Raw genomic sequence first — 72,089 nt, 5'->3', positions numbered from 1 at the left:
ACCTCAGAAGCTTTCTCTTTTCCTTTCTCATTTTCTCTTCATTTCTCATCTCTCTTCTCATCCAGTTTCTCTCTGTAGCCTGCTTTTTCTTCAAAGCAATTACCATTACCTAACATTGAATTAGTTTACCTCCTATGACTATGACAACTAGAAATAGCAAGCAATAGGCTATATTGGAGTATATAAGGAAGCCATTTGGTGTAAACATAGTTCGGCCTGACTTTGTTTTTCCAAAAGGGCCACACATGGTCATTGAGCATGCATTGTATATCTGCTTTAAACATTTACTATGGCAAGAAAAAATGCCCTTAAGATAAAGGTACAACTTCCCACCACATTGGCATTTCCTAAAGGATAAGCATCTTTCCTTAGGCTAGGAACTGATTGCTGTGTTCACCTGTGACAACCCAGCTTGGGACAACAGAACTGCCAACCTGCTGTGTCCAGCAAGACAGCAGACCTACTACCTCCTGTGTCCATCAAGTGCTGTGCTGACAGAGCAGTCTTGTGACTATTATAAAGGGGCATTTCAATTATATGTGAAACATCCTCTATGGGGGTATATAACCACTCTGTACACCCCACTACTTTGGTGCCCCTTCTTCCTTCGGGAAGAAAAGCCCCGGGCCATGGTCCTCACATTTTAGTTCAGAATAAACTCACCAAAATTTTCACTTATGGATGGTTATGGATTATTTTCATCCACAACTATAAAAATGGGAATGCTTTTTGTTGGTTTTTCCACATTATATCCCTAGGTTTCAGAATAGTGCCTTGAAGAGTAAATGCTCAATGAATATTTTTAAACAAATGAATAAATGGACAAATAATTCTAAGAGTGTGGCTGTAGGTAGAAAAGCTAGGAGAGTAATCTGAGTTCTTTCAGGTGCTGAGTAATTAGAACTTTCTTCTAGAATGGAAAGGAATTAAGGGTATTTCTTTGCGAAAGAGTCATAGGAATATCAAACTTGATTGGACAGGATTTTATTCCTGGGACATGAGAGAGATGAATTGAGCCAAGGGTGAATACTAAATGACAGATTGAGTGTCTGAGAAAATGTTCTTATATCTTCCTAGACCTCAGTTGGCTGGCTGCCCTTTGACTTCTGCTCTTACATCCCCTCTGTAATTCATTTCCACCAAGGTCATAAGTGACCCAAGGACTGACACTTGGACTCACCACACAGATCACTGGGTTTTCCAGATACGAGTCGATTTCTACTACCATTTCTACTATAACTTTAGAGAACACATAAATTTCCTTTTTTTGTATTTGCACTTGGCTCCAATTATTCACTGCTAGTCTCGCCCTGAGACATCTGGTTGTTCCAGGAAGGTAGAAACAGAGATGGACCACCCAGATCTCATAAAGGAAGAATGTTCAGCCTAAAAACAAGGAATTCAGTCAGCAGACAGACTTCAGCTGTTAGCTATTTCAGGGTCAGCCACAGCTGCAGAGCGCCACCCTACCCAGGGTCATGCTATTCCAGGAACAGACCCCATCAGGTGACAGAGTAGGCAGGAATATAAATGCCTGGACATTTTGCCTTAGTATGGGACAACTCTAACAGTACTTTCTCTAGAATTTCATCACATTGGTGTGGGTTCTGTCAAGCTGGATTCACAGTTTTACTTATTTCTTTCCCAATCTAACTTTTTTCTCCTTCCATTCACAGGTTTTGATCCCTGATAAACATCTTGCAATTCAAACTCTGTCAGAAGTTTGTTTCAGGAGAAGCCAACCTGCAATTGCTGGTAGTATCAGTAATCTGAAGGAGCAGGCAAAAAGTTAGAACTGGAGCTGAATCAGTCACTACCAAAGTGATAATGAGAGCCCCATGACTGGTGACAGATGAGAGCTCAGCCATCCTCAGCAGAAGATAGTGGTCCAATAGTTATAATTTTCAATAGGCTGAACTGGGAAGGATATACCAGTGGAGGGGTTGCACTAATAGTGAAAGTATTATGTGGTAGGTATTTGAAACATATGAATGGAATAGTAGCTAATGGGAGAACAGAGTTTGATGGCTACTGATAAGCCATTGATGATCTATAATAGAGGGAGAGCAACTAGCAACTGAAGCCAAGTGTGAAAGTGAGGGGGCCTCTTTGGTTACAGACTATGGTATACTCATCTTCATTGTATGTAGAGTCAGGAGAGACTGAGGACCAAGCTCGAGATTTAATAATAATAGAGCCTGAAACTCAAAGATAGTTAAGTTGTCAAACAAGGCAAGTCTGTTATGACAAGGTTTAGTCCCGGGACCACTTGAGTTGGAGATATCTGGGTGGATGCAGCTGAAGATATTGACACCTCAGAAGCATCTAAGCCTGCAGGCATGGCGAGCCCCTCTCTCCTAAAAGCTATAATTCCTCCAAGCTGTAAGAAATTGCAGCGATCTCTCTCCCTAGGGCAACACGGCCTCTCTTCAGAGAAATCTCCTGCCTCCTCAGGATACTCACCCTATAATTGAGGTTAAGTCTTGGTAAACCCAAATAGAAGGTCCTGGATTTGACAATGGTGTCAAAACCCAAACTCCCAAAGGATTTGCAATTACTAGATAGATGTATTAGCAGGAGAAGAGGGTGTATGTGCAGGGCCAGGTTCTGACACTGCTTTGTCAAGGGGATCAGAATATAAAATTGAAAAAGGAAAGATTTTTTTACTTAGGAATCCTCTTCCAAGATAAGGGCTTTAACACCCAGACAAGGGCCCTAGGAAATGGTGTTAATTCTCTGCTTGAATGGATGCATGAAAATACTGATGACTTATGTTGACTAAATCACAATGGTAGAGAGTGTAGAAATAGATTAAGAGGTTCGGGACATGGGAAATATATAACTTACAGCTGGAAGGTCTTTAAGATGACTATTTTCCAAGGGATGGCCCGGAGGATACACATTTATAAAAACCATAGGAATATGATGGTCAGAAGGGTACAGATATATCTAGCAATGATTAGTGGCAGCTCTCCTCTCTAAACTAGAACTGGCCGTAGGAGACAGTGTTTCAGAATGACAAACTTGCTGCATATGATGAGGATAATAGGACCCCAGACAAGAGATGCCAGTGGGTTTTGCTGAACCACCAGAAGATAGGAATGGATGATTGAACTGAAAGAACATAAATATTTTATTCTTCCATTTTTTCCTAGAATTTACTTGATATATGACAATATCATTCACCATTTTTCTGCCACCACAGTTCATAATAAGGAATTCAGTCACATTTCTAATTACTAAAATGTTATGCTATATTTGATATCTGATAGGGTGATTCTCCCTTCATAGTTATCAACCCAATAGTTCATGATTGGTGTCAATTTTCTATACAAGAATACTGAAAACATTTGAAGAGCCAAATTTATCATATACAAATTCCCAAAATACTCATCTCTCTGTTTCTAGATATCCCCTTCCATTACATTGATTTTTTTGTTGTTGTTCTACTGGCATGATAACTACTGACATGATAAGAAATTTACTTTTATGGTATAGAGTATCATCTCTCACTCACCACACTTTTTCAACTCTTGTCTTTGAAATTTGAGTGAGATCACTGGAACTTAACAGGTATGAAGTATGAGGCCTAGAATTCAAAAAGTCAGAGAATTAAAGTAGTACAATATCAGGGATATAAAGTCTGAAAATTCCAGAGATTTCTTGGTCTAAATGAGCATTCAAGTGCTGGACACAATAAGTTATTTATGAAAAGGTAGATAATTTTGGAAGAAAAACTTTCCCTTTTGTCACCTTTGTTTTCGCAGCAATGAAGGCGACATAAATGAAAGGAGATTGCATGTTGGCTTAAGAGGAGAATGGTAAACTATATTTGAGTCCATATGTCATATTTCTATTCATTCATTCATTGCATAAATACTTACTGATTATCCACGGCATATCAGGCAGTGTTCTATTTGCTTGGGATGCATCACTGAATAAAATACTTAAAGGACAAAAAGCCTTCAATATAATTAAAATCTCAGCATCACTTCCAGGGAAATATTTTTGGCTTTCATGTGTGTTCAATGTGTCAGCCTGTATAGCAGGGTCTAGAAAAGCCTCTTCAAATTACTCTATCAGCCTCTTAAGAAATAGGTCAGCTAAACTATTCATTAACAATCACATGAACTTGTTTGGGTCCAAGTCAAAGGGCTGGATTAGACACATGTTGTAGCCTGGGTCCTCCTGTTATGTCACTTAGAATATGCCCCACTCCACTTCCCTGAAAACTTATTATCTGTCTCAATAAACTAAAGAGTCTACAAATAAGCCTATAAAAAAGTTTTATTCTTTTTTTTTCTTTTTTGAGAAATATTAGCCCTGAGCTAACTACTGCCAGTCCTCCTCTTTTTGATGAGGAAGCCTGGCCCTGAGCTAACATCCATGCCCATCTTCCTCTACTTTGTATGTGGGGTGCCTACCACAGCATGGCATGTCAAGTGGTGCCATGTCCGCATCCGGGATCCCAACCGACAAACCCCGGCCCGGAGAAGCAGAACGTGTGAACTTAACCTCTGCACCACCAGGCCAGCCCCTTATAAATAAGTTTTAATATTCTACATTTATTACCTTTCTTAACTATAAGAAAATAGCAAGCAAAAAAATAAGCATGCCCCTGATACAGAAGAAAGCAAAAATCTGAGTTAAAAGATGGATAAAAGTATTAACCAGTTCTTCCCAAACATAGGCAGCCTACAAATCAACATGCACTAAAGCAAACAGCCATAGGATGCAAGTGAATTTCCTGGGAAGGAGGCCGGCTTCAATGAAGAAGGAACACATAAAAATGAGGGAATTGACATTTAATAACGGACCATTTAGTAAGAAACCAGGGGCCCCACAAAGTAGACAGGAAATGAAAAAAAAAATTCCTTTATAGAAAGATTTTGGTAGTGTAACATGAAGAAGGAACATGGGGCCAATTATTTCTCCTATTTGAGGAGGACTCAACTTAGATGTGATACATCCCCTCCAAAATCAAGGAGAATTTACATGATCTCTCATATATTGATCTCATGAGAAAAACAAAGAAAACAGTAAAGAAGGGAAGGGAACAGGAAGGAATAGAGGGAAAGAGTAGGGACAGAGGAAAGGAATGAAAAGAAATCAGAAAAGAATAAACAGTATTTTGGGGAGGAGGATGGTCATGGCCAGCATTTTGAAAAGTGGAAGAAAGAGCAAATATATTTAGTTTCAAAGTTTCATGTAGTAACTGCATAACCAATTAGCACCAACCATATCTAGAGAAGTAGAAATAAAAATTGTCAGAAATATGTGTAGACTCTAAAGTAAAAGCAATTACAGACAGAGAGAATGAGAATTGAGAATCCTAGGAAGTGATCATTTCTGTGAGGAATGATGTGGGTCTTAAATCAGTTTGCATTGAAAAATATCAGTGAGCAGAAGACTAATGAAAGGAATTTATCCATAGAAAACTAGAAGAGAGAAACATCCCTAAAGCACATCTGTTTTCCGTTTGTTAGGAGAGATGGTATTTATGACTTAAGGTCACTGCATGCATTATATTTGTTTTATTTACTCACTCGCTTAAATTTTCTTTCCTGAAAATATACCATGTGTCAGATGCTGTTTTAACATTATTTATTAATTTGTGTACAAAACAAACATGATGTTTACGCCCTGTAATTTTCCATGTAGGGCTTCTAATTTATTGTTTATAAAGGGTTAAAATTTCATTCCACCTTTTGTGCTCAATCAATTTTATCAAAATTTGTATTATTATAAAGTACTGAGCTGAAAAGCCTTCCAGGTAATTGAACTCAAGGGGGAAAGTTCCTAGAAGGGAAAACTGGAAGACTGGTGATATCATTGCTAGGAAGATCTTTTTTGTTTTTTGTTTTTTCTTTTTTTTTTTGGCCACTATATGAAAAGATAGCATTCATACGAGTTTGCACACTGTGTAAAATCATAGAAGTGTAGAGGAGAAACTAATTTTGATGGCATTGAATTCATTACACTGATTTTACAAATTAAGACATTCAGAACCAGAAATGGTATAGGATTTATATGCTTTTAATCCTCTTGATAATTGGAGGAGGCAATGTTTAAACTATCACTTTAGACCAAGTCCAGTTCTCTTCTTAATACACACTTTAGCTGCTCTACCTGTACAATGGCAAAAGCTGTCCTCTGAATTACCTACCCAGCAGGAAATTCTTCCTAACAAATGTCCCCTTAGACACATCTTTTACATCTGTGTTCCTCAGACTGTAAATGAGAGGGTTCAACATGGGAATCAATGCAGTATAGAATGCAGAAGTCACTTCATTAATGTCTTGACATGAACTTGAATTGGGCTGTAGGTAAATGAATAAAAGTGTACCATATAAGATGGCCACAGCAGACAAGTGTGAAGAGCAGGCAGAGAAAGCTTTTTGACCTCCCATCAGCAGACTGGGTATTCAATATGGTTTTGAGGATACAAATAAAGGAGACAAGGATGATCAGGGTACTGAGTATTCCTATTAATCCAGCCATGATGAAAAGAACCAACTTATTTCTCTGAGTGTCAGCACATGCCAAGGAGAGAACATGGAGAATGTCACAGAAAAAGTAGTTGACTACATTTGGACCACAGAAGGGCAAGCAAAAAGTGAAGGTTTCATGGGTACTGGCACTTAGAATGCCCATATCATAGGGTCCTACTACCAGCTGCACACAGACCCACTGGGGCATGATAACTGCATACAGTAAAGTGTTGTAGCTGGCTGTGTACCCATGATATGCCATGGCAGCCAAGAGGAAACAGTCACTACAAACTCACCAAAAAAACACATCTGTACAGTACAACTCACAAGGGAGATGAGTTTTCTCTCCAGAAAGGTATCATGTAACATTTTTGGAGCAAAAGAAGAAGAGGAACAGACATCCACAAGGTAAAAATGGCTGAGAAAAAAACCTACATGGGGAGGTGGAGTCAGGAATCCATCCAAATGAGAGTGATCATCCTCAAGTTTACCCCCATTGTGACAAGATAAACAAAGAGAAATATCAAGAAGAGAATAATCTTCTGTGAGAGATTATCTGTTAAGCCCACAAAAAGAAATTGAGTCACTGCTGTTTGATTATTATCGTCCATTGCTGCGTTTACAATCTGTAATGAGAACAAGAAAAATATTTTTACAGATTAATAATTACAAAGTCTTCTAGCCTTTTAATCCATTAGCTGTAATTAAAATCTATATTCTTCAGAAATTTAAATATTTACTTTCACAGCTCAATATTAGTTTTCTTTTAATGCTAAACAGTTCAAACATGTAAAAGTAACACAGATGTATATTAAGACCACCCTTATATTTGCTACTCAGTATAGTATGTTATAAATAACTTTTTTAAAAATCATGATAAGTGCAGCAAACATTCATGGAGTTAGTCAAAATCCTTGGTTCTAGGGATGGCGATTTTGGTGGTTATCTGTATAATCTAGGGCATTTTATACTGAATATCTGTTGATATTAGTTATTTATTTAAAATGTATGGAGGTCTAACAATGCCTTCCATTTCTTAATTTCATGATTTTAGACAACGATATCTAGTTTCCATTTTCTCTCAGTTAAATGGAAGAATAATGATTAGCTCTGAATCCACATCCCAGGATAACTGTGAAAATAAATAAAATGCACAAATTCTTAGTGTATTCAGTTTGGGCTGGTAACTCACTGAGATGGTAGAACCCTTCTACTCCACATCTATTGTCAGTTCCTTCTTCACCCTAACAACATGCTAATAAAAACTCTTGAACTGCTGGTTTTCATCGTATGCAACATACAGAGAGGGAAACGAATCTTAATAGAGAAGGAAAGAAAATACTAAAAATCTTGGATTCATATATTTGTGCACTTATTTCTTTATTCAACAAACGTTTCTTTTTTGAGGAAGATTATCCATGAGCTAACATCTGCCACCAATCCTCCTCTTTTTGCTGAGGAAAATTGGCCCTGAGCTAACATCCGTGCCCATCTTCCTCTATTTTACATGCGGGACATCTGCCACAGCGGGGCTTGATAATTGGTGCATAGATCTGCACCTGGGATCTGAACCAGTGAACCGTGGGCCGCCCAAGCAGGACACATGAACTTAACTGCTCTGCCCCCAGGCAGACCCATCAATGAACATTTTTGACTATCCACTGAACCCCACGTGTAGTTGTAGACACAGCAGCTATATCTGTGCAAAAAACAGAGTATTTGTGAAGTAAGTGGACTTTTTTTCCAGTCAGATACAAAACTATAAACAAACACATGAATGTGTAATTAATACATTTGTATATTAATTTTCTAGGGCCTTCTAAAGCTGCCACAACAAGTAATGTTTGGTGTCTTAAAAGAACAAAAATCTATTCTCTTACAGGTCTGAAGGCCAGAAATCTGAAATCAAAGCATCAGCAGGGCCACCTGCTTCCCAAGGCTCTAGGGAAGAATCCGTCCTTGTTTCTTCCAGGTTCTGGGGCCCTCTGGTGTTCCTTGCCTTGTGATAGATTAACCATCTTCCCATGGCCTTCCTCTCTGTGAGTCTCAGTGTCCTCACCTCTTTTTATAGGAACACTAGACATTGGTGGCTCATAAATAGTCCGGTGATTTGGGGCTCACTCTAATTCAGCATGACCTCAACTTAATTACATATGCAAAGGGAGTATTTGCAAACAGGGTCACATTCTGCAGTTCTGGGTGGACATGAATATTTGAGGGACATTATTTAACCCACTACAAAGTGTAAACATATAACATCTCAAGGAGCAAGAAGTATCACGAAGAAAAGAAGGAATCTCAGCTCAAAACCCAACGTATATGAGAGGCAGCACAGTAGAGAGGAAACAGCACAAAGTTAGAGCCAAGTGAACCTGGAATTCAACATTGGCTCTGCTTCTTTCTACACTTCTGGCTTTGCATTATTCATGTATGTTGAAAAGAAATGAAGAATACTTATCTCACAGATCACTTTGAAAGAGTGGATTAAATGAAATATGCAAAATACTTGTTATACAGTAATTGCTCCCTAAAAATTAATTCCCTGCTTCTTTTCTTCTCCCTTCTTCTAACTTTTTCTATAACTTCAAGTCATCATTTGTTTCCCCTTCATCACGATTCCACAGCACCATACCATCCCTTTAATACAGCATTTATCAAGTATATTACATTATTTCTTGGTACAAACAACTTGAACAAAGCAAATCTGCTTTACTAATATCTGTATCCCTGGTGCTTATCAGAATGCATCGGGGTGGGGGGGAATATGTTAGATACTTGAGTAAATGAATGAGAGGGAATGAAAATTATCATTATAATTTCAAGTATATTTTCTCCAACTGCATATCATCCCTAAACTGTATCATTGTATAATTATGAAGACAACATATATGTCAGTCTGATTTTCAGCACAGAAACATTAAGAGAGCAAGTATACTAACAAACACACAAAGTCAGTGATACAGGTGATGCTGGGATCTCCTTTGAGAATATGAGTTTTAGGCTAGAGACAAGAACAGGGAACATGCAATCTTGTCTTCAAATACTGAAAGAGCTATTATGGCAGAAAGCTATTGTGAACAATTGTGGTTTTACCTTTTTCTCTGAGAAGCCACAGAAGACAGATGGTGTCCTAGAGTATTTCAGTTGTAAGATCATAAATTTAAGCTCAAGAATGTGAGGAAATGTTCAACAATTAGAAAATTCCAACACTGAATAGCTGACTTTAGAGCTGAAAAATCCGCAGCATTTTAGGAGACACATTCAGACAGTGATTGACAGCAATTTGTCAGGAATATTGCAGAACAAATTAAGTGAACGTTGAGAAATTCATCTGTAAAACATTTATATGCCTGAGCTTCTGTTATCTTAAGTGTGTTGTTCTAATTCAGAGTAATGGAATTGTTTTGTTATTTTCTCATATCCCCTATAAACAAAATTCAAGACATCATAATGAATATATACACCATTAATATTGATAAATTCCTGATCATTATTGCTGACTCATAGGAATATGAAATGAGGAATATACTATTTCAAAGATCAAAAGAAATTCATAGAGTAGAACACTGTGGAACAGTCAGCTGAACACTCTTTAGCCTCACTATTCAATATGTGATCTATGAATCAGCAGCAACAGCCTCACCTGGGAGCTTATTAGAAATGCATAATCTGAAGCCCCTCTCCAGTTCAACTGAATAAAAATCTGCATTTTAAGAAGATCCCCAGATGACACATGCACACACTAAATTTTCTAAGCACTAATTTAGAGTCACTTACATTTCTCTACATGTGAACTTCCTAGTGAATCACCTGTGTAAATAAGGACAATATAAAATATCCTTGTCCTATGATGTCTAATAATTTTAAACATGAAATTTAATTGCCCTTATAGCACAACAGTAGTTGGCTAAAGTAGTGGCAGCTGCATATTTTACCTCTGCAATAAATTACTTATGGAAGATCCCTAGAGATTCATCAATGGGATGAATGTCACCTAATTATATTGCTTACACAAATCTAAGCTTCCAATAGAAGCACGATCCATTACAGATAGTATTTTTATTTGTCCATGAGTGGGCTCATATAATGGTAGGAAAAATAATAAAATATTACTTAAAAAGAATTCATTTTGGAGAAGTATATATAAAAGAAACACCAGTAGAGGATTACTGGCCATGTTATATCACTGGATTCTCATTAAAATGGAGAGATTGAATGAATATTTTGGTAACTTGAAAAGACCAAATTAACTTGTTATTTAGATTTAAGAATCATGCAAGTTTTTTGTGTAGTGTGAAGCATGCACAAGAATATTTGACCCAAGCTATACTATTTGGAAAGTTTGAGAAACTAATTTCGGCCATATAATCATGATAATATAATTTTGTAAATTTGTCTTATCCAAAATTCAACAAACTCACCTCTTTGGTAAAATCTGTTATTCATCTTTTAATTACTTCAAAATTTTACCAAAATGTGTAGACTTCTGGCCTCAGACAAAAATAATTAAGAGACTCTAATGTGTTCTTCTTGAAGTATCATGAATTCTTATTATCTTCTGAAGAAGATGAGTTAGTTTGTCCTGATTAACCTGGGGTATCCTAATACACATGAAATAATTCCTTACCCTTTTCTGACTCTCATACGGCACAGGATGAAGTACTTATTTTTCCTGAAAGTTTTGAGTCTATTAGAATCTGATCCCTGAAGTACCTTGAACCTTAAGAGTATGAATCCATGGAGAAGAAATTAAAGTAAAATATATGTTACGGAGTTTAAGAAAATATTACCTCACATTGGGATTTTATTTTTCTCAAAGGAAGGCTTTAGAAGAAAAAATGCTCTCATCTTGGAATGACCTTTGAATAATAGAGAAGAGTTCTATTAAACAAGAACTATATACTAAGAGACAGAAATTCACAATTTGAAGACTATCCCTGAAAGTTGGTACACGTTGTTTTGGGAGGCTGGACATAAACATGGAAAAATCAAATATGTAATAAAAACCTAACTGCACACATACTTAGAAATATCTTGTTTTAATTTTATTTGGAATGACTAGGGAAAGCCCTTAACTAGGGAAAGGTCTCAGAGTCCACTTGCAGGTACACCTTTCTACAACCAATATACTCAAGTTAAAAAACTCCATACCAATATTTCTAGTTATCAGCAAAGTATACTACATGTTTAACTTTTAAATAATTTGTGTTAGATTATGCGCAAGAACAGCTTTACAAACTAAATTCCATCTAAGTTCTAATCTATATGCAATTAGAAATTAAAACACCTGAGAAATTTGACAACAGCCACAATTCTGTTTCACATAATAATTTTTATGAGATTTTAAGAAGAGGAGTTCATTTTGGTTTGGAATGATTAGTTTTGGGCCATAGATTGTTTAATGAGAGGGAAAAACTTTTACGTGTTAGATGTTTGAAGTTTAAAAAATATCCTCTATAATTGGTGTTATGGACTTAATTATGTTCCCCCAAAATTCATATGGAGAAGCCCTAACACTTAACGTGACTATATTTGGAGACAGGGCCTTAAACTATGTCATTAGGCTAAATGAGGTGATAAGGATGGAAGTCCAGAGTTGTAAAAAATTCATTTCTGTTATTTATGCCACCTAGTCTATGGCATTTTGTTATGGCAGCACTAGCAGATTAACACAGTTGAATAAAAACTTTCCGGAAAGAAATGAGTGTTAAAAATCAGATGATAGTAAAGTTTTCAAAGGGAAAATAAATGGGTATTATACCCAGGACTAAAGAGATTATAAAAACCTGGGCAAGAAAATGTTGGCTCTATTTATTTGAAAGACAGGTTTTCACACATTTCCCTCACAAAGTTATCTTCACCTGATACATACATGTGTCCAAGCTTCAGGTATACTCAAGGCATTCTACGTAATTCTGTTTAAAGCCAGTCTATCCAATCCTTCATCTGACTCCACGACCTCATGCTTACTCAAGAATTTCTAACTTTCATTTGGCCACACTCTTATGTCTTTAATTTTCTCTCTTTATCAAAGCATCCTGATCAGATATAATTATTTTATAATGTCTAATATTTAAAGAAAACTACTATCTGGTCCTCATGCATGCTGCAGGAACTACCCAATCATTATCTTCTACTTTATAATATTTTAGTTCTGTCTCCACTTCCTCTACTGACTTTCACTCTTGAACTCACTCTAAGCAGGCTTTCACCCCCATCACTCCACAAACTGCTCTTGTCAGGGTCTCCAATGATGATCACATTGCCAAATGCAATGGTAAATTATCACTATTTATCTAACATAATGCAATAATGGACATTGTTGATTACTTCCTCTTTCTTGAAATAATTTCTCTAGCTGACTTCTTAATACAACACTCTCCTGATTCTCATCTTTCTCAGTTTAATTTACTGGATTTTTCCTCTCAGTCCCAATTTCTAAATGTCGGAGAATCCCTGTGATCAGTCCTTGGACCTCTTCCTTTCTTTGTCTTTCTTCATTTCCTAGAAAATATCATTTACTCCTATGGCTTAAAATGTCATCTCTATACTAATACTCCAAAATTTTATCTCTATTTCTCCACTCTTTCTTAAATCCCAGAATGAAATATTCAACTGCTTAACCAGCATCTCCTTTGACTTCCAATGGTGAATTAAAATAAAACATGTAAAAATCAAACTGTTGACTTCTTCTTCAACCAGGTTACAGTAATGGAGACTATATTTACTCCCCAGCCTGAAACAACTCCTCTAAAAAAGATAAAGAAGTGAAAAAGCACATGAAACAGCAGTTTTCAAGACACACAACATCAAAGGAGAATGATCCATGAATGATACAAAAGTATTGAGGTGAGTCCTAAGACTACCCTAGCTTGCTGCCATGAAAGAGTTTCCAGGCTGGAGCACAGAGAATGAGAACCCAGGCAGAGTTCAGCAATCTCCCTGAGTTGAGAACATGGAATTGAGAGTGTGAGGAGACCAAGGCAATTATAGTTCACATAACAGAGTACTGTAGAGGAGAAAGTTGTATAGGGAGAGAGAATCTGGATATCTGTAGATACTCCTCCTTGAGTACTCAGCAGAGGACTTATCAGAGCATGCACGTTAGGAAATTCCCATAAACTAGGAAAATATACACTTGAATGCATTTGAGCTAACAGTATTTGGCCCTCAGGCAGGCCTGGGAATAATGCAAATCCCCACCTACCAGATGATATAGTCACAGAGCATCAAGTAGGAAACTCAGACGATCTTGACTTATTAGTGAAGAATAATTAGCCTGAGACCAAGTGGTCCTCTGGTCCAGCCTACCAAATCTTAAAAGCAAATCATAAAGGAAAAAAAAATGACTTTAAATAATGTAGCTTTGTCCCAGAATAAAGCTCAAGAAGATTTATAGGGATACTTAAAGATTCAGCACCAAAAAAATAAAATTCACAATATTTGGCATGCAATAAAAATTACAGAAAATGCAAAGAAGAAAGAAAATATGGCTCATAAACCAGAGAAAAACCAATCAATTCAATATAACCCAGAATTGCCACAGATGCTAGCATAGGTAGTCAAGTACATTAAAATAACTATAAAACTGCTTTCCACATGTTTAAAACATTAAGAAGAGAAATGGAAGATATTTAGTCCAAAATAAAACTTCTAGAGATGAAAATTACAATGTTTGAGATTAAAAAAAGTACACGCAATGCAGTCAACATGAGCCTAAGGAGACATCAAAATTAAGTGCAATGTGTTGTCCTAGACAGAAAAAGGATGTTAGGTAAAAACTAAGGAAATATGAATAAACTGTGGGCATAATAATAATAATATATCAATAGTAGTTCATTAATTATAATGATCTACCAAATGGATGTAAAATATAGGTAAACTGGATGAGAACTCTCTGTACTAACTTCTTAAATCTTCTGTTAATCTAAAGCTATTCTAAGAACAATGTATTTAAATAAAAGTGAAAATTGGTCCATCACCGGTGGCATATGGGTTAAGTTTGGCATGCTCCACTTTGGCAGACCAGGTTTGGTCCCTGGGCACAGACCTATCAGTGGCCCTGCTGTGGGAGCAACTCATACAAAAAAATAGGGGAAGATTGGTAGCTGATGTTAACTCAGGGTGAATATTCCTTGGCAAATAAATACATAAATAAAAATAAATTAAATGGGATTAATGGAACATTAGCTAGTATAGAAGAAAATATTAGTAAATTTTAAAATAAAGCAATAGATATTATAATAAATGAAACACAGAGAAAAAGAAATAATTTTAAAAGTAACAGCATCTGTGAAATGTGGGATAACTTCATTTCACCAAATATTTGTGTAATTGAAGGTTCCTATGGGAGGAAGTTGGGAGGAGAGGAGAAAATACATTCAAAGAAAAATACGGACAAAATATTTCCAAATTTTATGAAAACTATACACTTACAGATTGAATAATCTGAAAAACACCTTAACCACAAGAAACATGAAGAAAACGATGCCAAACTCCATAATATTCAAATTGTTCAAAATCAGTAATAACGAGAAAATCTTAAAAGTGGTCACAGACGAAAAAGACACTTCTGAAGTCCTTCAAGAAGATGGAACATCACACTGGTTGGAAAAATGGATTTACAGAGAGGAACAAAGAACCCTAGAAATGGTAAACACATAGAAAAATATATACTTTTTCTTAATAATTTAATATCTTTCAAAGGTAAGCAACTTTATAAACAAAATTAGTAATAATGTAATGTCAGCTTTATAATATTCAAAGAAAAATCTAAGCATCACACAAAGGCTAAGAAGGGAGAGATAGAAGTATGTTATTCTAAGGTGTTTACGCTACACATGAAGTACAAAGTTAAAGATGTATACTATAAAATACGTCACAATTAAAATAACAAAAAGAAGAAATATGGCTAATAATCCAAAAAAGATATAATAAAATCATTTCAAAATACTCAATCCAAAATAAGGCAGAATAATAGGAAAAAGGAAATCAAAGATGGTAGCAATAGAAAACATAAATCTATAATAGACAACATAACAATATAAATAAACACACTAAAGGTAAATTGTCTAAACACCTAGTTAAGAGGCAGGAATTAGCAGACAAGGTAAAAACATATATCCCAACTTTATTCTACCTATCAGAAATGTAATTCAAATACAGATATAAATAGGTTAAAAGTAAAAAGATAAAAAAAATAACATGCAAACACTAACCAAAGGACAGCTAAAGTGAATATATTAATATCCAACAAACTACATTTTAGCAAAATAATATTACCCAGGATAAATAAAGTCATTTCATAATGATTAAAGGGTCAATTAATCAAGACAAATAACAATTACAAAGGCTAATGCACGTAATTGCTGAACACCAAAATATATAAACCAATAATATATACAAATTAAATCAAAAAGAAAATCCAAAATTTGATAAGCACAGAGAAAAAGAATTATATCAAATAATTTGAACACCTTAGTCTGACATACGTCCTTGATTAAACATGTTCTAAGATCCACAACACTATAAAAAATCCTAAACTTCACTCAATAATTGTATTGTTAGTAGTAATTTTGCCTTTATAATTTTAAAATCATTTTATGTATACTGTAGAATAAAAAATTAAATAAATTTTAAAGTTATTAGTTACCACAATTTTCATTATAAGAGAAAAAAGTAAAAATATAAATAAAAGAAGTTAAGAAAATAAACTGTAATGTTAAATTTGAATTGCAAATATAAATTTAAACGTATTTTTCTAAAAACATATTTTCTACCTCTCCTTACCAAGAGGGCACAAACATAATGACATTCCAATTAGAAGCAATGACACTTTAATAGCGTTCAGCACCCAAATATCCAAATCTTGATCTCTTCTCTAAAATACAGTTCTCTAAAACGAATGTGGGCTCCTTAGCAAAAGAGTTGAATCACGATCTAGTTCATAAAATTAGGTGAGCCTTCACACTATTTATTGTGCCAGAGAGAAAGGAAGATATCAAAAATTAACGGCATGGTGTCAAAAAGAAATACAATGCAGTTCTGCTTCTAATAATAGCAATCTAGTTAATTTGGATGCTCTCCTTCAACAAGAATAATAGAAAAAGTTGAACACGATTTCTTATCTGTTTGATAGTATAAAAAACTAATACTAATGGAAAGAAATACCAGGATAATTCAGGAAAAGAAGACTCAGAGTGATGAGCCCAGCACTTGGAGCTATTCTTCCCAAGGTGTCAGCCAATTCTAGAAAAAGTGATCAAAGCTGAGAATCTCTGGGACAAAAAGGCAGTTCAGGGGCCTCCAGGGAGAGGTTCTTGGCTGGCAATCTCTATGCAACACACGAAAAGTAGAGTGAACCAAAACCACTTGGCCTCCTTCCGACTATAGCCCAGCTTCATCTCATCTCAGTCCTTGATTGACTTAGTGTTATCTAAATTGCTACTTGCTCTATTAACCTGGCAGGAGCAAACACAAATCCTTTCTAGAATAAGATATTACACTAGACCTCAAATTATCACTTTAATTTTTCATTGCCTTGGATGGAATGATAAATTACCAGGCATCTAAGAAGATTATACCACACAGTTAGAAACCAAGAGACAAAATAGACAATAGAAACTGACCAGAGGAGAGCCACATGAAGGGGTTTTCAGACACCAATTTAAAATAACTAACACCAATATGAGCAAAGAAACAAAAGATTGAGAAGTCTAGCAAAGGAAAAACTATTAAAACATGCAAAATAGAAATTCTAAAACAAATTAAAACCTAAATAGATGAATGTAAGAACAGATTAAACAAAGATGGTAAAAGAATCTCTAAACTAAAATGAGAGATCAGAATAAAACAAGCAGAATGAAGCATGGGAAGAAAAAACCCTGTGAAATACAAAATAGAAATATGTAATACAGTAAAAAGGCCTAAAATGGGTGAGGAAAGTGCTAGAAAAGAAGAAAAAATGGCAGTAGGCCAAGAATTTTTCAAAAAAGATGAAAGACGTCATGTTGTAGAGTTAGAAAGCACAATCAAGCCCAAGCATGATAAATACAATATGAAGAAAAACACACATAGCCATATCATATTAAACTTCCAAGAACCAAAGAAAAAAAGAAAATCTAAAATGTATCCAGTAAAGAAAAAAAAAAGATCAAGCTTGAAGGAGCAACAATAAAATTGAATTCTGAACAGAAATAAATCAGAAGAAAAAAACAACTTTAAAGTGCTGGGAAAAAAGTAACGTCCAACTGAGAATTCTTCTCCAGGTAACACTGTCCAAGAAGGTGAAACAAGACCATCTTCAAAGAAACAGAAGAGAATTTTGTATATGTAGGCCTAAACTAAAGATAATACTAGTGAGGGTTCTTTATTCAGAAGGAAAATTACTTCTTATGGAATCTTAGGCATACAGAAAGGTATGTATTTTAATGGAAAGATACATATGTAAATAATTTTAAATAGGTATTAAATAATAAAAATAGTAATGTCTTCTATAGAAAACTGAAATAAATTATAACCGTAATATATAAATCAAAAGTGATGGAATGGAATTAAAGTATTCTAAGATCCTCCCATTATCTGGAGAGACATTGAAAAACTAATTTATATTACACTCTGATACATCAAGTATGTATCCAATACAATGTATCCTAGCCACCTAAAAATAGCATGAGAATGTTTTACAACCAAGTGGTTGTGAGACTGTCATTCATCACATGAGTTAGAACATTTTTCTTACACTTAAAACCCATACCATTTGACCATTAAGTATTTACTAGCAAATACTATGTCTAAATAGTGATTGGGATTCAATTTAATCAAATAACATGCTCACATAGAGCTTACATTTTAATGAAGGAAGATAATAATACATTTGAAAATCAATTTAAGTGTATTATAGATTGGAAGGTGAGAAATATTATGGATAGTAGAAAAGGTAAAGTAGAGTAAAGAGAATATACATTTCTTGGTGTGGTAGTGATGGTAAAAATTTCAGTGTTAAATGTTAGATTAAATCTCATTGAGAAAATGAGCTTCAAGCAAAGGCAGAAAGATGTGGAGGTGTAACATGGATTTATAATATCTGATCTCAAAATTTGCAATAGTTCATTTGAATCAGGTTTCTAAATTCTCCTGAAATTAGACACAGTCATTCAAAAAGAGACATGGTCACTTATTCATCGGGCAAGACCAGTGATTCATGCAATTTTCCTTCCAATTACTACCTATAAAGAAGAAGGTTTTAAAATCAGCTTTTGACTAGACAGCAGGCACTAGGGGATGTTTCAAGTACACACTGTTTTCATGTGTTACATTGTTAATATAGCAGACTCCCAGCCTCACCCTTATCATTTCTGTGCATTGCAGCCCAGACTTCAACCACCAGCACCTAAATTTCTTTACAAGAAGATTTCTCTTCCTTCTTCTTTATTGTCTGCTCAGGCAAGTCAAAAGTGACAGAAAATTAGCACTTCTCAGGTGCAGCTCTCCAATAAATACTGGCTTGTGGACACATTCTCCAGCTCCCCTGGCCTTCAAGTGGGATTACTCCGATGCATGAGTTTTTCACACTGGCATCCAGAGGTTTCTAGCAGGATTAGCACTCAATTGCCCACTGAAGCAATCTGCTCATGATCACATAAAAGTGATAATTCAAGACATAGAAATTTTCTCCTTATAATCCTAAAGGCAACCACTAGAAAAGAGAAAAACAGATTAGAAAGTTTTCAAATTATCAGAATAAATACATGTACTTACACTACTAATCCAAAAATAAAAATAAGAAACTGATACTAGAGAGCGTTTGTTCCCACTCACTCTCTCACTTCCTAACTCCTATATTAGTACTTCCTTTGTCTCCCAAATAAGCTGCTTGCACTTGAATACTTATCGCAGGATTTGCTTCTGGGAAAAATCAAGCTAAAACAGCTGGTACCAGAAGTAGTCCTTTGGAAGCAGATTCTTGGGATGAGATTCTGGAATCAGATTACTACTGGACAGATGGCAAGAAGAGCTCATTGCTGGTGGAATGGGGTGGTCATTAACCACTAGTATGCTGTGGCATTGCAATGACTAAGACCAACCTACAGTGGACTTGGATGGGGTACAAAATGTACATTGATTTATGCAATTATCTTTAGCATGTAAGGGATATGGGAAGCAATGGAAACTATTCTACTACAAAGTTGGTTGTTGCTGAATGCCACTAACATGCTGAAGGATGAAAATAACAGACTCAGGTCAGACAATTTCCAATTCAGAATATGATGTCAAAGTCAGAATGCCAGCATCTAAAAAGATGCTCATCTCCTCTAATTAGAGTCTAGACAGCATAAAAACTCAACTCAAGAACATTACAGTCATAAAGAGAATAATAAAGAAGCTGAAGTCACAGCCTCTTCAAGTCTCCTGTGCAAAAGTCAGGTCTCTTATAGGAAAGGAGTTGGGCAGCGAGAATTGGGATTAAAACATTTATGTGAGTGTGTTTGAGATATTCCAGTTACCCTAAAGTCTCTGCAACTGCAGGATTGACCCTCTCCCACATGCTGGAAGAGAGCAGTCTTCCTTTGCCCCAAGAACATAAAAAGGCCTCAAGTGTGTCAGATGCTTCACAAGAAAAGAAGTGCTTTTCTCAAGATCTAGTCCCACTTCCCTCACAGCTTTTAGGCTTAGTACTCAGGGCAAAGATTCAGAATGGTATGGTCTGATGACGAAGGAAAATTACTCCTGCTTTGGAAGGAAACAGATTATTCACCAGAAGATTTATAGGACCTGGCTAATAAATACAAGCCAGAACTAGGAAAGCATGTGGGGTGACACATCTTGAGGGTAATGAGCTTAGGGTGGGAGGAATATAAAGCTGGATAAGGAAGAATTTACTGACATGGAATAAGTCCAGTGCTCAGAAATTAGCTTGTAAGCAAGACAGCAGGAGCTGATCCTAATGCCCTATTGGGACGCCTGCTTGAAAATTGGAAAAACTGATAGCCTACAGTAAGAAATGTGGAAATGCCATTACTGTCAAAGCACAGTGTTGAAGATGGAGGCCAAAGGCTCAGAGATGTAGGGATGCTTGAGAAAGATTTAGGGTATAAGACCAGAGAAAGTTTCAAGTGGCTGTGTTCCCTGAGAAGACACAAAGGACACTCTTTCCACTAAAGCAATCAACAAAAGCCCTAGAGAGAGGGATTCCAGTTTGATAAGAAGCTCAGAGGTATGCGATGCTGTTATTATGAATCTAGGCTCCCTAGAGTCAATGGGGATTATAAGATTCCAGAATACTTCAATCCAGAAGTTGGTTCCACCACCAAATGTATAAAGGATGCAGCGAAGGTAGTCACATTGTCTTTCTATTTAATTCAGCAGTCTGGCCCTCTGGAAACCAGGTCGATCCCAGAAAATGGCTATAGACCACAACAAGTTCAATCACCACAAGTGTTAGCCCCAATAACAGTGCTTTCCTATACATGGGATCATTTATAATGTGTCTCTAGTACATTGTATAAATCAGTTATTTGGGGAATACAGTTAACATTTATGTGAGATGAACAACAATAGCAATTTACAATTTTGCCTCAAAGCAACGTTAACATTCCTGCCTTCCTTCATGATACAGACTGGAGATACCTAGCCGCCTAAGCATCCCTCAAAACATTATACTGACCCCCTACAATAATAACATCATATTTATACAAGAGGTGCCACAAGCAGTTGGTAGAACTTTGGAAGTCCTTGGTAAAATACATGTGCTCCAGCAGGTGTAAGATAAACCATATTAAGATTCTGGAATTTGACACTTTGGGAAAGTTTTTACAGATACAGTGGTTAGAAGCATGCTGGAACACCCCATCAAAAGTAAAATTCATGAAGAAAGAAGCACAGTAACAGTGCCCTGGTAGGCTTCTTTGGGTTTTGGAGGCAACATATTCCACAGCTACGAATATGTTTTCAACCCAAATACCAAAATGGCACAGAAGGCTGCCAGCTTTAAGTGAGATGCAGAACAGGAAAGGGCTATTCAGAAGATCCCAGTTGCATTATAAACTGTCCTGCCACTTGGCCACATGATATAACAGATTCTATGATGAAAGTTGTAGTAGTGGGAAAGGAAACAGTGTGGAGCTTATTACAAGCCTTAGTGAGAGAATAACATAGGTCCTGGGGTTCAGGTGCAAATCCTTGCCATTTTCAGCAAAGAATCCTATGGCTTTTGAGAAACAGCTCTGGGTCTGTTTCTGGGCCTTGATAATGAAGAAACGCTTGAACAAAGGATGTCATGTGATTATGCATCCTGACCTCCTATAATAGGCTAGGTCTTATATTTCTGTAGTCTAGATTTCTAACAGACGTTTGTAGGTCAACTGCCATATAAATTTGTCACTTTAGTAAAAACTACAAAATTATTTTATGGAAATGGAGCAACTCAATTTATCAGCAAGAAATAATGAGTGTACATAGACAAATAAGAACTTCACCATCATTGAAAATTATCAATGGTTCATCTACATTGAAAGACATTGCACTGGCATTTTAATTTCATTTTATTTACTTGACCAATAATGATGTTGAACATTTTATCCATACGTTCTGGCAATCTGCATTCCCATATCACTGAATATGATGTTCATTTGTCCATTTATATACTGTTTTTCTTTTTCTTTTCTTCTTTTTTTGCTGAGAAAGCCTTGCACTGAGCTAACATCTGTTGCCAATCTTCTTCTTTTTGCTTGAGGAAGATTTACCTTGAGCTAAGATCTGTGCCAATCTTCTTCTATTTTGTATGTGGCTTGTCACAACTGCATTTGTGATGAGTGATGTATGTCCATGACCAGGATCTGAACCCATGAACCCAGGCTGCCGAAGCAGAGTGTGCCAAACTTAACCACTAGGCCACGGGGCCAGACCTTACTGTTTTTCTTTTTGACTGTGAATTTTGAACTGTTCTTTGAATATTAGAAATATTATTGCATTGTTGGGCACATGTGCACAAATATTTCCTCTCTTTTTATTAATGCTTTGTAATATTTTTATGGTGCTTTGATATTTCTATTACAACTTTTAGTTTTCATGTTTGGATTAAATAGTATTCACACACCAATGGTTGTATGTATATCATCCAAGTTTTCTACTATTATATTTTCACATTTGTATTCTCAATAGATCTCAATATTATTTTGAAATACAATCACATCACAGAGAACACGACTAAGGCAGAAAAATATTTGACAACTATTATATTTTTAAAAAGCTGCGAATTAGCACAGCCAGGATTCACATACAACTTCTGATTTCCAGCATAGTGTTCTTTTTGCTATATATTCTGCAACAACATCTATTGTGCAACAGAGAGTTCTATGTTACTTAGCTATTAGAGAATTTTTCCTTTCAAACTTCCTCCTGAATGCATCTTTTACTTCCTTGTTTCTCAAGCTGTAGATGAGGGGGTTCAACATTGGAATTACCACAGTATAAAATAGAGATATCACTTTATTGATATTTAGGGAGGAATCTGAGCCAGGCCGAACATAGATAAAGAAAAGAGTCCCATATAGGATGGAGACAACTGCCAGGTGAGAAGAACAAGTGGAGAAAGCTTTCCGCCTCCCATCAGCTGTCCGGATCTTCAAGATGGCCGCTAGGATGCAAATGTAGGAGACGATGATGATCAGGCCACTGAGTACTCCTATAGCTCCAGCCAAGATGAAAAGCAGTAACTTATTGATCCGGGTGTCTGCACATGCGAGGGAAAGAAGTGGTGAAATGTCACAGAAAAAGTGATTGATAATATTTGGACCACAGAAGGGTAAGCAAAAAGTGAAAATTGTATGAGTCATTGTGCTTATAAGACCTGTGGCATAAGGTCCTACCACCAGCTGCACACAGACCCTATGGGACATAATGAGTGTATACAACAAAGGCTTACAGATGGCCATATACCGATCATATGCCATGGAAGCCAGGAGGGAACATTCCGTTGCAATAAAGAGAGCAAAGAACCACATCTGTGCAGCACAAGCCATGAAAGAGATGCTTTTTTTTTCCCGCAAAGTTATCACACAGCATCTTGGGGGCAATGGAAGAGGAGGAGCACATATCTACAAAGGAGAGGTGGCTAAGGAAAAAGTACGTAGGAGAATGGAGTTTGGGATCAAACCATATGAGAGCGATCATCCCCAAATTTCCCCCCAGTGTGACAAGATCGACACTGAGAATCGTGACAAAGAGAACAATCTGCTGAGGGAGATGATCTGTGAGTCCCAAGAAAAGAAATTCAGTCACTGCTGTCTGATTCTTATCTTCCATTGGTCTGTAGTAATCTGTTACAAGAAAGAAAAGTAATTTTTATCATAAAAATTCAATAATTAGCAGTTACAAATGATATTTTAGGCTAATAACATATATTTTAAACAGGTCTATAACAATTACAGAAATATTGTTGAACTGGAGGATGATATTCTTAAATATTAGGCCTGGAAGTTCTACAAAGATCTTGTGTAAACTTCGGCAATTCACGCTTGATCTCTTTGGATGTGGTTCTCTTCCCTATAAATAGAAGAGCCCAAATATACTAGCTATAACTCCTACAAGATATAAAATGATATTTGAAATGTGAAATATGAGAATTACTCTCCATGTGTCATCTTACTGTATGATGGGATAAGAAAATACCACTTAGGAATGCCCTTACTGGGAATACCATATAAACCAATGAGATATTCAGATCTCAATATTAGACATTGAGGAAAGACCGAGATGAGTCCCTATTCTTATTGAATGATCAGTACCATTCTACTATTAAGGCATAATTTATAAATGTGTTTATCAGTCTGTTTCCTACTCCTACTGACAATGGAATGTGGTAAGGATTATGTACACAATTGACAAACATGTTAATCATTCTGAAGATTAGTAGAAACAAGTTATAGCTGTTCATATTCATAAAGAACTGCCCTGAAAAATAGTCAAAGATTTAACCTATGACAGATGTGCAGACATAAGGGCACCAAGAACCAAGAATACAAAATGACAGTTGAGAGCAAAAAGTGGGGGTAGAAATTACACCCAACCTTATAATTTCGAGAGAAATATGGCCCCAGAAGGAATGGACAGGCCCTGCCTTTGAGATCAGTAATCCGGCAAGTGTTGGACAGCAAATTGCCACAGAAATTAGATAGAAATTTAAGCATCTGTTGCACCAAAATAATGTAGAATTATTTTATGTGATTTCTGCTATTTTGTATGAACTTATTTTAAGGGGCTTATCCTAAAATCTGTCAGGCAATATCAATTATAGCAATAATATATGTAAAATATCAAATGTATATTACCTTATGCTGAGAACACCCTCAAGACAATATTTCTTGCTGACTCATTAGTCAGCAAAGAAATAATCAAGCTGTTTAAAATTCCTAGGAAAAGATCATTATATAGGAGAATTTAGAGGAAAAAGAATCTAGCTTTAAATAATATTTGTTAACATTTTAATTTAGTCCTCTCTAAATAAAATAAAAGCAATGCACTACTCTTGAATTATACAATAAGTATATGTGGCATTTGATATATAATATAAAATAGTGACTTCATATTAAATTCATGATATTTTATCATTATTATGATTATTTGCTTAATGCTATGTGTAGTTATTTTTCAGCAGTCACGAAAAAGTTCTAGGCTTATTAGGAGCATTATCCATTGCATGAATCTTTTTATTTATGCCCATCCAAATATGTCAATATAGGTGTGTGGATGTAGGAGGTTATAAAGTTTGCTACCAGTTTTGGTGCAGCCATTCAGCCTGCTTGCCTGCCTTTCTTCTTTCCTTCCTTCCTCCTTCCTTCCTTCCTTCCTTCTTTCTTTCTTTTCGTATTTGAATATAAGTCATTTTGAGTCTTCTATAAAACAATGAGGCGCATCTCTATACCTCTTTCATATGTAACACTCTGTGACCTTAGAGTTGCTCATGGACATTGCAGTATCTCTATATTATAAAGAATTAAACAGGAACTTCAATTCAGAAAAAGTCACATGAACCAGTTGTTTAGTCTCATAAGGATGTGGACAAAATGCCAAAGTCTGTTCTCTTTAGAGAACCTTGGGAGGGGAGGTTATATTCCTAAAGTTGAAACACATGCTGATGTTTCTCCACCATACTTCAAAAGCTTCATATTATCCAAAATGCAAAGTACTCACTTCTTTAAGGATATTCCTTATGTAGCTCCTTTAACTGCTTCAAAGGAAATGGGCAATTTCTAGAGGGAGGCTTAGAACATTCAACTCCCTTCATGGTGGTAACCTTTCCAAGGGGCATGACTTTCTACATTCTTGATGAAAAGGACAAATCTCCTATCTCGAAGACCTTGGGTGTACAGAGATGCTCTTTGACCAGCACATTGATTCATCTACTGCACAGAATAAGGGACATTTTATTGAGAGTTTTCAATAATTTAGAGCCAGGTCTCCAAAGAACTAAAATCTCAAGAGTTTATACCAGAAGGGACAAAATTAGCATGATTTTGGTGGCAATTGGACAAAGTATTATTTCCTAATTGTGTCCTTTCTCAAAGAGAAGATTCCTAGGGAAATAATGTGGCTTCCCCACCCCCCCCCATTTGGATCTTCTTTTGCCAAAAGACAGCCATTTTTTCTATCAGTAGGGAGTGAGGCTTGAGCAACCAGCACCAGCTGGGATGAGGTAATTTGCTGCCTGGATTCTGGAGCCACGTTGATTGGGTGTAAATCCAAATTCCATAGGTTTCTTGCTGTGTCATTTTTACCAAGTTTTTAAATCTCTCTGTGCCTCCTTTTCTTCATCTCTAAAATAAAGATAAATGATTTCTAGTTCACAGAGATGTTGGAAGGAGTCAATGAAGTAATACATTTAAAGTACTTCTAAGAGTGTACAGCATAGAATCAGTGCTCATGAATGTCATTTAGTATTATCAGAAGTCTATAGCATAGTTGGGGAGACAATACCTAGACACAAAAATAAAACAGCAGCTGGAAGGAGTATGTGCTTATCTCTAGGCAAAAATGAAAAAGTGGCCACTGCACTCCAAAGGAAGGACAGATCACTGTAAGCTGGGGTAGATGAGAAAACGTTCAGGGAATGAACTGGACTGGAAAGACAAGTAAAATTTAGATAAAGTGAAGTTGAGAGGAAAGGCTTTCTAGGCAGTCATAAGGAGAAGCGCTAAGTGCTAAGAGAAGCAGGGAAGCAGGAACTGAAATGGGGAAGTTGTCTGAGGTGGAGAAAGGGGTGGGGATAGCATAGAGTCTAATGACAGGTTGAACTATCTCAATAACCACCTTCTATGAGAACCTTATTGTTTATCCCAAGAAGAGCTGATATCTCATTCTATGAACCCCCATAACATTGCTTTGGTAGCTCATTAGCATTTCAAAGTATCTATCTCAGAACGTTGTTAATAATTTGCGTTGTGCGATTTTTTTGTTGAATTAGTGGAAAACAAACCATTAAAATCTATAATTAATAATGGTTTATATTTAGTAATGTAAATTATATTATATATTTTTGATTAATGATGTCAGAGAAAAAGTGCTTCTACCTGTAATTCTTCCTAAAACCTATTAACGCAATAAGAAAAACAACAAAAACAAATTAAAAAAAGAAAATGACATCCATTAAACCTAAAAAGGAAAAAGTCATATGGAAAATAGTAGAAGAAAAGTAAGCTATTAACAGAGAAAATCCTCTTTACATTTTTAAAAATAAAAATACCCACTCTGTGGAATAGCTGTGTTAAAAACATATACCACAATTATATCAGATGATGGGAATTCAGCTGACTGAACCCAGGAAAGTAAATGATATGAGAATTGTGTATCACTTGAAACAAAACAAAAAAGGAGTATAGACACTACTTAAAACAATCATGGAAGATGTTTGAGAAAAATTTTTTAAAAATTAAAAATAAACTACAACTTCAAAAGGTTTAAAGAGAAATTGATTAATAAGGCAGAAAGGAAGATATAACAAAAAAATAATTCTTATCTCTGAAGAGGAGAGATGTAATATGTAAAAAACTTTCTAAAACATAAGGTCTGTATTTGTGAAATAAAAGTACATAATATGTCTCAAGGGAAAAATATAAAATAAATGACTTATAGTTTATTCTAGTAAAGTGCCTGGACTTCATTTTTTTCTTAATTTAAGAGGAAAAAACTCATGCTCTTCTCAAAATTCTCCACAATATCAATCCACACTATATCCCTTAAGGTGAATACTTTTACAGATGAACCAAGATTGGAAAGCTGTGGGTATTATAGGAAAAGGTGATATGACAATAGTAATATAATAAATAGTGATACTTATACTGCTACTAATGATATAGTAATAGTAATAGTAATTCCTGTATAGTAATAGTAATTTCCTGGGTTATATAATATAATCAATAAAACTTGAAATGAAAGAAGAGGGAGTTTTATAGACACTCTTAGCCTACCAATCACCTCATCCCGGTGTAGGGAGTGATTAAATACAGTTTAAATGTGATAAATACAGTACTTGATATGTAAGTATATTCTAAGACATAGAAAATTGACCACTAGGAGTATTAGGGATAGTAATATAATCTATTAAAATCATTCTATGGAAGGAAAATAGGAAAAAATACAAATGTATTCATACTAACAACTTTCATACTGATATGATTTTAAGGTAATAATTCAAGAAGTAGAAGTTTATTATGTACAATGGTAAAGGTTAACACCAAAAGATAAAAATAAATCATACAATTGTCAAATCATCAGGAGAGGGGCCAGCCCGTGGTCAAGTGGTTAAGTCTGTGCACTCCACATCTGCAGGTCCGGGATTCACAAGTTCTGATCCTGGGTGCGGACCTAGTGCTACTCATCAAGGCATGCTTAGGCGGTGTCCCACATAGAAGAACCAGAAGGACCTACAACTAGGTTATACAACTGTGTACTGGGGGACTTTGGGAAGAAGAAGAAAAAAAATAAATATTGGCAACAGATGTTAGCTCAGGGCCAACCTTAAAAATAAAAAATAAAAACAACTACTAAATTAACAATGAAATCATCAAGAGAAATATATATATTTTACTCAAGCCACAAAACATGAAAAACGTCATACCATACAGTAAAATAATTTTAAAACAAGTATTAAAAGCAGAAAGCTTTAAAAATGAAATGGCACAGCTAAGACAAAATTTATTTATGGTCTTGGTTTGTGGTGATTTTAATTGTCAATGTCTTCCTCACTTCTCTGCTCAGTAACCATTTTTTGGGCCTGAAATCTAAATTTTGAAAGGTAGCTAAGAGGTAGCTTCTAATGAGGTAATATATGGATTTATAATATCTGATCTCAATATTCCCAATACTTTATTTGAATCAAGTTTGTAAATTGTCCTGATTTAAACACAGTCATTCAAAAGGAGACAATGGTAACATTCATTGGGCAAGAGGAGTGCATGATGCAATTGTGTCTCCCACTACTACCTAGCAAGAAGTAAGTTTGAAAATCAGCTCTTGGCTAGATGTCAGCACTAGGGAACGTGTGCGGCTGTTTCCATTTATTACACTGACTGATAGAGCAGACCCTGAGCTTCACTCTTATCATTTCAATGTACATCAGCCCAGCCTTCTACTACCAGCACCTGCATCTCTTCACTTGAAGATTCATCTTCCTGCTGCACTTCTGCCTGCCCAGCATGGAAAAGTGTCAGAAAATAGGACTTCTTAGGTGCAGCTCTCTACCAAAGAGTGGCTTATGGACACATTCCCCGGCTCTCCTAGCACTCAAGTGGAATTACTCCAATGCATGGGTTTTTTACACTGACACTTAGACATCTCTAACAGGGTTAGCCCTTAGTTGTGCCCTGCAGCAATCTGCTCATGAACACGTTAAATAAATAAAGCAGTAATTCAAGAAATAATAATTTTTTTGCTATATATATTTCTAAAGCTAACCACTAGAAAAGAGAAAAACATGAGGCCAGCCTGGTGGCATAGTGGTTAAGTTCATCTGTTCTGCTTCAGTGTACTGAAGTTCATGGGTTTGGATCTGGGCACAGACCTACACAGCACTCATCAAGCCATGCATTAGCAGTCTCCCACATACAAAATAGAAGAATATTGGCACAGATGTTAGCTCAGGGACAGTCTTCCTCAACAAAAAAAAAATTAAAAAATTAAATAAATTTTAAAACAAGGAAAAAAATAAAAAAGAAAAACAGATTAGAAAGTTTCCAGATTGTAAGAAAGAATACACGTCTATACACCACAAATCCCAAATTAAAAATAGGAAACTCATACTAGAGAGTATTTTTTCCCATTCACTCTCTCACTTCTTAACTCCTAAACTAGTGCTTCCTTTGCCTCCCAAATAAGCTGTTTGCACTTGAAGCCTTATCTCAGGGTTTGCTTCTGTGAAACCCCAAGTTAAGAAAGCTGGTATTAGAAGTGGTCCTTTGGAAGAAGATTTTTGGGATGAGATTCTGGAATCAAACACTACTTGACAGATGACAGACAAGAGCCCATTGCTGCAGGAGCCCTTAACACATTACACTGACCCCTTATATTGATAACATCATACTGCTAGAGCAGGTTCCCTTATCAGTTGCTAGAACATTGGAGGCCTTGGTAAGACTCATATGCTCTAGCAGGTGGAAGATAAACTCTATTAATATTCAGGAATTTGACACTTTGGGAAGGTTTTCACAGATCGAGTGGTTAGAAGCATGCTGGAACACCACCTTCAAAGTAAAATTCATGAAGAAAGAGCCACAGTGTTCTGGTAGGCTTCTTTGGTTTTTGGAGGCAACATATTACACAGCCGAGAATATTCCCAATATACCAATCAGCACAGAAGGCAGCCAGCCTTAAGTGGAATACAGAACAAGAAAGGGCTCTTCAGCATGTCCCAGTTTCAGAAGAAGCAGTCCTGCCACTTAGGTGACATGATACAACAGACTCTATGAGGAAAGTCATATTAGTAAGAGAAGAAGCAGAATGGAACTAATTACACCCCTCAGTGAGAGAATTACACAGGTCCTGGGCTTCAGTACCAAATCCTTGCAAATTTTATGGCTTTTGAGAAACAGCTCCTGGTCTAATTCTGAGCCCTGGTAAAGAGGGAACACTTGTACAAGATACATCACGTGATTATACATCCAGGCCTGCTATAATAAGCTGAGTCCTGTCAGATCCTCCAATAAATAAAGTCAGATGGGAACAGCAGCAATCTGTCATAAGATGAAAATGGTACATATGGTCCCAGCCCAAGTAGGACCAGAGGGCACAAATAAGCTACAATTCAAATATGTATGAATAAAACCTCATCTTTCCTACCTCCAAAACAACTCCCACTGAAGTAATCAATGCCAACAGATAGTTGTGTATCCTTTACAGTCCTCCCTATGTTCATCTACACCTGCATATATATGTACATTTTATTCATCATTTAGGTTCTCCCTTTTTCTTAATGCTTAGTGCTGTGCACTAATCTTCAAGTACTTTACTTTTACCTAACAGTGACCATGTACAATAGCTCTTTCCAGGTCAGCCCAGGGTTACTTGATTAAGTCTTTTCATTTGCTGAACATTTCAGCGAAAAAAAATGCACTTTTCTTATAATGGTAGACATCCAAGTTATTTATTTTAGTTTTCTTCACCACTACACATAATACTGAAGTATATGTAATCCTGTGCATTGGCATGTATATTTATGTAGTCTAGATTTCTAAAGGTTTATATGTCAAATGCCATATAAATGTATCATTTTAATAAAAAATACCAGATTATATTGTGAAAAGAGAGCAATTCATATGATTGATACTATCAACAAGAGATAATAAGTGTATGTATCCAAAAGGGAATCTCGCCATCATTGAAAACTATCAATGTTTCATCTGCATTGAAAGACACTGAATTGACTTTTTAATTTTGTTTCATTTACTTTACCAATAATGATGTTGAACATTTTTCTCTACATTTTTGACAATTTGAATTTTGAATCTGTGAACTGTCAGTTTATTTGTCCATTATCTATTGATTTTATTTTTCATTGTGAATTTTGGGCTGATCTTTAAATATTAGAAATGTTATCCCATTGTTTGGCACACATGCACAAATATCTTCCTCACATTATGGTTTGTCTTTTTTTTTTTTTTAAGATTTTATTATTTCCTTTTTCTCCCCAAAGCCCCCCGGTACATAGCTGTATATTCTTCGTTGTGGGTTCTTCTAGTTGTGGCATGTGGGGTGCTGCCTCAGCGTGGTCTGATGAGCAGTGCCATGTCCGCGCCCAGGATTCGAACCAACGAAACACTGGGCCGCCTGCAGCGGATCGCGCGAACCTAACCACTTGGCAAGGGGGCCAGCCCCCTGGTTTGCCTTTTAATATAGTTAAGGTGCTTGGGTCTTTCCATTATAATTTTTATTTTCATGGCTGGATTTAACAGTGTTCACACACTCATGATTTTACAAATATTCACCTGAGATTGCTTCTAATAAATTTTTATATTTGCATTCTCAATGCATTTCAATATTATTTTGAAGACACATCATGTCACAGAGATCAAGACTAAGGCAGAAAAATATCTAAGAACTATTTCATTTTTCAAATAACCTGTGAACTGGCAGAGCAAGGTCTCAACATTCTGATTTGCAGTTCATTGTTCTTTTCACTATACATTCTGCACCAACATCTATGGTGCAATGCAAATAGAGTTCTATTTTCCTACTAGTTAGATAATTTTTCATTTCAAACTTCCTCCTGGATACATCTTTTACTTCCTTACTCCTCAAACTATAGGTGAAGGGATTCAACATTGGAATTACCACGGTATAAAATAGAGATATGACTTTACTGGAATATAGGGAGAAACCTGAGCTAGGCTGAACATGGATGAAGAAAAGAGACCTAAATAGGATGGAGATGACTGCCAGGCAAGAAGAACAAGTAGAGAAAGCTTTCTTCCTCCCATCAGCTGTCAGGATCTTTATAGGAAACAATGATGGTCAGACCATGGAGTACCGCTCCAGCCAAGGTGAAAAGCACTAACTTATGGATCCAGGTGTCTGCACATGCAAGAGAAGGTAGTGGTGAAATGTCACCGAAGAAGTGATTGATAGTATTTTGACCACAGAAGGATAAGAAAAAAGTGAGAATTGTATGAGTCATTGTCCTTATCAGAGTCGTAGCATAAGGTCATACTACCAGCTGCACACAGACCCACTGGGCCATAATGAAAGTATACAAGAGCTTAAATATGGCCGTATACTGATCATATGCCATGGAAGACAAGAGGAAACATTCAGTTACAATAAAGAGACCAGAGAACCACATCTGTGCAGCACAACCATGAAAGAGATGCCTTTTTTTCTCCACAAAGATATCACAGAACATCTTGGGCGCAATGGAAGAGGAGGAAGAAATATCTACAAAGGAGAGGTGGCTCAAGAAAAGGTATGTAGGCGTGTGAAGTCTGGGATCAATCCGAACGAAAGTGATCATCCCCATGTTACTCCCCAATGTGACAAGATAGGCAAGGAGAAGCATGACAAAGAGGACAATCTGCTGAGGGAGATGATCTGTGAGGCTCAAGAAAGGAAATTCAGTCACTGCTGTCTGATTCTTCTCTTTTATTGGTCGGTTTTAATATGTTACAAGAAAGAAAAAGAATATTTATCATTTAAAAAATCAATCATTAGCAATTACAAATAATATTTTAAGCTAATAACAGATTATTTTACAAAGGTCTATAACAAACAAGTATTGGAATGTTGTTGATCTGCAAGACAATATTCCTAGAAATTAGGTCTGGGAATTGTACAGATCCTGTATAAACTTAGGCAATTCACCCTTGTTCTCTTTGGGTTAAGTACTCTTCCATAAAACAAGGAGTCCAACTATAATATCTAGAACACTCACAAGTTATAAAATTGTATTTGAAATGAGAATTACTCTCCATGTTTCATCTTATTGTATGACGGGATAATAAAATCCACTTAGGAATATCCATGCTGGCAATACTATACCAAAAAAAAAAAAAAAAATGAGATATTTGAGTACTAATGATAGACATCTGGGAAAGACTGAGAGAAGAGTCCTTGTTCTCATTGAAAGATCAGTACCATTGTAATATTATTAAGACACAATTCATATATGTGTTTATCAGTCTACTCCCTACTCCCACTTATCATAGAATGTGGAAACAATCTCTGAAATTGAAAAAGAAGTTATTCATTCTAAAGATTAATGAAATAAATGATAGCTGTTTATGTTCATAAAGAGCTGCCCTGAGAAACAAAGACTTAACATTTGGCAGATGTGAAGAGAGAAGAGGCACCAAGAACCAAGGATATAAAATTTCAGATTGTTGAGCAAAGGATGGTTGTAGAAATTTCTCCCAACCACATAAATCGATAAAGGGATATGCTGCCATGGAATGAACAGAGAGGTGCTGCCGTTGTGATCAAGTGATCTGGTAAGTGTTGAACAGCAAATTGCCATGGAAAATTAAGCATCTATTGCACAAAATAATGTAGAATTATTTTATGTGATTTCCTCTATTTTATATAAACTTATTTTAAAACACTTATACTGAAATTTCTCAGGCAATAGCAATTCCAATAGTACTATATGTAAAACATCAAGTGCAGAGTATTTTATGTTGTGAACACCCTCAAGAAAATATTACTTTCTGACTCAACAGCCAAGGTAAAAAGAATCAAGCTGTTTAAAATTCCTAGTAGAGATCATTATAGAATAATTTATATGAAAAAATGTGGTTTTAAACAATATTTATTTTCATTTCAATTAATGTCCTGTTTAAGTAAAATGAAAGTAATGTACTATTCTTGATTATACAATAACTAGTAGGTGAAGCTTACTTACTTACAATATGATATAGTGACTGTATTAAATATATGATCATTTAATCTTTATCACGATTATTTGCTTAATACTATGTGGAGTATATTTTCATGTGTCACAAAGAGAATTATAGGCTTCTTAGGAGCATTCTCCATTGCATGAATGATTCTGGTTTATCCTCATACAAATATATTGATATAAGTGTGTAGGGGTACCTCTTTTTTATTCATTTGAATATGTCATCGTGAGTGTTGTATAAAATGAAGATGATAATCACTACATCCTTTTCATATCTAGTATTCTCTGACCTTGGAATTCCTCATTGGTTCTGCAGTATCATTATATTATAAAGAAATAAACAGGAAATTCAGTTCAGGAAAAGTCACACGACCCTGTAGCTTAGTCCTATAAGGATGTGAACAAAATGGCAAATTTGCTCTCTTTAGAGAATCTAGGGTGTGGAGATTATATTCTGGAAGTTAACCTCATCCTGATGATTATCCACCATACTTAAAACAATTTGTTATTATCCAAAATGCAATGAACTCACTTCTTTAAGGATATCCTTTATATAACTCCTTCAACTACTTGAAAGGAAATGATCATTTTCTAGAGGGAAGATTAGAACATTCCACTATCTTCATTGTTGTAACCATACCTGAGAGGCAGGACTCTCTAGCAGCTTAGTGAAGACAAATCCCCAATCTGGCTGACCTTAGGAGTAAAGAGATGCTCTTTGACCTTCACTTTGATTCACATTCTGCACAGAATAACTGTCATTTTCTTGAGAGTTTTCAATAATTTAGAGCTAGGTTTGCAAAGAACTAAAACCTCAAGGGTTTACCCTTGAGGAGACAAAATTAACGTGTTCTTCGTGGCTTTTGGACCAAGTATTACCTCCTAATAGTATCTTTTCTCAGAGAGGATTCCTAAGAAAACAATATGGGTTTTTTCCTCCTTTACATTCTCCTTTGCCAAATAGAACCCTCTTTTCTATCAGTGGGGAGTGAGGCATTGAGCATTCAACAGCAGCTGAGATGAAATAGTTTGCTGCATGGCTTCTGGTGGCACATTGCCTGGGTGTAAATCGCAATTCCATAGTTTACTGACTGTGTCACTTTGAGCAAGTTTTTAAATCTCTCTGTGACTCATTCACTTAATCTCTAAAATAAAGATATACAGTTTCTAGTTCACAGAGATGTTGGAAGGAGTCAAGGAAGTAATACATTTCAAATACTTAAAATTGGAGTGTCCAGCATAGAATTAGTTCTCATGAATGTTATTTAGTATTATTAGAGGTGTATAGCATAGTTGGGGAGATAATACCTAGACACAAAAATAAAACAGCAGCTCAAAGGAGCATTTGCTTATGTCTAGGACAAAATGGAAAAAAAAATGGGTCACCGGACTCCAAAGGAAGTACCGATCACTGTAAACTGGAGTAGATTTTCAGAGAAGGGATCATTTTGAAAAGACAGGTACAATTTAGATAAACTGAAGCCAAGAGGAAAGTCATTCCAGGCAGTACTTAGGAGATGAATAGCAGCAGAGAAGCAGGAAAAGGACCCAGGAAGTCATTTGAGATGGAAGGGTCACAGTAAAGAGAAGAAATTGTAGAGTCTGATGACATAAGTTGAACTATCTTCATCACCACCTTCTATGAGAACCTTATCGTTATCCCAAGAAGAGCTGATATCTCATTCTATCAACTCTCATAACATTGCATTGGTAATTCAAAATACCTATCTTATAAGGTTGTCAATAATTGGAGTTGTGAGATTATTTGTTGAATTAGTGGAAAATAATGCACTAAAATCTATCATTCACAATGGCTTATATTTAGCAATTAAGATTACAGTATTTTCTTTTGACTAAATATGTCAGGAGAAAAGCATTGCTCCCTGTTATTCTTCTTAAATTCAATTAAAAACAATAAGAAAATCAAGAAAAACAAAATAAAAAAGAAAGAAAATGACAGATAATTAAACCTAAAAAGGAAAAAGTAATATAGAAATAATAGGAAAAATGTATTTTATTAACAAAAGAAAGTAAAGGATAATCCTTCTTTATTCCATTTAAAAAAATATAAATGTCCATTTTGTGGAATGGCAAAGTTGAAAAATAATAACAAAATTATATCAGGCTATCAGACGAATGCTGAGTGAGCCCAGGAAAGAAAATGATATGAGAATTGTTATCACATCTATCAAAACAGAAAAACAGCCTAGACACTACTTAAAACAACCATGGAAGTCATTTGAAAAAATTTAAAAAGAGAAAATATACAAATAAACTATAACTTCAAAAGATTTATAAAGCAAGTGATTAATAAGACAGAAAGGGAAATGCAACATACAAATAATTGCCATCTCTGAACAGTAGAGATGTAATATGTAAAAAACTTTCTAAAACATAAGAAGACCTGTGTCTATGGAATAAAAGAACACAATTATATCTTAATGAAAAAATAGGAGATAAATAACTCATAGTTTATTCTAGTAAAGTGTCTAGACTTCATGTTATTTTCTTAAATGAAAAGAAAAAACTAAAACTATTCACAAAATCCTCCACAATATCATTCCACACTATACTCATTACGGTGAATACTCTTATAATTGAACTGAGATTGGAAAACCATGGCAATTAAAGGAAATGGTGATATGGCCATAGTAATATAATCAATAGTGATACTAATACTACTAGTAATAATGTAGCAATATAATCAACACAAACTTGAAGTGAAAGAAGAGAGAATTTTACAGATGCTCTTAGCCCACCAATCTTTTCCCCTCAGTGTAGGGAGTTATTAAATACTGCTTAATTGTGGCTTTGAATCCACGTCTACCTGACTATCCTACTCATCTCTCCTTTTTCCACTGTACCATTTTGCCATGAGATAGCAGGTTAATATAAAAGCTGTATTCAGTATTCAACTTTTACATTAAAAATGCAAACTATATATAATATATCATTTTTTAAAAAGTGGGGTTCATTTATGAAAAATACTAAACGAAATGAAAATGAAAGACTTTTATTGCTCATGAATATAGACATGAAAATCTTTAACAAACCATTAGTCAGTCAGATCAAGCAATTAAAAAAATACATCACAACCAAGCAGGTTTCATCCAAGTAATGCAAGTCTTCTTCATTTGAAAAGCAATCAATGTAATTCACCATATTAATGAACCAAATAAGAAAAAAAATATGTCATTATATCAATAGATGAAGAAAAAATTAAAAAAAAATTAGCAGCCCTTCATATTTAACACCCTTATCAATCAAGGAACAGAATGAACTTTCTTAGCCTAATAAAAAATTTATAAATAAGAAACAACTAACATAATAATGGTGAGAGACTAACATTTCCCTTTGTGATCTAGAGTGAGGCAAGCGTATCCTTTTTAACCATTTATTACTCAGTATTGTTCTGGAAGTCTTAGCTAGTGTAATAGAGAAAAAATTAAAAGGCACACAAATTAGCACAAATAAGCCTATCCCTATGTCTAGGCAACACAACTGCCTATGTTAACATCTCAAAGAATATATAAATATCTCTTGGAACTAATAAGTGAGTTAGCAAGCTCATAGGATACATTGTCCACATACAAAATGAATTCCATTCATATACACTAAAATAGAAAAATGAAATATAAATTTAAAAAACACTCAGAACATATTTGCATATAAATTTAATGAAATATTTGCCAGTTCTGTAGGCAGAAACCTACACAACAATGAAGTAAAAGAATTTCTAAGTAAATAGATATACATTGCTCATTGATTAGAAGACTCACTATTGTTAAGGTGTCAGTTTCTCCAATTTGTTGTTTAGATTCAATGCAATCACAGTCAAAAACCTAGCAAGCTTTTTTGAATAAATCCCAACAAGATGATTCACAAATTCATATGAGAAGAAAAAGCAACTATAATAGCCAAAATAACTCTGAAAAAGGAAAACAATTTTGGAGGACACATATTACCCAATTGTAAGGCTTACCATAAAGTTAAAGTAATCAAGACCTTGTGGTATTCGTGGACAGAACGTGTAAACAAAATCAATGGAACAGAATACCAAGTCTATAAAGAGATCCGTAAAAATATATTTAATTGAGTTTTAACAAAAGGGAAAATAATTTAATGGAGAAAAGATAGTGTCTTTAAAAAAAAAATTACTGGAACAACCAGGCGTCCATTTGCAGATAATGAACCTAGACCCATAACTCAGTTTATACAAAAAAGTAGCTGAAAATGTATCATAGATATAAATGTATGTTTTCAAGGTGATTTTAAAGAACCTAGGAAGAGATACTTAAGTCCTTTATGCTAAGGTGGAAAGAATCCACAGAATACATGAGCTTTTTAAGTAAACAAGTATAGCTAGAAAGAATGGGCGAGTGAGGACAAAAGAATGTAAGAAAAGAGAAAAGGAACATAGCAGATCTCATGAAGAAAATTCTGAGATCTGAAGGACACGTAAAAACATTGACTAAATAAAGACTGAGGGAGACTTCTAACACACAAAGAAAAAAACTTTGAAAAACAAACATTAATTGGATTGTAAGAAATAAACTAATCATAAGTAGATCTCCCAGAATCCCTTGGCAGTTTGTACTTTAGAGGCAAAGCAAACTTACAGTTTGCATTAATTTTCAGTACCTACGTTATGAATTTTGGTTATTTTAATACATTCATTACTTTAATCTTTTAATCATTAAATAAGACACCCAAGGAGACATTAATGTACAGAGTAATGAATAATGATAAAGTAAGCTCTCATATAACTCTTATTCAAGACAAAAAATAACATCACAGTCACATGCTATTTCTACCGCAAATGTAATTTCTATCTCATAAGAATAGTTTATATCTTAGTTTCCTCATCTGTGAAATGGAATTGCTGTTAGTATCTATTGCATAGGATTGTTTTAAAGAAAAATAAGCTAAATTCTGCCATGAATCAGTTCATGTAAGACACAGAGTACTTGTTTACAAAATATCTGCTATTGTTACTGGTGCTCAGAGAGCAAAGCAGAAGCAAGCATTAGTTTTGAATGTGAATATAAAAATAGGAAAGCCTATTGGAAATGATACAAGACTAGAGTAAAATTACATAATATTAATTTTCACTGTTAACAAATTATTTTAATGAGCATTTTGTAAACCTAAAATATACGTGAAGGAAAGTTCTAGGGGAGGAACATCAGCAACATGAGGGAATGAACTGTTCTCTTTATCTCTCCTCCTCTGAATTAGAACTAAATGGACATTCATTGACCAGAGAGGATATCCACACAGCTCAATAGGATGCGTGAAAGACCCACAGAGCTACACATCTGAAGGTGGATGGACTAGATCCCCAGGAAGCAGTGGAGATAGGTGTGTGCACTCCTCCCCATCCCTGGCAGCAATGAGCCGGATCACAGAGCCTTATACAGCAATTGGCATGATGCTAAGAGGAGCAGAGACCACCCAGCCAGTGTGTGAATGATATCCCAGTCAATGGCAGCACCCATTGTGCCAAAGCAGGTCCCACCAATGGGAATGCTCCCCACCCACTCCAAGAGGTAGTGGCTTGGCTCCTGAGAAGTAGCCCCACCCACTGGGCACAGCAGACAGTGTGATTGTAAGAGGAAGTGGGGGCAACCTGGTGTGAATGTGAACACTATCCTGGCCTAGGAGACTGCCCATTATGCTAAAGCAGGGCCTACCAGTGAGTATGCTCCCAAGAAAGTGGCCATGGCCTGGCCCCCACAAAGATGCCCTATTCACAAAGCTCTGCCAAACCACCCATAAGCACAGTACAAGCCTGCACCTGCACAATCCACCTGCTGAGCACAGAGACACAGAGGCCCTGCCCCCATAAGAGCGACCTGCTGAAAGGCTGTCACCAGCCTGCACTAATGCAGAGTAGCCACACCAACATAACTTCCAGCAGAAAAGGCAGAATCAGAAACATAGCTCTCGCTTTCCCTCAGCAGTGGGAGGTGGAATCTACAATGTGATACCACCACAAACGCAGTGGCAGAGGTTCAGTTTATCAAACACCATGAAAAAACAAAGTAATACTTTAAAGCAGAAGGAAAATGACAAGTTTCCTGAAGCCAATCCTGAAGTCACAGAAGTTTACAATCTAAATGATAGAGAATTCAAAATAGTTGTCATAAAGAAACTCAGTGAGTTACAAGAAAACACAGAAAGACAGTTAAATGAGCTAAGGAATAAAGTTAATGAGAAGAAGGAGTACTTCACAAAAGACATCGAAACTATTAACAAAAACAGAAATTATGCATATGAAGAACACAATGAGATTAAAAAAATAATCAAGAATCCTTAAAAATAGAACTGACATATGAAGGACAGAATTATTGATTTAGAGGAGAGAAATATAAAAAAATGTTTCATGTGTAGAAGGAAAGAGAATTAAGACTTAAGAAAATAAATTCATTGAGAAATATCTGACTCAATTAAGAAAGGCAACAAAAAGATTATAGGTATTCAAGAGGGGGAAGTGTGGTAGAAAGGAGAAGAGAGCTTGTTCAAAGTAATAATAGCCGAGAACTTCCCAAACCTGGATAAGGAAGTGGACTTAGAAGTACATGAAACCAATAGAACTTGTAATTACATCAGTGCAAAAAGGCTTTATCCAAGGCATTTAATAGTAAGACTGGCAAAAGTCAATGACAAACAAAAAACATTAGGGGCAGTAAGGAAGAAAACAATCTATGAAGGAACTGCTATCAGGCCTTAAGCAGATTTCTCAGCAGAAACCTTACAGCCTAGGAAATAATGGAGTAATATATTCAAAATACTGAAAGACAATACTTTCAGCCAAGAAAATTCTATCCAGCAACTATCTTTCAGATACAATTGAGAAATAAAACTTTTCCAAGATAAATAAAAGCTGAAGTTGTTCATCACTAGTAGACATCCCTTATAAAAATTGACCAAGGAAGCCCATATATCTGAAACAAAAAGGCAAAGGTCTACAAAGCTTTGAGCAAAGAGATAAATAGACAGACAAAATCAGAAAATTGCAGCTCTCTTTCAGAATAGGTTGGCAAAGAATTATAAAAGATAAAATGTAGGGAAGCAACAAAGATAGCTATAAACACTTTAATTTAGTCACAAGCTCACAACACAAAACAGAATATGTGGCAACAATAACTCAGAGGGGGAAGAGGAAAAGGAAGTAATCTGCCTAGGCTAATGCAGATAAGAGACTATCAGAAAATGGACTATCTCTTCTATGAGATCCTTTATACAAACCTCATGGTAGCCACTAAACAAAAATTCAGAGCAGAGCCATAATTCACAAAAAAGAGAAAGCTGAGAAAACTACCATATAAAACCAAGGAACTGAAATGGCAGTCAGAAATATAAGGAAAGAGAAACAATGGAAATATAGAACAACCATAAAATAAGACATAAAATGGCAATATTTAGCCTTCATACATCAATGGTCACTCTAAATGAAAATGGATTGGATTCTCCAATAAAAAGACACAGAGTAGCTGGATGGATTAAAAAAACAAGACCCAACCAGATGCTCCCTCCAGGAAACACATCCCAGATCTAAAGACAAACTTACGTTCAGAGTGAACGAATGGAACAAGTTACTCCATGAAAATGGCAAACAAAAGAAAGGAAGCATTGCTATACTTATATAAGACAAAGGAGACTTCAAGATAAAAATGACGATGAGAGAAAAAGAGAGGCAGTATATAACGATTAAAGGGACATTACACCAAGAGGACATAACACCCCAATGTATATGCACCTAACACAAGAGCACCAAAGTTTGTAAAGTAACAACTACCAGACCTAAAGGGAGAAATTAACATCAAAACAATAATAGTAAGAGACTTCAACACGCCACTTCCACCAATTGATAGATCATCTACACAGAATGTCAACAAAGCAACAGTGGAATTAAATGAAACATTAGATCATGTGGGCTTAATAGATATAGATAGGACATTCCTTCCAAAAACAGCAGAATACACATTCTTCTCAAGTACACATGAAGCATTCTCTAAGATACACTATATTTTGGGGAGCAAGGCAAGCCTCAATAAATGTAAGAAGATTGAAATATCATCATGCAACTTTTACAACCACAATATTATGAAACTAGAAATCAACTAAAAGAAAAAAGCTTGGAAAGCCACATATATGTGGAGACTAAACAACATACTACTGAACAACCATTGGATCAATGAAGAAATCAAAGGAGAAATCAAAAATCACCTGGAGACAAATGAAAATGAAAACATAACATACTAATTCTTATGGTGTGGAGGAAAGAAGTTCCAAGAGGGAAATGTATAGCAATACATGCCCAGCTCAACAAACAAGAAAAATCTCAAATAAGTAATTTTAAACTATACCTAACAGAAGTAGAATAAGAAGAAAAAAAACCCGAAGACAGCAGAAAGAGGGAAACATTAAAAATTAGAGGAGAAATAAATAAAATGGAGACTAAAAGCACAGCAGAAAGGATCAAAGAAAATAAGAGCTGGTTCTTTGAGAAGATAAACAAAATTGAGAAGCCCTTAGGCAGAGTCAATACGAAAGAAAGAGAAAGCTCAAATAAATAGAATTAGAAATGAAAGAGGATAAATTACAATAGATGCAACAGAAATATAGAGGTTGCAAGAGAATCTTATGACAAACTATATGCCAACAAATTGTATAACCTAGAAGAAATGTATAAACAACTCCCAAAAATGAATTGAGGAGAAATAGAGAATCTGAATGGACCAACAACAAGTAAAGGGATTGAAACTGTAATAGAAAACCTCCCCCAAAATTAAAGTCCAGGATTAGATGACTTCTCTGCAGAATTGCATCAAAAATTCAAACAATGTTTAATATCTATCTTTCTCAAACTATTCCGAAAAAGAGAAGAAGATGGAATTTTTCCTAACTCTTTCTATGAGGCCTAAATTACCTTGAAACTAAAAGCAGAAAGGGACAGCACAAAGAAGGAAAATTACAGGCCAATATTGGTGATGAACATACATGCAAAAATTGTCAACCAAATACTGGCAAACCACATACAGCAATACATTGAACAGGATCTTACACCATGATCAAGTAAGATTTATACCAGGGATGCAGGGATGGTTCAACATCTGCAAGTCAATCCATGTGGTACACCGCATTATCAAAATGAGGAATAAAACTCACATGATCATCTCAATAGATGCAGAGAAAGCATTAAACAACATCCATTTATGATAAAAAGTTTGAATAAAATGGGTATAGAATTAAAGTATCTTACATAATAAAGGCCATATATGAGAAACCCACAGCCAACATCAAATAGCGAAAAACTGAAAGCCATCCCTCTGAGAACAGGAACAAAATAAGGGTGCCCACTCTCACCACTCTATTGGACATAGTACTGGAGGTTGCCGCCAGAGCAATTAGGCAATAAAAAGAAGTAACTTGTATCCAAATTGGAAAAGAGGAAGAGAAACTCTAGCTGTTTGCAGGTGACATGATTGTATATATAGGAAACCCTAAAGAATCCACAAGAAAACTATTAGAAATAATCAACAACTACAGCAAAGTTGCAAGATCAACTTATAAAAATCAGTTGCATTTCCAAACACTAATAGTAAACTAGCAGAAAGAAAACTCAAGAATACAATCCTATTTAAAATCTCCACAAAAATCCTAAAATATCTAGGAAATAATTTAACCAAGGAGTTGAAAGACCTATATACTGAAAACTATAAGACATTATTGAAAGAAATAAAAGATGACATAAAGAAATGGAAAGATATTCCATAATCATGGAATAGAAGAATAAATATAGTTAAAATGTCAATATTACGTAAAGCAATCTACAGATTCAATGGAATCTCAATCAGAATCCCAATGATATTCTTCACAGAAATAGAGCAAGAATCCTAAAATTTACATGAAGCAACAGAAGACCCTGAATAGTCAAAGCAATCCTGAGAACAAAGAATAAATGTGGAGGCATCACAATCCCTGACTTCAAAATATACTACAAAGCTATAGTAACCAAAACAGCATATTACTGGCACAAAAACAGACACACAGATCAATAGATTAGAACTGAAAGCTCAGAAATAAAACCACAAATCTATGAACAGCTAATCTTCAACAAAGGAGCCAAGAACATACAATGGCTAAGGGAAAGTCTCTTCAGTAAAGGATGTTGGGAAAATGGTACAGCCACATGCAAAAGGATGAAAATATATCATTATCTTACACGATGTGCAAAAATTAAGTCAAAATGGCTTAAGACTTGAAAGTAAGACCTGAGACCATAAAACTCCTAGAAGAAAGTATGGGTGTACATTCTTCGGCTTTGGTCTTAGCAACATCTTTTCAAATATCATGTCTACTCAGGCACCGGAAACAAAAGAAAAAATAAACAAATGGGAATACATCAGACTAAAAAGGTACTGCAAGGTAAAGGAAACCATGAGCAAAACCAAAAGGCTACCGACCAACTGGGAAAACATATTTGCAAATTATATATCTCAAAAGGAATTAACTTCAAATTTATATTAAAGAACCAACACAACTCAACAGCAAGAAAACAACCAACCTGACCAAAAAATAGGCAGAGGATATGAACAGATATTTTTCCAAAGAAGATATATAGATGGACAATAGGCACATGAAAAGATGTTCAATGTCACTAATTATTAGGGAAATGCAAATCAAAACTACAATGAGACATCACCTTGCACCTGTCAGAATGGCTATAATTAAGAAGACAAAACATAATAAATGCCGGAGAAGATTTGGAGAAAAGGGAATCATCATACACTGCTGGTGGGAATGCAAACTGATGCAGCCACTATGGAAAACAATGGAGATTGCTCAAAAAAAATTAAAAAATAGAAGTAGCATATAATCCAGCTATCCCACTACTGGGTATTTATACAAAGAACTTGAAATAAACAATTCAAAGAGATTTATGCACCCCTATGTTCATTGCAGCATTATTCACAATAGCCACATGTGGAAGCAACCCAAGTGCCCATCAATTGAAGAATGGATAAGGAAGATATGGTGTGTATATATATATATATATATATATACATATATATATATATATATGTATATATATATGCGTGTGTGTGTATACAATGAAATATTGCTCAGTTTAAAAAAAAAAAAGACCGAATTTTCCCATTTTCAACAACTTGGAAGGACCTTCAGGGACCTTAAGAAAAATTAGCCAGACAGAGAAAGACAAAACACTGCCTGATTTCACTCATATGTGGAAGATAAACAAACACATGGATAAAGAGAACAGATTAGTGGTTAGCAGAGGGGAAAGGAGTGGAGGAGGGTTGGACAATAGGGATAAAGGGGCACATATGTATGGTGATGGATAAAAATTAGACTATTGGTTGTGTGCACAATGCAGTATATGCAGAAACTTAAAAATAATAGTGTACCTATGAAATGACACAATGTTCTAAGCCATTATGACCACAATAAAATAATTGGAAAACAATAAAATTCTATGTATCTATAATTTTCCAGAAATTCACCTTAAATGAAAATACATTAAAGAACACACATTCTTCCCCAGAGAACATGATAAAAACACTATGTGAGAATGGATGGAGATCATTTCTTAAGGACCGGATCTAGAGGTTTTCCCCAGATTTTAGCAAAGAGAAAAAGAAACTAAAATTGCATAAGTAGCAGATCTCAGACATCAAGGATTTTTAACCAATGAGATTCTAACAACATGCTGCAGAGTTACCTTTTTTGCAAGGCATTTATAATCCAGTTGTAGAGTTGCCCTTGTAATTTCAATCTAAAAGGATACTAACTAGTGAATTGATTACTTGGAGATGTATAATAATTAATTTGAACTAAATAAGCAATGTCTTGGGAGAAAACAAATACAATTTTAGGATAAAATCCTTACCTAAAATTTTACTTACTATTTGGAAAAGAAAGTACTCTTCATGCTTTCAAGTGTTTTTCTGCAGGGTGACTTCTCATCATTTATTTGATTTATTGGTATGACAAGTGACAGTAGTTAGTAAAAGGGTATGAATTTTATAGTTTTTATGTATAAATTGGGGGAAATTAGAAAGGGAAACTCATCAGTAGCACTCACTATGCTGAGAAAAAATTCAAGTCATAAACTTGAAAGGAAATAATTTAAATGGCTAAACTTTAACTACTAGGTTAAGAAAATGTATAAATTAGTCAATAATTTTAAAATAGGCTACACTCTAAATTCTGTAGTCTAAGAATTTTTGGACTAAAAGAGCGCTAAGTTCAAGGAGGATCTGGTTGTCCATTAAGGGAGTAGACATATTCTAGAAAAGTAAGATCAAAGTCACATAAGAATCCTGCTATTTTATTGGACAACTGCAGATAGAAAAAAGGATACACTAATAGAATTTGAGGCAGAAGGTCAGTAAGACATTGGCCAAGAAGAGCATAATTTTAATTCTGAAAAAGAAATCATGATAGAAATGGTTCTTAGAGATAATTGAGGCTAGCTCTCTCATTCTACAGCTAAAAGAGTTATGAAACTAGAGTATACAGGGTCACAAATTTAAGAAGCAGCAGTGTTAGGGCATGCACCCAAATATTTTTCCTCCTATTTTTCTTACATGGCGAATAGCTGAGGATGCAATATCACTACTCATGTTTGAGAGAATGAGAAATACATTGCTTCCTACAGAAATCTGGGAGCTGTGCATTTGTTACTTTCTAGCACTGGCATAATTATGTCAGAATCCTGAATTGATTTGGTTTGTGGTTTTCATACACTTTAACCTTACTTACAGCTTTATATTTCCATTCACAAATTTTCAGTTTAAATTTGAGTGCTTAAAATGGAACAATGATTGAGAAGATATCCTGGTTTTGTCTAGAAGATTCAGAAATGAATGCAAACTTCAGAGATGGGATAGTCAAGGTTAATGATGTATTTATCTTCTTACTTCAGGTTTTCCCTTTTGAGAGGAGGTATAGTGGAATGATTATGAATGCAGTCACTAGAATCAGAAAACTTCATTTATAAACTCTAGTACGCTATGCACTACTTATGCTACTATGCATAAGTTCCTTAACATCTATAAACCTAAAGTAATTTTGTCATTTTGCTTTGTGTATGTTAATTTTAACACGATAATACCATAATGTGTACTTTTATTCTTTTAAAAGATCTTTCTCATGTTTGATCAAAATTGAGTCTCAGAACCACTCTGAGTTATGTGGAGCAGGATGCATTTCCCTAAGTTTCAAATGAAGAAAAAACTTTCTAAAAATTTAACTGACTTGCAAAGATCATATCTAAAGTTAGTGGCTTAATTAAGACATGTAACCAGGGATTGCCTCAAATATACGATGAATGATTAGATGGTACTCATGAATTTTTTTATAACCTTAAAATATGTAACAGTTAATCACGGTAGTTTTATATCTGTGAACAACTTGAATCAAGGGGGAATGCCAGGTAGAAAAGTAAGCATAGATGTAGCTTTCAGAACCAAGACAACTAGACAGTCAAGTAATATTTTTTGCAAACTCCTCATAAATGCAGATGGATTGATGAATTGGCTTTGCCTGAGAACATTCCCAGTCTTCCTTTATTTGGACACTTAAAATCATGTAAAAGACTTAATATGCTTGAAGGGGGATAAGGAACATATTTCAGGTATGTTCAACGAATAATTCAAGCCAGTAGTATATACTGCACTATTTTATTCAAGTTAAAATAAACAGCCTTTCTTACTTATTGCCTAATCTTACTGTAGTTTGATTTTGGAAATTATCGGAAAATATTTCTCAATAATTTATCCTTAAACTAATTAAAATTCCTAAAATTCCATTATGGAAATGAATACCTTTGTTTTAAAATTCTCTCTCTATTACAATGTTATTACTCATTGCGTGGGTGACAAATATTAACTCTCAGTTATGAAGGAGAGTTAAGGTGAAAATTTAAGTAAAAGAAGCTAGGTATGAGGTTAGGGATGAAAATATATGTTATAAAACTGCAGACACAAAGAAACCTTGTAAGAATTTATCCTAATTCTTTTTATTTAAAATAACAAAAGTGTTTAATGGAACACATTGCTAGTCAATCATTGTCAACTTCTCTGCAGCATCCAAGACTTTATTGTAGATTAATCAAATGCATTTGTGTTGAGTAAGCAACATTGATCATGACATCCTGGAAGATTTAATGGAAATCAGCAAGTATGTGTTCACACAGAGTCTTATTAGAGAGTCATTTTAATTGAATACCTTATTTTTATTCTCTTGGACACTTAAAGGATGCATATTAAAACTAATTAGTTCCTTGAATATAATATGATCATTGCTCTTCTCCATAAAGATTTCTAAATATGGGCTCATGAAGTATATCATTTCAGGTGATTTATGCGTCTATGCTCTGCCATGGAAAAAAGCAACAATGTCACTGTATTTATTCTCTTGGAACTTTCCAAAAACAAGAACATTGAAATCCTCTGCTTTGTTACATTATTTTTATTTTGTTACATTTCTGTTTGGGTAGGAAACTTGCTGAGGATGATTTCAATTACAAGCAGTAAGCTAGTTGACCCACCCATGTACTTTTTCCTTAATTACCTCTCACTCTCCAACCTTTGGGAAACATCCACTGTGACACCCAAACTAATGACAGACTTCTTGACAGAAAGGGAGACCATTTCCTATAGAAACTGCACAACACAGGTTTTGATGACTCATTTCTTTGGAGGCACTGACACCTTTATCGTCATGGGATGGCCTATGACTGTTATGTTGCCATCTTCAAGACCCTGCACTACGCCATCATCATGAGCAGACAAAAGTGTAATGCAATCACCATAGTCTGCTGTACTGGGGGATTTATATACTCTGCCAGTCAGTTTCTTATGATTTCCTTACAATTCTGTGTTCCCAATGAGATAGATTACTATCTCTGCAATGTGTATCCATTGCTGAAACTGCCCTTTTTAATACACACATCATAGGTCTCTTAATGTTGTTAATTCAGTGCTGTTTGCTTTGGTGACCTTTGTTGTCTTGTTCTCTTATTTCTTTATATTGTGCCACATCAGGGCATATTATTTGGAGAGACACAGCAAAGCTCTTTCCACTTGCACTTCTCATATGACAGTAGCAGTTTTGTTTTTTCTACCCGTGTTATTCATTTACATTAGACCAGCCACAACTTTCCCAGAAGATGAAGTGTTTTCTCTTTCTTAAAACATCATTTTCCCCTAGTTAAACCTTCTGATATGCATGCTAAGAAACATGGAGATGAAGAATCCTTGGAGAAAATTTGGTGTCATCGTATACACTTGGAAGGAAAGTAACTTTCCAGAACTTTTTCTGCATTTCAGCCATGGTTCCATGAAACTATAACTATGAATAAGACCCATTCTCATCATTCTCCTGGGCTTACAGCTTGGGGAAATTAAGTTGGCAAGCAGGAAGCATATAATCTCTGTGGTTTTATGCTTTTACACCAACACTTCATCAACAAATTGAGCATTATTCTTATTCATACTTTCCTCCATTTGACTTATTATTAAGAATTGTGCTCATATGGTATGAATTAACTAGACAATATCATAAAAATAAACAATTATATCATCTTTCTGTCACTGTATTGTAAAAAAAAGATACAACGGATCAAGTGTTTTCCACAACTTAAAGCACAAAAATTCTGAATTAAATATTTTCTTCAAATTTTAAACTTTTTACTCTATACAGCTATATTCTGTACAACTATAAGTACAGAAAATTGCACATATTCATGCCTGCTCAGTTCATAAATTAAAACAAACTGAGAAATATCATGTAATCAGCAACAAGATTGTCAGAAATTACCTGTATACTTGAAGTCCTCCTCATTTCTCTTTATAATCATCACTACCCAAATGTAATCAATATCTTCATCTCTAAATCAATTTTGCATATTTTTGTACTTTGTAGAAAAATAATGATACAGATTGTACTCTTCAGTGCCGGTCTTCTCATTACTATATTTGTGAGATCTGTTCCTCATGTTTTTGCGTATTTTCTTAATGTTTTCATTAATCTATAGTCTATCATTGTATGAATATGTGACAAGTAATTTATGTGTTGGCTTGTTGGTAGACATCCGGGTAGTTTCCCACTGAAGGCCATTATCAGTAGCACTGTTTTGAACGTTTTGAAACATGTATTTTGGTGAGTATATGTATACTATTATATCTTTAGCAGGCTTCATATTGTAATTAAAACAAAATTTTAAGATAGTGATTTTACGCCAGTCTTTCTGAATATATTCCTGACATAAAATAAACTGTATTAAATAAAAAATAATTATCAATAGAAAAACACTACAATGAATGCAATAGATGGTTTTGAAAGAGTGAAACATATGGCAATTCTAGGACCCATGCAATGGGGTATGTGATGTATTGATTGATGTAAATCAAACCTGTTAATAATAAATAAAAAGAAAAAAGCTCTTAGAAAGTTTATATGATGGAGCTGAGAAAAACTTCCAGGAATAGAGCATTAAGTTATACTAGGAAATTAACACATTAGTAATCACAATTGGGAAACTTTAATAAATAGGATATTCACTGGAGGATATGAAGTTGCTTGTTATAATAAGAAAAACTGATAAAAGTCTTTATTTAGCTCTTAAAAAGTAAAAAAATATATTTTTATTGGTTCCAAATAAGGGCAGTGGTTCCAGGTGAGGAAGGCGTGCTATAAGTGCATGCTAATGTTGGATTGACAGACACAAAACACACACACATACATTCGCAAAGACACACAGCATAGAAAACAAGATCTTCCAGAGACTTCTGTTTCTTCCATAATTGAAATAAACATGTTTGAATAGAAAACCAAAAATGAAGGAGGAAATATTTTATTTTTTCGCAAAAGTATGTGATTGCATACCCAAAAATCACTCATATAGGAGGCAATTATGTTGGAAACAGCTATTGCAGAGTATGTCATATAATGATTGCCTTTATTGAACTAATCAGGCACAAATATAATATGAATGTTTATTATATAAAAATAAAAATAATTTTAAAAGCATGGTATAAGAACATGAATCTCAAAATTTTCCAGGTTAAACAAGCAAGCAAGATAATTTAAGATATAAAAAACAATATTTTAATTAGAAACTCGATGCGTAAAACAGAGTGGCTATACCTTAAGAAAGATTCAATGAATGGAATTTTAGATATTGACAAATCATCCAAACACAGAATTAGAGAGACAAGGAGATGGGAAAAAAAAATTAAATAGGTATTAAGAGTCATTATGAAAGAAGTAAAAGAGAGGAACACACGTCTATCAGACTCCAGGGTTTCGATAATAGTGAGAAAAAAATATTTAAAGAGACAATAACTGGTAATTTTCCGGAAACGATGAAATGATCTTTAGAAAATATGCATAGGAAATAAAAAGTGTTGTTCTTAAATAGAGTCATAGAAACACTACTGCAAATTAATAATAATTTAAATTATACAAAGAGTAGTAGACAGAAGAAAATCAAATTACATAATGAAAGTAAAAGAAAAATGTCACCCTTGACTTCTATATTTTTTCAAGAACAAGGATAAAATGAGAAGTTTTCAGAACAATAAAAGATAAAACAAACAAACAAACAAAGGCAAGACTTTACTACAAACTCACCCTTACTAAAAGAAGTTGCAAAGAATGTTTTCATAAGAAGAGAAGATGTCTAAGAACGGAGATAGGAAATTTCAGGAGGAATGAGGAATGAAGAAAATGGTAGTCTTATGTAAAACTAAATTGTATTAAAAATAACAATCTTGTCTAATATGTGAGATAAAACATAGAAAAGAGAACAGAAATCCTGGTCCACAACATCAAGAAAGTTGGAAGAAAATGAGGAGGAAAAAAGTGTTCTATTTTAGCATGTACTATTCAGCGGGAGGGTATATGTTGATCAAATTCAGACTTAACATTAATGTACAGACATGATTTCTTACAGCTAAAATACTAGGAAAGAGATAGATAGAGGGATAGATAGATAGATAAAAATGTATTGAAGGACTAAAAGGAGTCCAATCCAATTAAAAAGCAAGAAAAGAGGGAAGAGGGGCTGGCCCTGTGGCTCAGTGGTTAAGTTTGCACGTTCCACTTTGGCAGCCTGGGGTTCCCTGGTTCAGATCCCGGGTGCGGACATGGCACCGCTTGGCGACAGCCATGCTGTGGTAGGCGTCCCAAGTATAAAGTAGAGGAAGATGGGCACGGATGTTAGCTCAGGGCCAGTTTTCTCAGCAAATGGAGGAGGATTGGCAGCAGATGTTAGCTCAGGGCTAATCTTCCTCAAAAATAAAAATCATTCACTTCATAAATGTCAGAGCTGAGGAGCTGAAGAATTATGAATGAAGTGACAATTTCAATAGCAGCACTTAGATTAGGTAGGTGTTTATGTGTGTTAAAAATATTCTAGGCTACAGGAATGATGACTGTTCCATATAGTGTAGGTGATTCTGAGGCTGATCATGAATTTTAATAATCATTTGAATGCAATATTTATACATGGAGACCTCTAGACAATTTTGGCATTCTGTAGAAATGAAGTAGATTTAAAGTCATTTTCAGAAATTAAAAACGAATATTTTTTATTATTGAGCTTTATTTTCCAATAGAATATTCAATTAAATCTTATATACTGGCAGTGTGAAATAAATTATGTAATGAAAAAATTCACAGAGATTATTGGGTTTAAAGTGTAAAGAAAAAAGGGCATCAGATTTGTTTTCTGGGAGCTGCAGTGCCCACTCCCCATCTGCCTTAAAATGTCATGAGGGGGCCAGCCCTGTGGCTGAGTGGTTAAGCTTGTGTGCTCTGCTTGGGTGGCCTGGGGTTTTGCTGGATCTTGGGCGTGGACATAGCAGTGCTCATCAAGCCATGCTGAGGTGGCATCCCACCATAGCACAACCAGAATGACCTACAATTAGAATATACAACTGTATACTGGGAGGCTTTGGGGAGAAGAAGCCTGGAAAAACAAAAGATTGGCAACAGATGTGAGCCCAGGTGCCAATCTGGAAAGAAAAATTTGTTATAGGCAGGGACAAAGTGACTGAAGACTGTTTATGTTTCTGTTATGATGTTTATTGCATCACATATACTAAAACTATGGAAAGAGTGGATGAGAAAATTAATAGATCTTATCCCTTTCTAGTAGCTCAATCACTCGAGTGACTACAAGACTACATTTGGGAAGAAACTGCACATATCAGCTTCTCCTGATATGTAGACATGAGAAAATAATTCAATACCCATCTAGTGGTTCAGAATAGGCCCAAGTGAAATTCTTTATAAAATGAATTTTCCTTTAGAATAAGTCTTTTTGCATATATTTTATTCCCTCTTAAGGTGAGAGAAAAATAACAATAACAAAAGCAGAACTATTGGTGATATTAAAAAACATACTACCATGGTACAAGTAGAAATTGCTTTATTTGTAGGTATGATTCTGCTCACACAGCATATCGGAAGCCAACTCCAATCTTTGGTTACAGATGTGAAAGAAGAAAAAGAGGAAAGAAAGATATATGGAAATTATATAAGGACTTGAGGAAAAATTAAAAGATGTTCAACTGCAAAAGTTTTTAAAATTATTTTTTGGAAATTTTCTAAATCCATATAAGATAGTTACAAGCTATATTAGTTTACAATTTTTCAGGAAATCTGCCTAACTCATATTTGGAAATAAACTGAAATTCATTCTAATTCTCTCAGAGAATACCTTAAAGATGCTATGTGAGGAGAAATGAAGACCATTAGCTACCATAATGACTGCTACCCGAGCAGTCATTTACTCCTCAGTCAGTTTATAGAGATTATGGAAAGGATCTATCTCTCAATCAAAATTGCCCACATTTGTTTTATCACAAAACTCTTTGAGTAAAGTGCAGAGGATTTTAGTCATTGTGGCCCAGGAGGAATATCTAATGACTGAGATTTCTAAAGCAGAAGCAAAGTTAGTTATGACTTGCATACTATTTATAATCCAGAGTCTATTTTAGCTGCAGCAGCTCTGATAACTTAGATATAAAGGAAATCCACCTGGTAAGCTTAGATTTGAGAAGGTAAATCCAAACAATTTGGAAGGAATGGTCAATATTCTAGAATAAAAGAAATGCAGTTTTAGAATATATACTCTACTAAGTATTCAGTTAATCATGTGAGCCGAGACAATTACATGAATAATTTTAGTAATGAAAGTATAGATTGTGATTTGACTTGTTTGGATATTAAAATTATTCCACTTGACTTTAACATGTTGCTCCGAGGGTATGACCTCTCATTGTCTGTGCGAACATTGCTTGAGTGACAGGCGTCAGTTGTCTCTAAAATGATACAAGATTTTTTTCTATGAATGACTAATGAACTATGCTGAATGGAATGTGAATTCAAGAAGCTGAAGTGAAATACTCTGAAAAATAGGTGAATCAACAGAATTTCAATGAGGTAAGAGAGAGAACACTGAAAGAATGGAATAGAAATGGATTCACAACAATTGAAGGAGAAAAACATGTGTGATAATTATTTCTCCTCTTTCCTATTATCCTGCCTGGATGTTTAATATCAGTTGAATACATTTTTGTCCCCATTGTATAAGTAACAGATTGACTGCCAGTTAAAGTTAAAAACAGACATCTCTTTTATAGACTAATTTGTTTTAAGATTAGGGCAGCAACAAATTCAAAGAGTTACCCACTGACACTGTGATGTGGCATTCTAAAAGGACAGTGAGACAATGACAGGGAAATGATGCTTAACTAAGTAGAAAATTGAGAATAAGAAGAAAAACATTATTAGTTCTTGTAGAAATTTGTCTAAGTATTGATTGATACGAGAAAGTGAAAAACCCAAATTGAAAGAACAAATAAGCTCCCTGAAATAACCACTACCATAATCCCTGTTCCTCCTCCTCAAAAAAAAAAGTTAGCCCAATAATTAACATAACCTAAGACCCTGGCAGGTCACTAAAAAATAAACGGAAGTATCTCAAAACTTACATCTCTGTTTACCTTGCCCCTGTTTACTTTGTTGCCTGCACTTGTTGCATGTAATCATTGTGAGGATAATAATTTCAATTATTGACTGTTTTATTTACATACTGTTTTAAATCATTGAAGTTAATTTTTTAATCATTCAATAAAAATTTACTAATTATTGGTTAAATGAATGTCAGCGTCTATTTGACCAGAGATAAAACAAAGATTAAATAATTGGAAATATTTTTTTATTGACTCTCTATCATGTACTGGGTGACTCATATACTTTGTCTAGTTAATTCTCACAATACCATTGGGAGATAGAGGTATTCACTAGCAATGTACTCATCCATCAGCAATATGATGATCTGAGGAAAAAACAGCACGTACCAAGAGACAATCTCTCTGTCCTTGAGAAATTTAGGATCATGGACATTAAGCATGTATAGATTTTATTTTAGAATAGATCAAAAGTTGAAATTCTGGAGCCAGTGAGACCCTATATTTTAAGTATGATATCATCAAATATTTATTGAGTATACCATATACATCAGGAGTTGTGCTATGTGTATGCCATTTTGCCAAGCATATTTCTAAGTGAGCATATGTTGTTTTTGATCTTGACTATACTACTTACTAGTTTTATAATAATCCACCAAATGAAACCAAATCATACATAAATTAAATAATTAATAATATTAATTATTAAGTAAATAAAGTATTAAGCAAATAGTATTTAATTCTTAGAGTTATTGTGAGGATTAAAAAGGATTATAAAAATAAAGTGTTAAGAATTTAGGTGCATGAGAATGCTCAAATTGTAAGGTAATCAAAGAATGATTAGATCTATGATGGTCAATGTACTTAAGTAATGTACTGAGGTCATATGCTTATTCACAGCAAAGCCAGAATATATACACAAGCAATTATACTTTATTATGTTTAAGGTTTTTCAAAACTTTACTTTTAAAAAAGGTAGATAGCCCAAAAGTTATGCAAAATCTTAACTTAAATGTATTTTATTGAGGCTAGATTCATCGTTTTATAGAGACCCTCGAACAAGTGAATACAAATTCCTAAACAGAGTTAAGAGCTGTACTAGAAAATGAATTTGTTTCTCTTTTTTCCTAACCATTGTTCTTACATAGGGACTCTTTGTGGCTGTGGTAGCATTGTTCGTGTTTGAGAGAGTGAAGGGATTTAGTAGATTTTATTCATGTATGTGAGTGTAATTTTCTTACTCTTTATATTTTCCCACTCTAAAATTGAGAAGCTAGAAATATAGGTGGTACTTTATAGATGGTAAACTACGAATGTATGCAGACAGTGAAGTGGAAAGAGAATATTATCAAGACGGGAGATAAAATGTTACCCACGGACTTTCAGAATGGAAAAAACTGAAGGCACAAACACGTGTTTAGTAAAATTATTTGGTTAGAATATCTGACCACATTTAATTAGCAGGGAAATTAAATTAATATCAAATGAAGACACAATGATCGATTTTGCCTGAATATTCTAACAACATCAGTTTCTTTAGAGGTATAATTATACGTATAAACTGAAATTTTCATGTTTACTTTTGGGGAGGGGAAAAACAATTTAATGGGATTTTTATTTACATGCACATGATTAAAATAATTATTTTAGGAGCCAGCCCGGTGGCACAGCGGTTAAGTTCACATGTTCTGCTTCGGTGGGTGGGAGTTCACCAGTTCAGATCCTGAGTGTGGACCTATACATTGCTTGTCAAGCCATGCTGTGGCAGGCGTGCCACATATAAAGTAGAGGAAGATGGGCATGGATGTTAGCTCAGGGCGAATCTTCCTCAATAAGAAAAATTAAAAATTTGAAAAAAATAAAAAAATTATTTTATTTTTGTCCATTCAATTGAGCAAGCTATTACTGTGAGTTGACCAAATTAGCATTTTAAATATTATTTTGGAAATAGTCTTTATTTATTTATATGTAAGGAAATAGGTACATGATGTAGTTGTAGGAATGATACCTTATTTTTCAATGACTTCTCTATAAGCTAATTCTAAATCTTATAATTGTGCCATGGAAATAAATTTACTCGTTTGAAATCTTCATTGCAAAGGAATTTTTTATTTGGAAGGTGACACAGTTAACAACCTATAAAGAGAGTGATGAGGAGAATATTTAAAAATTAATTGATGAGAAAATGTAGCTATACGATTAGAACAGAAGATACATCATAAATTTAAAAGAAAGATATTTTGACCTGCATAAATAAGGTCGAAATTTCTAATAAAGACAATTGGACCATATGGATACCAGTTCTGTGTTCTTTTTTCATTAACATTGAGATTCTAACTAATTTAGCAGAAGCTATGGTCAACCTCTACTGATTTGCGTATGTTTTCATATATCAAATCCTGTTGACTTAATATAATTGCTGAATGATGAAGATATTCAAACTACCCATATTCATTCTCTGTATATTTTATATGCTTTTAATTAAAACTCTTTCTATTTAAAACTAGGATATTTGTCTAATGGATCTCAAAGTTTCCTTCCTGCTCAAAAGAATTTTATGATTTAAAAATTTTATTTTCTCTGTGTAAGTTATATTTACTGGACTTTATTATTGACAACTGTAGATTACTGATTTCACTAATATTAAGTTAATAAAATCAACAAGTAACACTTCTATGGTGAACAAAACAATGAACATTTATTGATTGTAGTTTCACAACTATTTTGGGACAAAGTTCAGGAAGGTTTCCTCATTTTATAAATGAGATAACTTAAATTCAAATAAATAAAGAGATTGCCACCAAATTCACACATTTGTATAAGTAATAACAGAGCTGGGATCCCAATTGTTTGTCTTCACATGTACTTTTTCCTATAAACTTCCTGTTAACTTTTTCTATGAATTATGCAATGTCAAGATTCTTAATGGGTTTGGGCAAAAGTCATAAATAGGACAAACATAGAACAGAAATTCATACTCTAATTCAAACCACTGAGAAGAAATTGACCTGCAGAATATGATACATTGAGTGAAGAGCTGAACCGTGAATATAAAACTACTTTCTGCTCTTCTCTTTAAGTTTTAACTATCGCTTTATTCTGTGGTTCATTTAAGGACATGGTTTTTATTGAAGTGCCTATAGAAATCAATATACTTCTGTTATAAAATGTCAGCATTTTACTGTCACAAATCACTAAAAAAGAGACAAGCCTTCAAAAAATTGTTAAAATCAATCGCATGTACCTCTTGCAGAGAGTTTTTATGTTCCACTTTGTAAAGGTATATGTATCATTATATGAATATTTAATTTTATTTTCTACTTCACTCTAAAATTATTTTGAAGTAACGTATATTCCACTAGTGACTACTGTTAAGCTTTACATTTGCTGCTGTATCATTAAATAAAAACTTCGTGTGATTTATATTTGCATCTTTAAAAACTTGAATTTACAAGGATCTGGAGTGATCTCCTTTTCACGTACTTAGTTGTATATTCTTTAGCATTGAAAAATATTTAGCAACTAATGATTTTTAGGCATTTTTGAAATTGATTTTTGAATGTATTCGTCTTTATTAATGTCCTGAAAGACTGACTTATAGTTATCATCATAAGACTAATCAGAAAAATATTTTGTTAGATATCAGATTTTGATTTTCTAAAACACTGGGATCATGTCCACTAAACATAGCTTAATGATGTTAGTTATCAGCAATTTTCTCCAATTCTGATATTGACTTATGCATTATATCTTTTTAAGGGACTGTTGAGCATTTTGACTCCATTGGACCATGGAAAATAGGAATAATGTCACTGTTTATTCTCTTGGGCCTATCTCAAAACAAGAACATTGAGATCTTCTGCTTTACATTATTTTTATTTTGCTACATTGCTATTTGGACGGGAAATTTGCTCATAATGATTTCTATCTCATGCAGTCAACTAATTGACCAGTGTATTTCTTCCTTAATTATCTCTTACTCTCTGACCTTTGCTATACAACAACAGTGACACCCAAACTAATGACTGATTTACTGGCAGAAAGGAAGATCATTTCCTATAATAACTGCATGATACAGCTCTTTATCCATCACTGTCTTGGAGGCGTTGAGATCTTTATCCTCACAGGGATGGCATATGATTGCTATGTGGCCATCTGCATGCCCCTGCACTACGCTGTCATCATGAGCAGACAAAGGTGTAATGCAATCATCATAGCTTGCTGTACTGGGGGATTTATACACTCTGCCAGTCAGTTTCTTCTCACCATCTTCTTACCATTCTGTGGCCCCAATGAGATAGATTGCTACTTCTGTGATGTGTATCCATTGCTTAAATTGGCTTGAACTGATACCCACAGAATTGGTCTCTTAGTAATTGTTAATTCAGGTCTGACTGCTTTGGTGACTTTTGTGATTTTGATGGTGTCTTATTTTCTGATATTTTACACTATCAGGGCTTACCCCACAGAGAGCCGCACCAAAGCTCTTTCTACTTGCAGTTCCCACATTACAGTTATTGTTCTGTTCTTTGTGCCTGTTCTCTTCATTTACATTAGACCATCCATAACCTTCCAAGAAGACAAAGTGTTTGCTCTTTTCTACACCAGCATTGCTCCCATGTTCAACCTTTTATCTACACGTTGAGAAACTTGGAGATGAAGAATGCCATGAGAAAAATGTGGTATCATCAACTGTTTTTTGAAGAAAAGTAACTTATATTAAAAGCATTTCAGAATTTTACTTTATGGCTCAATCTTGTGCCTAGAATTAATATGGAATGATATACAGAGAGTATACTGTGATTGCAAAAAACAACCACAGATTGGAGCTGAGGATTATTAGCAATTTTAATTTAATTTTTCATGTTCATTCTTCTTTTTCTCTCCTCATATATCTGCCTCAAGTCCTCCTTAACTTGACATTTTATTTTGAATGTGCAATTAAGTCTTTTTTCCCTTCCTCTTGATTTCCAATCTCATTCAATTGTGCTCTTATTGACAGACTAATAGGAAGCCATCTGGTAGAGGAGAAGCATAGTTAGATTTTACTCCCAGTATCTCAGAGGAAAGCATATAAAGGTGGATTTTGACTGGGGATAATAGGTAAATGAGTGGAACGTTTAACTCCTTTACTCAGCATTCATAAACACGCTTCTATATTATATTTGAAAGTCCTTTAAAAAACCAATAACGTCTTTCTGCTTTCACTGACAAAGATGTTTTTACAAAGGTAGTCTTACTCTCTCTCCCAAAAAAGAAGCACAGCATCCTAAACATTCTAGACAATGTTAATTTAAACATTAGTTTCTTTTCTAATTCAGTTTAAAATCCTTCCTGAATAATCTGTAACACTAAGAATAGGCTATAAAATTAACTACTCAAAATCTTCTTAATATAAAATAATAAGAGAAAGGAAAAAATACTATATATAAAATATACAAAAATATGCATTGCTACATTGGTCCTTCTTATTTCTGTAATTGGTCATGAGATTTTTGTTACCATATATGCCTTTATTTCTTGCAATCCCTACTTCACAGTCCCTTTGACCTCAGGCTAAGCTTCTGCTGGTTGGGACTCATTATCTACTAGTGTGAAACAAATCTTCATTCCTAAATTTCTGGAACCTCAAAAGTCCTGCCATATGTTTGTTGCTTTATTTTTTCACCAGATTTTACTATTAGTTATGGCTGTTTTAAGAGATGGCTTTTTGAATTCTCTAGGCTCAAACATTGGTCGCCCATGTCTCATTGTGTTACAACAACCAAATTCTCCCTGGTGATAAATAACATCACTCCAGTGCCCTTTTTGTCTGTCCATTTAGTAGAGGCATGAGGAACCCAAAATGTCCAGGTGACAATTTAAATTTCCAGCTCAATAAAATAATTGCTGTTTTCCCTGATGCAAGCATCATCTCTGTAACTAAGACCTAAAAACCAGATGACCTGAAAAAATGCTGAGACAGGAAGCAAACATTCTGTAAAATGTATTTTAGTGCAATAATAAAAGGAGATACTTGAATTACATCATTCAATTTCTATAACTGCTTATCAAGGCTATGGAGAAACAACATCATATATTTGTCATTACATTCTTAAAAATATAACTTCAGTTTTTCAGGACGTGTTCTCTGAGTTGGCACTTTGAATGTCCAGGATGCCATTCTTCCCTTGTTTTGAATCCATGTATTAGTTTGCAAGAAGAACCACAACAAAATATTACAGACTGGGTGACTTAATCAACAGAAATTTATTTTATGTCAGTTCTGGAATCTGGAAGTCCAAGATCCAGGTGCCAGCAGCTTTAGTTTTTCCTGTGGTATCTCTCCTTGGCTCATAGATGGCTGCATTCACATTGTGTCTTCACATCGTCTTTTCTTCTTGTGGGCACAACCCTAGTGCCTCCTCCCTGTGTCCAAATTTTCTCTTCTTATGAAGACACCAATTATATTAAGGCCCACCCTAACAGCTTCATTTTAACTTAATTACCTCATTAAATGCCCTATGTCCAAATACAGTAACATTCTGAGGTACCTGGAGTAAGTACTTCAACATATGAATTTTCAGAGACACAATTCAGTCCATAACATGGTACATGGTAGGATCAGTGAATTCCTTGTGTATCTGTCCACTACCATGCTTCCTTACTGTGAATTAAGTTCCTTGATCAGAACCAGTGCTGTGGAGGCAACATGATGGTAAATAAGACATTCTATAAGTGTATAGATTGTGTTGCTGATATAAGCACTATGGCCAGGAAAGGAAAATCCATATCCAGAATAAATGTCTATTTGTGTGAGGATAAATTAAATTCTCTCAATAATATCAGGTTTTAAGTGTAATAAACTTGTGACCACAGGGCTGAGTAGTCTTGCTAAGGAATGGTATGGTTGGGGCATTTACTGTTGCAATTACAGACAGTAGCTTCCAAAGATGGCAACTACAATCTTTTCCATCTCGCAGGCTCTTCTTACAATGTGACATTGACACTAGTCCCATAAATTGATGTGGTCTATGATCCTTTGGTTTAAACTTAGGTAGACCTTTGTGACTGCCTCAACCAATATAATAAAGTAGAAGTAAACATATGTAACTTCCAAGGCTTGGTATTAAAAACACAAATTTTCACCTTGATCTCTTTGGGTCTTCACTCTCAGAATCACAGCTTGCATATTGGACAGAATCCCAAACTAGCCCACATAGAAATACCATATATACGGGCCAGATGTAGAATTTTATGGCCAGTAGCTCAGCTGAGGTCCCAGCCCACAGCCAGCATCAACTGCCAGACTTGTAAGTCAAGATGCCAAATTCCTCACTTCTCTCCTCGATTAATTAGCATACTCTCCTGATCCAGCTCTGACCATAAACTGTGCACCATTTTAAAGCATGCTCAATTCCGCCTCAATCCTATGCTCCTATTGTTCACCCAAACAAGAATTCTCCTGATTTATGTCTTGCATAATCTAGTGCTGTGCGCAAATCAACCATCACCTCAGCCATGAAAACTTTTCTAGATATTTTAGCCATCTGTTAGCTATTGTATGTTTCTTTTTAATTGATTGCTTGAATTAAAAATGATTTTATTTATTTTAGAGGGAAGTTTCCTAAGTTTTATTTAACACAAATCCTTACCACACTATTTGTATGAGGAAGTGCTGTAGACATTCACCTGCTCTGAGAGGTAAACCTGTGAAAACCTTTGAATGTGTTCAAGTTCTTGGCCTGCCCTTGAACAAGTAAAATTCTTTACTACCTCTTTGGCTGGGACTCAGTGAACTCTAATTTTCCTGAGAGAGTTTGCAGGCATTCTTTTCACACATGAAGTGCTGCCTTTATCCTTAAGTAATGGCCTTGCCATATCTAACTAAGCGAATTTACCTTTAAATGAGGTAGCTTGGACATAGTCAAAGATAAAACTTGGTTCATCCAATTATGCTCTAACTGGAAGGACATTGACTAATATTGAGCCTATAGAACTAAGTTGACTCATCCTATCACCCATATAATGAAGATAGATTCAACCACAGATGACACTACCATTTTCATTTTTTACAGATACGTTGTATTTAAAGTGGAAAATTTAACCTGAATTCACTTATTAAAGGAAAGTTGTGATTTTTTAAAGCTAAACCCATTGTAAAAATATTCCTCTTAATTCTTGTAATTAAAGAATGTTCTTTAAGTTTCCCCTGATGATGCATAAATTGGCTTTGATTCCCTAGAAAAAAAAATATGAGCTAAAATTTATGTGCTAACACTTTATTCAGAAATGTAATTCTAGAGAAATATGTGTGAGGAAAAATGGTAGTGAAAGAGATATGGAAGGAGATCCAATACAAAGGAAGGTGTTACAGAGCTAGTTACAACTTCACAAAACATCAAACTTCACATATACCACAGCCTTTGGTTTGGATCTCAAAGAACAAGTAAAAAAATACTGCACATTGAAACGATCTATGGAAGCATTAAAATGAAAGGGAATTTATCTGCCTGTGTCTCTTCTGCTCCTTGGGTTTTCTTGCTCAATATTCATCCCAAGGGATAACTCCTATGGATTTCTTGGATAATCATTTGTTTCTCAAGGTCTCCCAGACTGATTACCTCACATTCCACAACTTCATGTTTTGTCCCACGTTAGAAGTGGTGAAAAAAAAACCCAAACTCTATGCACGCTGCTGATCAGCCTTGCGCACAAGGCCAAGTTTGAGCTCTTGGGTCATGCCAGTGAACAGTGTCCATGTCTATGGAACATGTGCTCTTAGTCTTGAGGACCAATATACCATAGATGGACATGCAAAAGTATATGTTATTACACCTTGCCAGGGTAAGAGAGAAACTCCATCACATGTCAATGAAACTTTTGTTTCTTCACAGACAAATTCATATATTCAAATAAAGGACATCATAAAATAAGCACAAAGAAACAATGTGAGATAGAAAGAAATTCCTACACCCAGAAATGGAAGACAATTGGTTGTACAGGGAATAAACTAATTTTAAAAGAGAAAAAGAAGAGAAAAAATGTTATAAGATAAAACTTGTGTGATAATGACACAAACTACTGTTCAAAGCCAGTAACAAGAACAGAAAGAAGATTTCCAAGAAGAGGCACTCCATGTTTCTTCTTTTTCTTCTTCTATTTTGGTGAGGAAGATTGGCCCTGAGCTAACATCTGTGCCAATTGTCTTCTATTTTTGTGTGTGGAATCCTACCACAACTTGGCTTGATGTGCAGTGTGTAGGTCTACGTGCAGGATCTTAACCAGTGAGCTATGGACCACTGAAGCAGAGAGTGTGAACCCAACCACTATGCCACTGGGCCAGCCGCTCCATGTTTCTTAGTGACCAATCCTTAAAATCATAGAGGGTTCAGCTTTTGGAGAATGTGTGGTACAAAAAAAAATAATAATGGTATTAGCCAGGAAAAGTGATAAATTTAGAATTTATGGATGAAAGTTATGATCATCAGTGTTGAGGATAGTTAATAAGAATATCATTACAATCATTCCCTTTGTAAAATATTAGTCTATTTCAATAATTAAATCTTCTCAAGCTTTGCTCTATGAGAAGGTGTAACTGAGAGAACTCCATCACTAAATCTGCTTTATATTTTATTTAAAATATATTTTAGGATTATTTTAAACTCGGATCTAAATAGTAAGTTAAAAATCTTTTATTTAAAAAAGTCATTTTGAGAAATTTATATTTTCTTCCTTTTTGTAGCAAAGCCAATTGTGGTTTACTCCTTGATCATATATAGTTAATGTCAAACTGGTTAAACTAGCATGAGTCCAACCTCCATGACTTATCAAGCAAGACAATAGATTCATCTCAGAGGCATATTGAACTTGCAAGGAATCAAACACATATCTTGGGAAAAAATAGAAGTTAAAGAAGATAAAGGGGAAAACAATTTCAATAGTATAAGAGATTTTTCCCTGCCCAACGTCACGCCAATGATGGTGTATGCATAAGATGTGAGATGGTATTCAACTTTTATTTTGCTGCATGTCAGCTGTTAGGCACCACTAATACTACATGTATCTCACAGAGATGGATGGTTGAATTGCATCTTTACCATTTACTAGCTGTGCAATGTGGGATAATTTTAACCACATCACTGTTCATCTCATATATTGACTTTAGAACCCAACGTATATGAGATGTGACTTTATATTCTTTTAATAATGCAAAGAATGACTTAATATATGAAAGTTAGGTAAGCATATTTAAAGACCAATATCTGAGAATTACTGGATTTTCTATATACTGACTATAACTAGTGAGGATGAGAAATCATAATGGAAAAAATATATATTGCATTCCCAGTAGCAACAAAAGTGATGAAATACCTAAGAATAACTTAACGAAAAATATAAGATTCTTTGAATAAATCACAAGATTTCACTACAAAATATAAAAGAAGATTGCAATAAATATAGCCATAGCATTCTCTCGGATGGGAGAATTGAATATTATTAAGATGGAAATTCCTACCAAATTAAGTTAGTTATAACTCCAATCAAAATTCCAAAAACATCACTTTTAGAATGTGACAAAATCATTCTAAAGTATACCTGGAGGACAAATAAGCAACAGTAACCAATATATTTCAAGGGGAGAAAAAAAGTGGATTAGCTTTCCTAGAAAGTAAAACACAACAGAAAATAACAATAATGTTTTCAATTTGTTTCTCATGCTAGTGTAGTTTAGTGAAACAAAATAGATATGACATAAATAGCCTATTAAATATACAATATGATGCTGATAAACATGGAAAGGCAAAAGAGGAAGAAAGGGAAGAATTTTCCAAGACATTGTGCTAGATAATGTGGTGGAGTGGGAATGGGTTGAAGGAGGGAATGGAGAGAAACTGTTTTCCTGAGTGTATTTTTTGATATACAGGGTCTTGAACTAGAGTCACACCACTGCTTTCTCTCTCAAGCCCTCACTTTCTCCTTTCCAGGGTAAGAAGAGGGAAATACCTGATTAACGAGTTTAGAAGAAGAAATAGAGAGTATTTGTCTCTCCCTTCTGGATCTGCCTGCTTAACTGCAGAGTGACTGGGTGCTGTTCTACACTCTGATCTGTGGTCCTTTAAAAGGTGTTTCCTGGCTCTACTTCTCCCCTTAGGGGATTTGGTGAGGATCTAGCATGGCCTGTGATTGGATGTGTCAGGCAGCTTAATCCAGAGGTGAAGTACATTAGCAGACAATTTGGCTGCTTATCTAAAATTATATGTTCTAATCAGTTTTAATCAGAAGTAAAGAAGACAACATCTGCTCACAATAAAAACATGACTTTCCTATAACCATATATCTTCATTGCTAAAATCATCCCAAATAAAAGTAGATATGGTTGTGAAATGCTGACCAATTTCAAGGTCTTGGGGCAATAGAAAGAAACCTCAAAGTTAAAAAAAACACAACTGGTCTATAATTTGGAAGAATTCAATTCATTTTATTACCAACTATTCAATATTTTAAGCTACCTTTGTTTCACATAAAATTACGTAGAGATTACTGTCATAGCAAAATTATGAAGTGAGTTGAGATAGGAAGTTTTAAAAGAAAAAATTAAAAGTACGAAGACATACACGATCAGTATATTTCACATCATAGTTTTTTTTTGGCACCATCAAAAGGACTTATTAATTTGGAGTGCATTTGTGTGTGTGTACGCGTGTGTGTGTGTGATTTGACTATTATTATATAAATTCGCTATTTTTCTTGTAAGAACAGACTTTATGAATAACAAATTCATCACATATTCAAACTCTGTTGGAAAATCAGTATATGCATAAGACTAAAATAATTGACCCAGTACTCTACTATGCTCCTGATTTCTGGTTGTCTCGGCTGGCCGATTGGACCTGGAGTAGAATACTTGCTTGTCCACAGTGATACATGAATGAAGCCAAAATACACTGAAGTAGAGAAATAATTGAAGAGGAGTTTCATGTTAGCAAAATGGTGGCATTTAATGTTGAAGTGGGCCATTCAACCATGAAGGTGGTTCCTACAAGGAATGAGAAGCAGAGCTATGTGAAAAGATATTTAGATATTCATTCAATAAATATTTATTGAGCTCCTAATATGTGCTATACACTTTGCTTATTGCTAGGAAATTAGCACTGAAACAAATATGACATGACACCTACTTTCATGGAGCTTAAAATTTAGTGAAGAATGAGGACAAGGGAACCACATCAGGAAAGGAATATGAAACAGGAGGAGCAGTGATGGAAGCTGTTGTTTAAGACTTGGCATTACACATTCTGACTGATTTTCCCATCAGCATGAGGGTATCAAAGAAAGGAGGTGTGATGCAAAGATATCCATTCACTTCAAAGAATGAATAGCCTTCAAATCATTGGCTTCCCTTCCCAAAACCTTTTATTGCACCAAACTTTCCTAATATTTTTTATCTTCATGTTTCTAAGTGCATAGATAAGAAGCTTGAACATGAGGAAAATAATTGTGTAGAAGAGTGTAAACACTTTACCTTCTGGTAAAGTTGTGGCAGATCTAAGGTAAACAATGATGACAGGGACAAAAAACAAGATCAGAAGAGTGAAATGAGAATTGCAAGTTGAAAGTGCTTTGTGGCAGCTTTCTGCAGAATATAGTCTCACCTTATATATATCATAAAGTAGGAGGCTATCAAAACCATGAAGATCACCAGTCCCATTAGACCAAAATTGGCAATGACTAAGAAACCAACTTTGTGTGTACAAGTGTAGGCCAGTTTCAACAAAGGATACACATCACAGAAATAGTGATCTATTTCACTGGGGCCACAGAAAGGTAAAAAAAAATTACAAGAAGGAACAGGCCAAGGGAAGACAGAAAACCCTCTGTGCATTATGTATGAGAATTGAGTTACACCTTGCCTATTCATGATGACGGCAATAGTGAAATGGTTTGCAGATGGCCATGTAGTGGTCATAGGTCATTCCTATAATGGTGAATACTCTAATCCCTGCAAAGAAGTATGAGGTAAAAAACTGTTGTGCAGTTTTTATAGGAAATGACCTTCTCTGACAGTAAATAAGTCATTAGTTTGAGTGTCACGGTGGTGGTGTAGGTCTGAGAGTGCAAGGTGATTAAGAAAGAAGTACATGGGCCGGTTAGTTAGCTGACTGCATGCAGCAGAAATCATGATAATAGAATTTCCAACAAAATCACTAGGTAACAGAGTACGAGAAGTAAAAAGCAGAAAATCTGGACTTTCTTGTTCTTGGAAAGTCTCAAGAGAATAAATCAGTAACATTACTCCTATTTTACATGTTCTGATGCTCAGGAAAGTTATCTGAAATGACAAAACTAGTAAATCAAATCGTTAGTGAGAAAATGGAAATCTAATATCTAATTAAAATTGCACTACCACATTTCTTAAAACCTAAACCATTTTGAGATCCATTGATATCACTCATTCTTTTAAAAACACAGTTCTTTTGAATATCTAGTGCCAATATTCTTCTAAGAACTGAGGATGAATTAGACAAAGTCTCAACATTTGAGTAATTTAAATTCTTTTGTGAGAAAGCAGGAAATTATACTCATAAAGAATAAGAAAAAAATGAGGAGTGGTGTCATCAACATGATGGAGTGAGCCATTTCCTTTGTCTCTCCCTCTTTGAACTACAACTAAAGAGACATGCATTGGCTAACAGAGGAATCCCACATAGCATAACAAGACCTGTGAGAACCACACACAGCTAAACATCTGAGGGTGGATTGACTGACCCTCTTGGAATTGGTGTAGATAGATGAGCATTCCCTGACCTCCCCCAGCAAGACTGTGTATGTTCATGAATGTTTTCTAGCCTGGCAGGAGCATCTGGACAGCAGGAATGTGTCCAGGATGACTGTAGAAAGAAGTGGCAGCAGCCCTCAAACCACTTGTGAAAATGTTCCCAGAAGGGGGCCCACCATGCCCCTGTGCCATCAACGAGTGGCTCTGGCTCAGTACCCATGTGTGAAGCACCACCTACCAAGCACAGCAGATGAGGGAACCACAAGCAGTTACATTGGCAGACCTACATTCTGGGGCAAGTGAACTAGAGGCCTGAGCGAGCACCCATAGTACTGCATAGTACCCCCAAGAGGAAGCATACCCCAGAACGACTGTAGGAAGAGGTGGCTGCAACCATTAGCACTGTGGTGATTGCTTTCCTGGCAGTAGGGGAGCCCTCTGTGTCCCTGTAACCCCAAGGTGTGGCCCTAGCTGAAACTCCACAAGGAAGTTCCACCAACTAAGAAGTCTACACAAGGGATTGAATGCTCTCCAGGCCAGTGCAAGCACCCATAGTACCCCCAACAACTTCCAGCAGATGGGGTAGGAACAGAAGCTCAGCTCCTGCTTCCCCCAAGTGGTAACAGGTGGAATCTGTGACCTAATACTACCACAGATGCCCTGACAAAAGATTAGTTCACCAAACAAAATGAGAAACAATAGCAACAATTCAGACCAGAAGTAAAATAACAATTCACCAGAAACGAACTCTGAAGGCACAGAAATTTATACTCTAAATGACAGAAAATTAAAAATAGCTGTCATAAAGAAGCTCAAGTAACAAGAGAGCACAGAAAGACAGTTCAAGGAGCTCAGAAACAAAATTAATGAGAAGAAGGAATATTTCACCAAAGACATTGAAACTGTAAAAAAATCAAGTAGAAAGTCTTGATATTAAAAATACTTTTAATGAAATAAAAATAATATAGAATCCTTAAACGTACAGCTGATATTAGGAGGAAAGAATTAGTGATTTAGAGGATAGGCATGCCAAGGGTGTAGGAGGAGACAGAACTAAGCTTTTTAAAAAGTGAAGGAATTCTTCAAGAAATATGTCTTTCAATTAGTTAAAGCAAAATAAAGATTACAGGTATGCCAGAAAGAGAAGAGAGACAGAAAGGAGCAAAGAGCTATTCAAAGAAATAGTAGCTGAGAAATACCCAAACCTGTGGGAGGAAATGGATTTAAAAATATACGAAAATAACAGAACTCCTGATTACATTAATGCTAAAAGATCCCCTCCAAGGCATATAATAGTAAAACTAGAAAAAGTCAATGACAAAGAAAAAATTTTAAGGCAAGCAAGGCAGAATAAAATAACTTACAAAGGAATCCCTATTAGGTTTTCAGTGGATTTCTTGGCAAAAACCCTACAGGCTAGGAGGCAATGGAGTGATATATTCAAAATACTGAAAGATAAAAACTTTCAGGCAAGAATACTTATCCAGTGAAACTTTCCTTCAGACATGTTGGAGCAATAAAAACTTTCCAAGATAAACAAAAGCTGAGGACTTCATCACCACTAGACCTCCCCTACAAGAAATGATTAAAGATGGCCTCACTCCAGAAACAAAAAGGCAATGTTTTTCAAAAATTTGAGAGAGGAGATAAATAGACAGAAAAATCAGAAAACTGCAGCTCTCTTTCAGAATGGGGAAGCAAAGGCTCAATTATAACTTAAAAGTTAAAAGAAAGGGAAGCATTAAAAGTAACTATAAATACTTCAACCTAGCCACAGACTCACAACATTAAAAACAGAACTATTTGTAACAAGAATAACTCAGAAGGTGAAGAGGAAAGGGATGGAACCTGCTTAGGTTAATGGAGATAAAAGGCTCAAAGCGAATACACCATTTCAGATGCAAGATCATTTACACAAACTGCATGGTACCAACTAAATAAAATTCAGAACAGACCCTTAATTCACAAAAAAGAGGTAAAACTGAGACAGCCTCCTCAGAAAACCACCAAAATGAAATGGCAATTAGAAATGCAAACGAAGAAAAACAATGGAAACATAGAACAACCAGAAAACCAGAGATAAAATGGTAGTATTAAGCCCTCATATATTAATAATAGCTCTAAATATAAGTGGACTGAATTCTCCAATCAAAAGATGAAGAGTAGCTGGATGGATTTAAAAATAAGACCCAACAATATGCTGCCTCCAGTAAACACATCTCAGCTTTAAAGACAAACATAGGTTCAGATGAGAGGGACAGAAGAAAATATTCCAAGTTAATTGCAAACAAAAGAAATCAGGTGTCACCATACTTATAGTAGACAAAACAGACTGCAATTTAAAAAAGACAATGAGAGACAAGAAGAGGCAGTATTTAATGATAAAAGGGACTTTTCACCAAGGGGACATAACATATAAATATATATCAACCTCACATCGGGGCACTAAACTACATAAAGCAACCATTAACAGACCTAAAGCTGGAAATTAACAGCAACAAAATAATACTAGGGGGCCACAACACCCAATATATGTTAATGGGCAGATCATCCAGACAGAAAATCAACAAGGAAATGGATTTAAATGAGACACTTGGTCAGATGGACTTAATAGATATATAGAGAGCATTCCATCCAAAAAGAGCAGAATACACATTCTTCTCAAGTGCACATGGATTATTCTTAAAATAGACCATATTTTGGCAAACAGGGCAAGCCTCAATAAATTTAAGAAGACTGAAATTATCTTAACCAACTTTTATAACCATGATGCTATGAAACTAGAAATCAACTACAAGAAAAAACTAGGGAAGTCAGAAATATGTGGGGACTAAACCACATGATCCTGATCAATCAAGGATCAATGAAGAAATTAAAAAGAAATTTAAAAATACCTGGATACAACAAAAATGAAAATACAATATACTATGTCTCATGGGATGCACAAA

At 35.0% G+C, this 72,089-nt stretch overlaps 1 protein-coding gene and 5 pseudogenes across 1 annotated transcript; 2 read left to right on the top strand and 4 right to left on the bottom strand.

Moving 5' to 3' along the window:
• Positions 1-6,158: 6,158 nt before the first annotated feature.
• Positions 6,159-7,102, bottom strand: LOC139040897 (olfactory receptor 5G3-like; annotated as a pseudogene).
• A 15,747-nt stretch (positions 7,103-22,849) lies between these two features.
• Positions 22,850-23,795, bottom strand: LOC106844076 (olfactory receptor 5G3-like). Its single transcript, XM_014861400.2, is given in 2 exon segments — positions 22,850-23,533; positions 23,535-23,795. Coding segments are annotated over 2 exon segments (945 nt in total).
• Positions 23,796-32,123: 8,328 nt separating this feature from the next.
• Positions 32,124-33,114, bottom strand: LOC139040896 (olfactory receptor 5G29-like; annotated as a pseudogene).
• Positions 33,115-48,912: 15,798 nt separating this feature from the next.
• LOC139040895 (olfactory receptor 4P4-like) lies at positions 48,913-49,593 on the top strand (annotated as a pseudogene).
• A 48-nt stretch (positions 49,594-49,641) lies between these two features.
• Positions 49,642-60,095, top strand: LOC106844073 (olfactory receptor 4P4-like; annotated as a pseudogene).
• A 7,652-nt stretch (positions 60,096-67,747) lies between these two features.
• On the bottom strand, positions 67,748-68,655 carry LOC139040894 (olfactory receptor 4P4-like; annotated as a pseudogene).
• Between the last annotated feature and the right edge of the window lie 3,434 nt (positions 68,656-72,089).

This window comes from Equus asinus, chromosome 17 (genome assembly GCF_041296235.1).
Source record: "Equus asinus isolate D_3611 breed Donkey chromosome 17, EquAss-T2T_v2, whole genome shotgun sequence".
Classification (NCBI taxonomy): Eukaryota; Metazoa; Chordata; class Mammalia; order Perissodactyla; family Equidae; genus Equus; species Equus asinus.
The sequence above is the reverse complement of the archived record's forward strand: the minus strand, read 5'-3'. Positions and strand labels throughout refer to the sequence as shown.